General features: G+C 38.5%; 1 long non-coding RNA gene and 1 pseudogene across 2 annotated transcripts; one reads left to right on the forward strand and one right to left on the reverse strand.

The window, feature by feature from the left end:
* The first annotated feature begins 19,772 nt into the window (after positions 1 to 19,772).
* On the forward strand, positions 19,773 to 43,823 carry LOC122422872. 2 transcript variants are annotated; one of them, XR_006263994.1, is made up of 4 exons: positions 19,773 to 19,940; positions 20,600 to 20,924; positions 42,626 to 42,677; positions 43,804 to 43,823. It is a non-coding gene; the product is annotated as an uncharacterized LOC122422872 (long non-coding RNA). The 2 variants fall into 2 exon arrangements; XR_006263993.1 differs by lacking the exons at positions 42,626 to 42,677; positions 43,804 to 43,823 and adding an exon at positions 25,415 to 25,619.
* LOC122422871 lies at positions 41,977 to 42,586 on the reverse strand (annotated as a pseudogene).
* Positions 43,824 to 72,089: the final 28,266 nt, after the last annotated feature.

Consider the following 72,089-nt stretch of genomic DNA (forward strand, 5'->3'; position numbering starts at 1 on the left):
TTACATTGTGTTATTCTATTTCCTTTATATTACTTTTTGAGAAAGTGTTGGGTGGCTACAAATTGTTTCAGGATATTGACATCATGGAAATATAAGTATGATATGTATAAAATTATATATCATGATATGAATATACCAATATTAAATCTATAAATATTAAGATTAATCTCACATTTTATAATAAGCATGAGTAAATTTTCTTATATCTCTAAGTATCTTGTTTTGAAGGTTAATGGTCTTTCATCACTAGATGTTCCTTATTGAATCTTTCCCTCTTCCTTTCCTTCATTTCTCCTTCCCTGCCTGCCTGCCTGCCTGCCTGCCTCCCTTCCTTCCTACTTCCTCCTCCTCATCCTTCTTCTCTTTCTCTCCCACTTTGTGTGTGTGTGTGGTTTTTTTTGGGGGGGGGGCATGCCACATGGCTTGTAGGATCTTAGTTCCCCAACTAGGGATTGAACTTGACCCACGACTGAAAGCCCAGAGTCCTAACCACTAGGCCAACAGGGAACTCCCTACTTTGTGCATTTTACCTAACTTTTAATTTAAAAATACTTCAATTCTATAGAGAAATAAGATGAATGATGAATATCATGAAATCTGTATACCTTTCGCCTAGATTCACCAATTTTTAACGTTTTGCAGCATTTGTGTTGTGTGTGTGTGTGTGTGTGTGTGTGTGTAAGCACATACACTTTCTTAAGTTGCAGAGGTTACTTCAGCATGTGAAAAATTCTGCAAAATCACAATAAAGTGATTACTCTTAAGAAATTTAATATGATGCAATAATATTAATTATAGAGTGCTTACTCAAATATTCCAAATGAGTCCCAAACTTCCCTTTATACTTTTTGTTGTTGTTGTTTCAGGATCCAAAGATAATGCATTTAGTTCTTTCCTTAGTTGCCTTTAATCTATTCTAGAACAATCTGTCCACCTTTTTTTATTTGACATAACATTGATATTCTGAAGGATCTAAAATGATTGTCTTATAGAATGTTCCTTAGCCTAGATTTTTCTGATTAATTCCTCATAATTAGGTTCAAGTTAAACATTTTTTGCAAAAATACTATGAGTTATATGTATCATGTGTTGCATTATATAATGTCACTGTGTACCTTTACTGGTGAAGTTAAGCTTGATCCCTTGGCTAAGATATTTTCACCAGATCGCTCTCTCTTTGAAACTAAACAATAATCTGTATGATGATCATATGAATATCATGTCCTCTAATAAGTGATAGTTTTAATATTTATTAGTGATCCGAACCTGAGACTCAGTTATTACAGTGATGGTTAGAAAATGGAGGTTGTTCTAGTTCTGTCCTGTTTTTTACACTTTTTAGCTGCATTCTTTGGCATAATAATGCTTATCTCTTTCTTCCTTCTGTATTTTAGTACCACAGAGTCTTTCTAAACAATTGTCTTATTTAATGTGTTATAATCTCCTTTGGACATTTTAGAGTTCAAATTGCCCTGAATTGGGCCAGTGGAGAATAGAGGTAATAATTTTAAATTGTTTTAGATTGTTTTAGGCCATTCTAGGCCTCCCCAAAATTTCTTCATAGATTTTCTTTTTTTCTTGTTTTTTAAAGCTTTATTGTTATTTTTTATTTATTTTTGGCCGTGCTGGGTCTTCATTGCCTGACAGGGGCTTCCTCTAGTCCCAGTGAGTGGGGGCTGCTCTTTGTGGTGGTGCATCATGGCCTCTCGTGGTGGTGGCTTCTCCTGTTGCAGAGCACAGGCTCCAGGAGTACTGGCTTCAGCAGTTATGGCACGTGGGCTCAGTCGTTGCACCCCCTGGGCTCTTGAGTGCAGACCCAGTGGTTGTGTTGCATGGGCTTAGTTGCTGTGCGGCATGTGGAATCTTCCCGGACCAGGGGTCAAACCCTTGTCCCCAGCATTAGCAGGCAGATTCTTATCCACTGTGTCCCCCACAGAGAGTAGGGACTACTCTGTAGCTGAGTGCTCTGGCTTCTCGTCACGGTGGCTTCTCTTGTTGTAGAGCATTGGCTCTGCGGCACACAGCCTTCAGTAGTTGCAGCACTTTAGGCTCAGTAATCGCGACTTCGGGGCTGTAGACCATCGGCTCAATAGTTGTGGCACACGGGCTTGGTTGCTCTGTGGCATGTGGGATCTTCCTGGATCAGGGATTGAACCCTTGTATCCTGCATTGACAGGTGGATTCTTTACTACTGAGCCACCAGGCAAGCTCCTTGTTACCTACCTTTGGTATTTTTCTTGAAAATCAACAAGTTTTTTATTTTGTTACTTTTGTTTTTAATGTCATTTGTTTAATGGTAAGTTTGTGTAGTTTTTCAGTTTTAGTAATATCTGTGTTTAACAACTGGCTCATATTTCTTGCCAAAGTTTAACAATTGGCTGTTAGAACAGGTACAAACCAACTTCAGTGCCCGATTCCACTGTCTATTACCAGTCAAGGTCTGAGCCTAACTTTTGGATTCAGTATTAATTAAATATCAATAAAATTATACTTAAAACCAGATTGAAAAAATCTTAGCATATTTTTTCCCCAGAGAAATCACTTCATCAGCCAAATCAATTTCCTTCCCTCTTCTCCTATGTTTGAAGCTCTTAGTTTAGTAGTGTCAAAAAGCATTAAACTATCTTCAATTTACTGGACTGGAAAGTTGGTAAGAACTTCAGGTAATATGTGAAGGAGAAATGAAAGACCATTTAGGGACAAGAGGCCCTCGTGTATCATCCTGTCCAGATATTCTGTAGGGGAACATGCTCTTTATTCTGCCCAGCTTCCATCCTTTTTAGAATCAGCTCCCCTTTCCTGGTAAATGTGCTTCCCTCATCTCAGCCAAGGACCTTGCTCCTTCCCATAGTTTGTTCCTGGGCATTTTTGAACTGAATCTGGAAGAGTGATTCAGCTCTTCTCTGGAGGCCAAGTATGATGAAACATGGGAGAAACTGGCAGAAGTGTGTCACCAGATTTCCCCTCTAGTCTCAGTTCTCTCAGCACCGCTGCAAGGCACTGCCCCATGTGCTCCGTGCGTCTCATGGTCTGAGGGTGCACCTCCTTAAAGTGAGATGAAGAAACGAGGGTTGAGCCCCTGATTGCAAGACCCTAAACACTGATTCTTAAGAAGATAACCATAATCTGATTCAGTTTAGATCAACTTCATTAAGTGCTATCCTTGTGCAAAGAAACAGTTTATATGCTGGGGGTAAAGGAGGAGAGTCATATTTTTACCTTAAAGGATCTAGTGTCGTAGGAGAGAAGCATGTGTAATCAAATACATATAAATAAATGGCATGTCTTACTACTTATCTATACAGTGAACACTTAGCAGCCATTTAAAATGATAATCAAGATGTACATACATTTGTGAAATACTACATAACTACTGAATCACATCTCTGAAGAGTATTGCTAGAGGAAAGAATCATTTTATGCTCATTACATACACACACATGTAGAATATAAATATATTCTACATTTATACATATGCATATATACATATAAACATACATATATACAAAGCATGCATGTGTGCTATGTTGCATGTCCAACTCTTTGTGACTCTATGGACTATAGCCTGCCAGGCTCCTCTGTCCTTGGGATTCTCCAGGCAAGAATACTGGAGTGAGTTGCTATGCCCTCTTCCAGGGAATCTTCCAGACTCAGGGATCAAACCTGCATCTCTTCTATCTCCTGCATTGGCAGGTGGGTTCTTTACCACTAGTGCCACCTGGGAAGACCATCCAAAGCTTATATATGTGTATAACTAAAATTTAAAAACATACATAATAGGGTGACTCCAGTTTTATTTTTTAAAATATATATACATAGGAAAAGGAAAGAAGGAAATACTAACTAACTAACTAACTCCTCACTAAAGTGAGGAGTAGATGGTGGATTGTAAATGACCTGACTTCAACATTTTTTTCTGTTTTCACAATTTTCAAAATTTTCAGAGCAAGACTAAGGTGACTGACCTCAGTACTCAAAATATTTTTTTGTTGAAAATATTGTTCAGTTACTGTAAGTCTTTATTTATACAGTGTATAAATCTTCTAGGATTAATACAAAATACCAAAGATTAGGTGGCTTAAACCCAGAAATTAATTTCTCACAATTCTTGAGTTGGAAGTCCAAAATCCAGGTGTCAGCAAGTTTGGTGTCTCCTGTGGCTTCTTTCCATGGCTTGCAGACCACCGTTTCTTGCTGTGTCTTTCCTCTCTGTGGTCACAGCGTCTTGTGTCTCTTCCTCATTTTATAGGGACCCTAGTCTGTTGGGTTAGGACCCCACTCAGAAGACCTCATTTAACCTTAATTACTTCCTTAAAGGCCCTCTCTCCAAATGGAATAACATCAGGGTTAGAGCTTCAACCTATTGAATTTCGGGAGAACACAAATCAGTCTATAACATATAATTTCTAAAATGAACTCAAACTCAAAAAATTGATTCAAGATAAAACAATGAAAGTTCTCAAAGTAAAAGAAATTTTCATGTAGCTTATGTTAACTTGTGATTATTTTTAACATCTTTGTAGACTTTAAAATTAGTGTCTAGCTTCTAAATAAATGTTTCCATCTCCATTTGCAACATCCACTACCCAAGTATTTTCTTAATTATATTGTTGTCTGATTATGTGAGTACCAGTGATATTATTGTTAAAATACTCCATACTTTAAAATATGAGTTTATGTTTGAAACTTTTTTTTAATTTCAACACTTTAATTTTCTAAAACACAACCAGGTAAATTCTCTTCCAGTTGACTTGATTTAATTACGTTATAATCAATGAAATTTTACATTTAGACCTATGGAAATTCAGTCCTAAATATGATAAGAATTTAGAAAACTTATTTTACCTGGCTTCTCAGTATAGATGGTGACCTGATGGTGACCAGTTTCTCCAAGATAAATGTGCCTGCACACTAATAAACATATGTGTATATATACATGTGAAGTGTGAAAGTGAAAGTTGCTCAGTTGTCCGACTCTGTGACCCCATGAATTATAGAGTCCATGGAAGTCTCCAGGCCAGAATACTGGAGTGGGTAGCCATTCCCTTCTCCAGGGGATCTTCCCAACCCAGGGATTAAACCCAGGTCTCCTGCATTGCAGGTGGATTTTTTACCAGCTGAGCCACAAGGGAAGCCCATAGATAAAGCACATATTTTTCTCTGATTTAAAAATAACATATGTATGGGACTTCCCTGCTGGTCCAGTGGTTAGGACTCTGGGCTTCAACTGAAGGGGTCATGGGTTCTATCCCTGGTCTGGGAACTAAGATCCTGCAGGCTGCCCAGCCTGGCCAAAAATAAAAACTTTAAAAAATTTTGTTCAGTGTAGAGATTTTAGAAAAAAACAGAAAAGCACAAAGAAGAAAAGCATACACTTTATCCTAATATCCAGAGATATCTGATGTTATTGTTTTGCTATATATTTTTTCCTGGCCTTCAGGATGGCATCTAACAATTCCCACCTCCTAACAGTCACATCCTTGTGTAGCCTCCTTCCCTGTGGAATCAGACTAATCAGTATGAGCATTAAAATCACTTGAAAGTGACTGTGTGTGAATTCTGAGACTATACCATTAAAGAAACCACAGCTGCTCTTTTGTTCTCTTGGGAATCCAGCCACCATGTTTGGAGATACTCAGGCATCCCTAGAGAGGCCCAGGGTGGGAGGAACTGAGCCCTCCCTCCAACAGCCGACATCAACTTGCCAGCCACATGAGTGAGCCACCTTGGCAGTGACTCCTCCAACCCTGATCAGACAGTCAGATAACTATAGTCCTGGCTAACATGTGCTTGCAGCCTCATGGGAGAACCTAGGTAAGAACTGCAAACTCTGCTCCTCTCAAATTCCTGACCTATAAAAAGTGTGAGAGATAATAAGTGATTTTTGTTTCTAAGCCCTTAAGTTTTAGCATGATTCATTATACAGTAGATAAGTAGTAGAATATTCTTCTAGTTTTCTATTATGTTTATTTTTTTCATTTGACAAGTATTCATTGAACACTTGCTACATGTCAGGGTTGACCCAGAGAAACAGAAAACAAGGGAATATATATATACACACACACACACACATACGTATATGTGTGTATACATGTATAAGATATGTGTGTGTGTATTTATTATGAAAAAATGACCTACATATGCTCTCATAGTGGTCACTAGCAATATAGGCAGAAGTCCACAATACAGGCAGGCAGGAAGGAGAGGTCATGAGCAGGTTGGAGCCCTGTGAGCACAGGCTGAAGCTTGTCTGTAGGCAACAGGCACTCAGGAAGGAAGATCTGGGGGAAGGGAGAGGAATTGGACAGCCAGCTGCTGTTTTGAAGTCTTTTAGCTCAGTGAAGTCGTAAGTTTTCTTTTAAAGGCCTTCCAACTGATGAAGCCAGGTCCCCTAGGGGTAATCTCTCTTTGGATTAATTTGAAGTCAGCTGACTTGGGACTTTAATTGTATTTGCAAAATCCCTTCATAGAAGCACCTAGCTTAGTGTTGATTGAAAAACTGAGAGAGAGAGCAAGAGCCAAGAGAAAGAGAGAGAGAGGAAGGAAGAGAGGTTTTTATTGTGAGGAATTGGCTTACATAATTATGGAGGCTGGGGAGCTCTGTGATTTATACTGTCTATGAGCAGGAGACCCTGAAAAGCCAGTGGTATAATTTAGGCTGAATCTGAAGTTCTGAGAACCAGGGGAGCAGATGGTATAAAGCCCAGTCTAAGGGCTAGAGAAGATGAGATGAAGTGTCCCAGCTCAATCACTCAGGCAGGAAAAAGGGGCGATTCCTCTATCCTCTGCCTTTGGCCCTCGATGGATTGGATGATGCCCACCCACATTGGGGAGTGTAATCAACTTTACTGAGTCTGTTAATTGAAATGCTGCTCTCATCCAGAAACTACCCTCAGACACATACCTGAAATAATGTTTAATTTAGGCAGCCTATAGCTAGGCAAGTTGACACATAAAATTAACCATCACAGCTGGTTTCTCTGGGCTTCCCCTGCGGCTCAGTAGTAAAGAATCCGCCTGTAATGCAGGAGACCCAGGTTCAATCCTTGGGTTGGGAAGATCCCCTGGAGGAGGATATGGTAACCCATTATAATATTCTTGCCTAGAGCCTCCCATGGACAGAGGAGTCTTGCAGGCCATAGTGCACAGGGTCACAAAGAGTCAGACGTGACTAAAGTGACTTGAGCATGCACGCACAGCTGGTTTCTCCATATTATCACAAACCTGTTGCTAGCTAACATGCTACTAGTTGACTAATTTTGTTTATTCAGATTCATATAACATGAACCAGTACATAATACCATAGATCAGGTCTGTGTGTTTAATCTGTGACACATATAGTTTTTTAGAATGGTTTATAGAAATGATCATGCTGTTTTGTATACTGATTAATATATTTAAGTCATCAATACAGAGCTATAATAACTAACTTAAATCATCCTTAAAAATTAAACATTGTTCAAAGAAAGCAGTTTACATTGTTTATTATCTGTAGATTAATATTGTGTCTTGCTTTTGGAGTGAGATTTTCTTCCCATTTTCAAAATATTTTCACATCCGTGTCTTCCATGATTTCCACAGCATCCCTGAAGGTCAGCAGGGCAGTATACTAATATAAGACTTAGAAGGTACAAGGGTAAGGCAAACTGTTTCTTTCTTAAGGAGTTGTCAGTCTTGTAGGGGAGAATAATATGTAAGCAGATAGCTCTAAGAGAAGATTTGATGTAACAAGTCAGGTTATGACTAGCAGACAGGGATGGATTTGGGAAACATGATGGCAGGAGAATCGGATTGAGCAAAGTTATAGAATATGCCTAAAATTCTTCACCTAGAGGGCATATAACCATGTTCTTGGCATAGGTTTGCAATGAAAAGTTGGGCCAGTGGTAAGTCATGAACATAAGTAACAAAAGAAATATTTGAGTCTGTCTCAAATAATGTTTCTTTGCAACTAAGCAGAGAAGATATTATTTTACCCTGTGGGGAATAAAGCTTTTTGGAAAATGTTAACCCTTCTAATTGGAGAAGGAAATGGCAACCCACTCCAATATTCTTGCCTGGAGAATTCTTAGGCAGAGGAGCCTTGTGGGCTGCAGTCCATGGGGTCACAGAGAGTCGGACGTGATGGAGTGACTAACACACAGTCCTTCTAATGTCTTCATTAAACTATGAGTTTTCTGTGGCTGAGAATTTTCATCGGGATTATTAATGACATTGAGTAACATTTGATTTGGGAGAGGACTGAGATCTTTTAGTATTTGAAATATGATTATGTTCATTAATGAAATCTTTTAGTATTTGAAAACCTGTGAGGCTGAACACAAGTGGAGCAGGACCAGAGAAAAAATAATAATGGCAGGAGTGTGGAAACCTTTCTGCTTTCTGACCAAGCTCAGGATGAGGCCTGAAAATGAATTCCTGGCCCTGGAATGCCTGACACTACCAACATGCCTCTGGTGGAACCACAGTGCCTGCTCCTGGGACTCATCGTGCAAGTACTACCAGATAAAAGAGTGCATTTCTTCCAGCAGGGTAAAACTGTGTCCACTAATTGTAGTCAGTGGAGCCTCCCATCAACAGCAGCGATAAATAAGCAAGCTCTGTCCTTGTCCTCTCTGTGGCAGGGGAATGAAACTAGTGATCATTTACTTTACATATTTATCTTTTAAGAGGCATTTTTTTTCCTCCAATTGTAGCTAAATACTATTATCAGTAAGTCAGGGTACTCTTGTCACAATATGCTAGAAACCTCTCACTTAGCATGGTGGTTCCTCTACTGCTATTCTAAGGTGTTTGATGGGCACAGTTTGAGCAACATCACGGTTTTCTTAGACTGTGCTCAGGACTAATCCCATCAAATCAATGCATGTATATATGTATATACATATGTATATGTGTGTATGAATGTATTAATATGTATGTGAAATTCCATTACAATAAAACTGGTTAGGTTGTAGATCTCTATAGGATGAAACTGTTCTGACAGCTTGCTTATTTCAAGTACTCTTTCCTTTAATATCTTAACCTCCCATAAACTTAGACTTTCTTAGATCTCAAAATACATAAAAGGTTATTTCTAATATCTGAAAAAAATAGTTATTCTTTAAACTATTAATATTCAAAGAAAACCATGAGGGCTATATTCAGAACTTAAGGGAATGCTCTGTCCTTTTTTTATATAAGTGAGTGAGTGAAAGTCTCTGTTGTGTCAGACTCTTTGTAACCCCATGGACTGTACAGTCCATGGAATTCTCCAGGCCAGAATACTGGAGTGGGTAGCCATTCCCTTCTCCAGGGGATCTTCCCAACTCAGGGATCGAACCCAGGTCTCCCGCATTGCTGGGAGCCACCAGGGAAGTCTTTATATATATATATATATGTATATATATATATAAGTACATATATATATATATAGGACTTGAATAATAAATATAGGTAATTGTACAATAGAATTCAACTAGATGAATCAAGAAAGAAACCTTTTATTTCATGTGTGTGTTACCTTAATTTAGATTTTTGAAACCCTTAATTAACTTCAATTCAGTAACGTGAAATTGTAAGGAACCATCGTTTGCTTTCTTAGGATTTCTCTACAAGAAGAAAGACAAATCATAGAAATCAGCAGGCTGCATGGTGATCCAGTTGAGAAAAGAATGTGACTGCACCATACTTCTGCTAAGAGTCTGTGAGTAGCTCTAAAATTCAAACAAGAAAAAGCAGCTCATTTCAAAGACTTTAAAAGGCAACAGAATAATTGCAAGATATTTCTTAGGGTCAATGTAGATTAACATCAGTATGTCATATTTTCCCAGTTAAATCTGCACAACCACTTAATTGTAATTGTCATCAATGACTCTAAGGCACTGTAACATTTTCAATCATAAAAGGGATTAAAGCAGCAATTTTTACTCTGTTTGCTAAAGTAGGAAATCTATTAGAAAGATTATCAGCTACTAAGTTTGAAACAGAAACAGAAAGGGATTTCTTTTGAGTCCCTCTGAGGTCTTCATTATTTAGACTCATTATTGTTCCTCTAACTTTAGAAAATCACTGCCTTAACTTTCCATTTTGTTTAAGTCTAGGTATTGCTACTTCTAAAATGAATTGCAGTAGCTAAAGGCTTAATCTATTTAGGAATTACTAGAACCATTTCCTGAAATACTGAAAAAATTAAAAGTTTCAAAATAAGAGTCTTGTGGATTTAATCATCTTTCTGCTCCCAGATTAATTATACATGTAGTCAGGATCAAATAATCATGTATATATTATTTGTATTTTGTTTGTTTGTTTTTACCATTATCAGTGCTAATTCACTCAACAAGGGACATCCCAAATGTGTGGAAAAACAGCCAGACATCCCATTCTAGATTTGGTGTGGATGACAGGATTTTGGTTTTTTTTTTTTGGATGACAGGTTTGACAGGAAGCATATGATTTACAGATTGAAGAATAGAATATCAAAGTGAGTAGATATTTTATTTTTTTAATTAATTAATTTATTTTAATTGGAGGATAACTACTTTACACATTGTGATGGTTTTTGCCATACATCAACATGAATCAGCCATGGGTGCACATGTGTCCCCCCATCCTGAACCCCCCTCCCACCTCCCTTCCCATCCCATCCCTCTGGGTAGTCCCAGAACACAGGCTTTGAGTGTGCTGCTTCATCCCTCAATCTTGCACTGGTCATCTATTTTACATATGGTAATGTATATGTTTCAATGCCAATCTCTCAAATTGTCCCACCCTCACCTCCTCCCACAGAGTCCAAGAGTCTGTTCTTTTTTTTTTTTTCCAAGAGTCTGTTCTTTACCTCTGTGTCTCTTTTGCTGCTTTGCACATAGGATCGGAAAATGTCACTTTTGAAAGAACTCATTTGACAAGGAACAGTAGTAAAAACAAAGGGAGACATTTTGCTATTGCTTCTATAACATGCAACCTCAATATTACTATTCTGATGAAGTCATCATCATTATTATTAGCACAACTAACCTCTTCTATTCAGGTCTCATATTGATACATCTTGTATATTTGTATTTAAATTTTATTCTTAACCTTTATTCTTAATCTCTTTATTTTCAAAGCAATTTATAGTCAGCTAGGCGTTTTCCCATTTGTTACTTCATCTGAATCTCTCAACTATTCCCTGAGATTGCTCAGGCAAATACTTCTATCTCAAATTTTCCCTAGTCAAATAAACAAAGGGAACCACTTCAGAAGTGACCGGTGCAACAGATTAAAATCCCTGTAGGTAACACCGACTACACTGGAAGGGGCCTATAGATGTTGAGAAGTGTAAGCTGGAGTGAGTAGATATTTTAAAAAACATTTAAAATACACTATATAGAAAGCTGATGGAAATGTTTATTAAAAATAGGAGCTCTCTCTTTAGTTGATTTATGTGGTCTGTATTAGCTTTTTAATTTATTTTTTAATCTGAAGAAAATTACTTTTCAAAATATATCATTATTTTATATTCTATAGTTCTGTGGTAATCTGTTCTCATGGACAAACTCAGTATAAAATGTGCACTATTGGCAGTAAATTCCATCTTCCTCTTACACCAGAACTATTTAAAACTAACAAATACGTTCCAAATTTTAGGTATACGTGCTGTGTGCTTAGTTGCTCAGTCATGTCCAACTCTTTGCAACCCCATGAACTATATACAGCCCACCAAGCCCTCTGTCCATGGGGATTCTTCAGGCAAGAATATTGGAGTGGGTTGCCATGCCCTCCTCCAGGGGATCTTTCCAACCCAGGGATCAAACCGAGGTCTCCCATTACTGCAGGCAGATTTTTTACTATCTGAGCCACCAGGTAAGTCCTTGATACTGAAGTTGGTAGCCTATCCCTTCTCAGGGGATCTTCTGACCCAGGAATCAAACTGGTGTCTCCTTCTTTTCAGGCTGAGCTACCAGGGTAGTGGTTATTTTTCCCCACAAATTAATTACTTTCGTAAAGATTCTGCAATGTCTCCTTCTTATTGTAAGTATTGTGAAAGCATGCATAGAACCTGGGGGGTCTTCCCTCTAATGAAGACCATTTTCTGCTGGTGATTAACTTGGCATCATCAAGCCTTTGGGTTCAGTTTCCTGATCTGGGAATCCAAGGCTTACAATGGCTAGTTGCTAAAGAGTCTTTTTATGATTCTATAAGGACAATTATTTTTGAAATTTTCTTTTAAAATAAGAAATGTTGGAAATCTCAGATATTTTAGTGTAAAAACTTCAGAAAATAGGGATCAGGAAGATATTAATGGATGTTACCCTAAGATACACACTTTCATCATAAAAACATTCACCCAGCACTAGGTAAAATGAGTCTCCCAGCCTCAGTATCTGCATGTTTTTTTTGTTGTTGTTTTTTTTGGTTTTAACATGGTTTAATATGCTGTTGTGCTAGCACTAACAAAATGAGTTTTCAAGCAATAATGTATCCTCTAAGGAAAAAATTAAATGCCGATTTTGTCTGTGTAGGAAGTGTGTAGGCAGGACTCTCAACTTTCAGGAAAATTTCTGTCTTCATAGAAGGATATTTTTCAGCTACTCTTTGAATTACTTCCCTGAGAACAAAGAAAAGACTATGAAAATGGAGTTGTCACAGGACTTGCTTGATGGCAGGGGTGATCTGTGACTGCCTCTACCTTTGCTGGAATTGAGAGCAGAATCTGAGAGGAAGACAGAGGTGGTGTCACAGTAGGGCTGGAGAGGCAGTGGGAACAAAACTGCTTCAGAAAATGGCCTGATTGACTGGATCTGCCCAAAAGACCTCAAATAGCCAAAGCAGTCTTGAGGAAAAAAAAAAAAGGAACTGGAGGAATCAGGCTCCATGAGGGCTATTAAATTGTTGACACCTGTTGTGAGTTGAATGAGTGCCACCAAAATTTGTCTGTTGAAGTCCTAATGCCTAGCACCTCTGGATATTATTTTATGTGGAGATGGGGTCTTTACAAAGTATAATCGAGTTCAAGGTCTTTAGAGTAGGCATTAATCCAGTATAACTGGTGTTCCTATAAAAGGGGGAAATTTGGAAACGAAGACATATACAGGGGGAATACCATGTGAACATGAAAAACGCCAAGGAGCAAGGCTTGGAACTGATCTTTCCTTCATACCCCTCAGAAAAAACAACTCTGTCAACATCTTGTTTTTGGATCTCTAGCCTCTTGAACAGGGAGATAAAAAATTCCTGTTGTTAAAGTACTCAGTTTGTGGTACTTTGTTCAGCAGCCCTAGCTAGCTAAAACAACACCCAACCTGAATAAATTTTAAGGAATAAGTAAGTAGCAGAAATTCTGATTTATATGAGTCATTCCACAGAGTAAAGTGAAATTTTGTTTGAAATGGAATTGAGAGTTTTTGTGATTTTTATTTGTAGTGAAAAGAATTTTACTAGAAACAATTGCATATATATATTCACACATATATTATCTTAAAAAATTAAGCTATGTATCATGTACAATATAAAATGAGAGTCATCACTCTTCTCCCTCCAGTTTTAATCGCCTGCTTAGTGCTGTTTGAAATCTAACATTGTGTTTGTACAGTGCTAGATTCTTAATATTACAGTGTACAAACTTGAATAAAATTCTAGTCCAAGAGTAGAGTTTTGCTTAAACATCACATTTAGAATCTGTGCTGTGGGACTATGTTGTAAGTTGAATCTTACACTTCTGTTATTGCAGCACCGTGGATAGGCTGTTAAGTAGTTAGGCCTGTTTTTTAAATTCTATCCTATGTCACATGTTTAAAGTTTAATATTACCAACCAAGGGTGAATTTTTCAGAATCAACTATCATTTGAAGTTTTTCCTGACTTTGTTTTGTTTACTGCTTAAAATATTGTTATTTTAAGTAGAATAACTGACTATATCTTATTAAAGCTCTTTCCTAGGAATCAGTAATAAATAAATAAATCAATACCTGCCTTCTGTGAAGTTTGAATCAGTTATAGCAGAGTGATACCCTTGTGATGGAGAACTCAGTGAATCATCAGCTCTCCTACTTGATATAATAGTGCAGGACTTGAGCTATATGAAAACCTCTGAATAGACAACACAAACATTACAAAGTCCACATAAGAAAGCTCAAAGCTTTGTTGGCAGATGTGTCCGAGTCCTCAGCTGATGTTTGTGTACTCATGGTTTGTATGCAGTACCCATAACTTTTCCTGGTATAGTTCGTAAGTTCAAAGCAGAGAAACAGTAATAAAAAGAGGGCACATTTTACTCCTCCCATGTACAATGACCAGACTCAGAAGGAAAATTTAAGCACTCAGTGACTTGGAGGGAATTGCAAACTATGAAATGCTACAGTAAGTTGAAAGCAATTGCCTGGTGTCATTTAATAACAGAGAAAAGAGTTCTTTAGGTTTTGAGGTCATTTTTATATTAGAGTGTGATATTATAATTGATGCTCAAAGTGACCTCAAGTCATTTTGAAAAAATTTTTCTTGTGATCAATATTCCATATTTAAGGTGGTAGTTGTTCTGTAGCTCAGTCATATCTGACTCTGCAACCCTATGGATTGCAGCATGCCAGGCTTCCCTGTTCTTTGCCATCTCCCGGGGCTTGCTCAAACTCATGTCATGTAGAAAGTTGTGTAATATATTTAAGAGTGATTTCCATTTAAAATTGTTCAAATATAAAAATGATTTGGCAATTACAGAGGGAAAGATTTAGTAATATGAAAAAATTTGCTGTCTACATAGTTGAGGTTTCATTAGCATACCAATTAAAGTATTTCCTTTGCTTAGATGCCTCTATTTATGACTGTGCCTTAACTTACTGGACCTTTATATGATAAATAAAGTGTTTACTCCACTGGTTGAAAATAAATAATGAAGTAATACTTAAATCTTTGTGGAAAGTGTTAGTCACTCAGTCGTGTCCGACTTTGCAACCGCATGGACTGTAGCCTGCCAGGGTCTTCTGCCCATGGGATTTTCCAGGCAAGAAGACTGGAGTGGGTTGCCATTTTCTTCTCCAGGGGATCTTCTCAACCCAGAGATCGAACCTAGGTCTCTTGTATTTCGGACAGATTCTTTACCATCTGAGCCACCAGGAAATCTTTGTAGTACTCTTATTTATTTAGGCACATTGAAGCTGTATTCTATCAGAATAACGGATGCCTACCATATCAGCATACAGGAGAAGTTCACCAAGATGGATGGACTTCAAGTGAAGAGACTTTATTAGTTGTACATCTCTCATTGTTGGAGCTGTATCGCTAAAGGAGAAGCTAGAGACCATAAACAAGGTGGTGTGTTTAGGCAGTTTTACACATACCTCCTTTTCCTCAGCATCAGATCAATTGGTACAGTATTATTCAAATTATATTCTAGTCCAATAATGTTGATTTAGGATTGAAAAACAAAGGCCGAGACCATATCAGATGAAGTTCTCAATATTGTAATTAAACGAAGGCAGTATTTGTCATATTGAACAAAGAAACGGTCTTATAAAATTTACTCCAAGTTTTGAACTTACACTTGCCTGCTCTTTGGTGATTCCGTGATAACACGTCTAAGTGTTAGGTGCTCCATGCTAACAAAGGAGAACAGCTTATTTACAACAGTCTTGCAGGCAGAGGTCTTTCAAAGTTCATATCATCTTTCCTTCCCAAGGAGCAATTGCTTTGCATATATGCTGTACAAATACCAAATACAAGGAACCTGGTTTTTAATTACAAAGTAAAATATCATTCTAAAGTTGCATAATTGGTGGTTGCCTTTTGCAATGCAATGAACATAAGGGAACCTGACATTAAATCTTTGATGTGTTGCCATGACATTTTCTGAAATTTTATCTTATGCCACTTTTAAGCTGCAAACTATGTTAAATTTGAATTCTTTGGGGGTAATAGAGTGATGCAAAATTATAGAAGCTAACTCTGATGTTGGAATGTCTAGGCCCACAGAGTGTATATTTCAGATTTTAGAAAAAAAGTAGATACAGAAATAGAGACACACTGAGGTCTTTATTCTCTCCTTACAGTAGTTCCATGTTTTTCTAGATATAGAGGCCATTTAGTCAGGGAGGGATGTCTCTAGCTTCCCCTTTGCATGAAGGGAAACGTAAGAGAGTGGAGAAAAGGACAGTGGCAGTCAGTGTACCACAGTTGAATGTGCAGGCCGCTGAAACTGAGAGAGATGTCACAGACTGTGTAGTGTGTATGTAGGTATGTGCAGGGTGTGGGGGTGGGGGATTGGTTTCAGGACTTCCTGTGGATAACAAAATCCACAGATGTTCCAGTCCCTTAAGTAAAAGGGTGTACTGCGGTTGGCTCTCTGGATCCACACATTCAACCAAATGCATTATCCCTGGATGAGGGGACTGACTGTATTCTTCTAGGTTTCAGAGTTGCTGGAGGAAGGAGCAGGAGCTATAGTAGGAGGATGTTGTTCTGGTTCTCTCTTCCAAAGTGCCTTTTGGAGTAAATATTATTTGCTTAGCAGGGTTCAGTACCACTACAGATGTTGGTGCAGCTCCATACAAACCAGAGAATTGAACACTAGCTTTTCCCCTCCCCACATCTGCATTTTTCTACACCTGCAACCTTTTTTTTTCCTTACCCCCCAAAGATCTCTGACATTCTGAAAAGTGAAGAGCCCAAATCTTAGAACTGAAAGACACTTTTCAAGGCATCTTCTGTTCTGTCAGTGAGAGAGGAAAAGGCAATTAGGTATCATGATTATAATTTGGGCTTATACAAGTAAAACATAAAAAGCAGGATCATCCTACTTGAAATGATTTTCAAAGGTTCAGTATGGTCCCAATGCCTTTGACCTCTAAAACCCCCAATACCAGGTAACTATGACACAATAAATTTAGTAAGTGAATTATAACTATTTTGTAGATTATTGTGAGCAGGGTTGTTACAGAGATTTTAAAAATTGATTGTCTTGTTTTTAAATTTCACACCAATAGTTCATGTATGCACTTTAACTCCAACAGTCAGCTAAATGTCTGGAAATAAATTCTTATTTCTTTCTCTAGCCGCACCTAGATTGTTCTTGCCTTCCCCCTGCCTGTCCTGACCTTCAGAATGAGTCCAAAAGGTCTATGTCCATGGGCTTATCTCCATGAGACCTCAGTATTATAATTTTCATTGAGCTTTTACTCATTTTCTTATATTTCACTGTGCCTAACAGAGTGTTTGGAGAAGGCAATGGCAATCCACTCCAGTACTCCTGCCTGGAAAATCTGGAGGAGCCTCATGGGCTGCAGTCCATGGGGTCACGAAGAGTCGGACACAACTGAGCAACTTCACTTTCACTTTTCACTTTCATGCTTTGGAGAAGGAAATGGCAACCCACTCCGGTGTTCTTGCCTGGAGAATCCCAGGGACAGCGGAGCCTGGTGGGCTGATGTCTGTGGGGTTGCACAGAGTCAGACACGACTGAAGGGACTTAGCAGCAGCAGCAGCAGCAGAAACAGTGTTTTGCACATAGCAGTTGTTAAACATTTGCTGACCTCAGTTAACAGCTGCCCTCTTGCCAACCTTAAGATACAATTTAGAATTTTTTTAGGGTCAGGAACTAAGTCATCTGCTTGTTGGCCTCCTCCTACTCCACAATGATAAAACGCATTCTAAAATAGAGAGATTGAACTGACCTCAGTGCTTTGCTAAGAACTACATACAACAGTATGCTAAAATTACATACAATAAACTGAATCACTTTGCTGTACAACTGAAACTAACACAACACTGTAAATCAAGTATATTTCAATGTAAAATAAAAATTAAAAAGAATTCATTCAATAGCTAACATTCAGATTTCCCTATATATCAGGCACAGCAAGGTCACTGTGCTAAGACTTTTTGTGTGTGTATGCTAGGACTTTTATAATCATGATCTTACTTACAGCTCATGATTTTGCCAAAATAGGTAATAACACTACCCCATTGAGACCCAGATTCATTAAGGATTTTGCTTAATGCTGTTCAGCTCATTAATGGCACAGACTTGAAACCATGCACTTGTCTGATTCTGTTGTGCCTATTCAAGCACCCAAAGCAAGTTAAGAAGTAGGAAGTACTAAGTTAGAGAGTTTTTAGTGCATGGTTGAGCAAACAGGTCATTTTGATTTTTTAATGCTTTTTAAAAAAAAATGTAAATCTAGTAGTACGTCTGTACTGCTAGGCACATAAAGGTGTGTAAGCATGCATGCTTAGTTGCTCAGTCAAGTCTGACTCTTTGCAACTCCATAGACTGTAGCCCGCCAGGCTTCTCTGTCCATGGAATTATCCCAGCAAGAATACTGGAGTGGGTGCTATTTCCTTTTTGAGGGGATCTTCTAACCCAAGGACCGAACCTGTGTCTCCTGCATTCCAGGCAGATTCTTTACCGCAGAGCCACTTGGGAAGGCCCAGCTACATAGAAGCCTTGTGGAAATATTAAGCCATCTTCTAAATTTGGCGTTTATGGAAACATGATATTTTAATTCAATTTTTAGTCTAAGAATTATGTTTCATTTGTATCAAGTTCTATAATTGACAAAGTATTTTCATATATACTATGTTATTGGATTCTTACAGCTGCTGAGTTCAGAGACTATATATTATCTGGTTTTACTGCAGAGGATTTGAGTTTAAGAAAGTTGAGATAACTTCCTTCAAATCCTACAGCAAGTAAATGTTCTAAAAAGAATTAGTTCTTTTTATCACTATAATGATTCTTGAATATCTCAACATGTATTAATATCTCTTGAGAGTCCCTTGGACTGCAAGGAGATCCAACCAGTCCGTCCTAAAGGAGATCAGTCCTGGGTGTTCTTTGCAAGGACTGATGTTGAAGCTGCAACTTCAATACTTTGGCCACCTGATGCAAAGAGCTGACTCATTTGAAAAGACCCCGATGCTGGGAAAGATTGAGGGCAGGAGGAGAAGGGGACAACAGAGGATGAGATGGTTGGATGGCATCACCGACTCAATGGACATGGGTTTGGGTGGACTCCGGGAGTTGGTAATGAACAGGGAGGCCTGGCGTGCTGTGGTTCATGGGGTCGCAAAGAGTCAGACATGACTGAGCGACTGAACTGATTAATATATCAACATATATGTGCATTTGTAGTCGAGAGTAACTACTAAAAGTGATTATAGTTTACTAATAATAACAATAGCAACTTCACCATTTGCAATCAAGAATAAACTACTGAAAATTTTTAGTCTACTGATAACAATAATCACCATTTTCACACAGGTTGTACACATGAATTATCATCCAAACCAGGACCCCCTGAGAATGCTAAGTGGCAAATTAATTGGGAAGTTGAGACAACAGTCATAAATGGGTTCAACTCAAGGAAAGAGGGATGTGTGATTCCCCAATTGAAACAGCACCTGTCTTGTGCTGTCCTATTGTAAATAATTTACATGGATTAACTTGCTTAATTCTCTATCCTTATGAGATAGGAATTATACATATTTTTCAGGTGAGCATTTTCTGCTGCATTTAAGGTCACACAGCTTTCATGGATTCTTTTCAGTGCTGTGTGCTCTACTGAATCTCTTTGCTTGCTTAAAAGTAGGGGAAGGGAGAGCCAAGGCCAAAAAAATAAAGACCTAGGGAAAGACAGGCAATGCTTATGAGGATTTTGTAGCTGAGAGACAGCTAGTTGTTTTCTAATGCTAGTGAAAGAGTTGGGGGAATAGTTTGTGGGAAAGTGGAAGTGTTAGTTGCTCAGTAGTGTCCTACTCTTCAACCTCATGGACTGTAGCCCACCAGGTTCCTCTGTCCATGGAATTCTCCAGGCAAGAGTTCTGGAGTGGGAAGCCATTCTCTTCTCCAGGGAATCTTACTGACCCAGGGATTGAACCAGAGTCTCCTGAATTGCAGACAGAATCTTTACCATCTGAGCCACCAGGGAAGCCCCTGGTGTGGGGGAAGCAGTGGCAATTAACTGAGGAAGCATGGATCAACAATCTTTCTAGGTACTGTGTTTTTTGTTTGTTTGTTTGTTTAACTTTTTGGCTGTGCTGGGTCTTTGTTGCTACGTGGGCTTTTCTCTAGTTGTGGTGAGCAGGGGCTACTCTCTAGTTGCGGTGGTTGGGCTTCTCATTGCAGTGGCTTCTCTTGTTGCGGTCTCTGGACTCTAGAGCCCCAGACTCAATAGTTGTGGCATACAGGTTTAGTTGTTCTGAGGCATGTGGGATTTTCCCTAATCAGGGATCGAATCAGCGGCTGCTGCATTGGCAGGCAGATTCTTTACCATTGAGCCACCAGGGAAACCCCTTGCCAGTTACTGTTTTTTAAAAATTATTACACATTTACACACATTAAAGATGTGTGCTTTTGATGTACTTGGTGCTCTTGGATAATTATTTAATGACGTTGAACAATTAGGTGAACTCTAAGCAGTTGACTTTTTTTCTAGGTAAGATGGGTGAACCAATCGGGATTAGTTTGTTTTATTAATTGGATCCAGCCTGGGATAGATCCCAGTTTTTGACTGTGAGAAGCCCTCTGGCTTGTCTTGCTTCTGCTGAGGCTAAAGTTTGTTTGTTTTTTCCTAAGTGGGTGTCATCTGTGTGAAGTCCTGGACCCTTTCTCTAACTACATTCCTTTTCTTCTCTGCTCTATCCCCTCTTAGTTTGTTGAGAGAAGTCTGTTGGCATTCCACTTCACTTGTCAGGCTGCATATAAAGGCAAAGATTGGAGATCTACAAATGAAAAGAAATATTTCAACAGACAATGCCTGGTACTTTCAATCTGATCACTTTACAAACAAGCAGATGCTTTCTCTATTGTACGGATGACCTCATCAGGGAAAGTGGATTAAGCTCTGGATCACTCTACTCAGAGCCATCCTCCAGCACTTCTCAAATCACAGGCCTATTCTTCTGCTCTACTCTTACCTTAAAAAAACAAGGACGATTCTAAATAACATTCATCTCATTAATTAAAAAAACAAATAGGTAAGTATTTGTACCCATAGTTAAATGTAAATAATGTTTCATTAAGTATGAATCATTAAATTGCTTTCACAGTGATTTTAGAGCAAAATGTATTTGGGGCAGGCATTATGCTAGAAATTTTCTCATGGCTTATTTAATTCTCACAATATTCTAGAACTGCTTTCCCCTTTTTAAACATAAGATAAGCACTGGTTAGAAAGATTACATAACTTGCTAAAGATCAACAGTAAAAAATCTATTTACAGCTAATCAATTGGCTTTGACTGATACAAACAATGTAGGTTTTTGTATTACAAAGGAGCTAAAGATGTCAAATGACATACAGTTGTGTTTCATTATCAGTCATTAACTCCACCCTCTTCCAGATTATCTGGAAAAATATGTCATTTAAAAGATAGGAGCCCACTTTTCCAGAATGACCTGCCTTTTCTATTTTGTTCTTGTTGATCACCTAACAAAATGCAGGAAGAATGTACCTTGTCTCACAACATATTTTAAAACAATGTCTTTCACTGTTTTTAACGTTTTTTTTTTCTTTTCTTTTTTTTTGCAAAACTCTCTTCCTTAAACATCTATAAAAGAAAAAAATAGCATTTAACAGATGAAGGACTTCACTGGTGGTCCAGTGGTTAAGATTCTGTGCTTCCACTGCAGGGAGCACAGGTATGATCCCTGATTGGGGAAGTGAAATCCCATATGCCACAAGACATGGCCAAAAATAAATAAATAAGTAAAATAATAAAATAAGTGAAAACAGTATACCAGTTGTAAGATCAATTTATACTGTTTGCTTACTATTAAATCAGTCATGTTAAGAGACTGTTCCTATGAACATTGGTATTCAAAATCAAGAGTTAGAAAAGATTAAAAACTAAAAAGAGTTAGAAAAGATAGTTGCAGTGTTATATTATTTTTACTATCCAATTGTTTTCTGTATTTTTATTTGAAAAGTAAAATTGACTCAAGAAAAGTTATAGTTCATCCTGTTAAGAATTAGTATCTGAATTTGCACTTTTAGCTATACAGCCAGAATCTCTCCGGAATAAAAAGAAGAAATTCAGGCACATTTATTAATTATTAATAAGTGACATATTTGCAGTAAATTCAAATATCTATATAGAGGTGTCAAGAAAAAGTGGCTCAAATGAATGTATTGGTGGTTTCTTATTTGGTATAGAATGTATTTCAGTGTAGTATAGGTTTTCTTTTTAAATTATAAATCTATGTGTTATTGAATGTATTTTTATCATATTTTATTTTTTTATTTGAAAGCATATTTTTATAATGAAATGTGAGCTCAATATTTATAGAACAGATGAATCACCAGGAATTTTCAGAAAGACAGTTTGAAAAGTATAACCTTAGTTTTCTTTTTACTTATTCAAATTCCAGTGATACCTGTGAATCAAAACAACAAAGCATTTTATCATCTATATTTAGTCATTTTCATAAGAGTTTGGTGAGGCACATGTGAAATGCTATAGAGTGGCACTTAATTTCTTTTAATAATGAATTAAAACCCTTTTATTTTAGCTCCTGTTATGAAGGAAGCTCTGAGTACTTATACTTTATTTTTTCCATCTGTGTTGCAAATTACTTCCTCCAAATTTTGAAAAACTTTTCTTTAAGACTTTTAAAAAATAACTATTTCAAACTTATAGAAAAGTTGCATGGACAGTTCAGAATATTTCCATATCTCATGTAGACACAATACTGAAAACTCTGGTGCACATTTCTCAAAAACAAAGATATTCTCCTCCTAATCCCAAATAATCCTCCAAATTAAGAAATTGATACACACTACCTTTTAGTCCACAGACCCCATTCAAATTTTGACAGCTTTTGCAATAGCAGCTTTTTCCTTTAACATCCAGAATCATGCATTGTGGTTATTTTTACCACTCTTTAGTTTTCTATATCTGGAGCATTTGCTTAGGTTTTCCTTAGTCTTAGTCATGAATTCCCAGGTCCAGGTTGAGGGACATGCTATCAAATGAAGTTCATTTGATAGCATGTCCCTCAACCTGGGCCTTTTATGAGGTTTTCTTATGACCAGAATCAGATCATTCATTCCTGGTACGAAGACCTCAGAAATGTTCTCTTCCCAAATTGATCACACAATGGAGGCTCAGGATGAGCACCAATCCCACCCCAGGTGATGCCAACCTAGAGCACTCAGGCAATTACCAGCTTTCTCCACCTTAAAATCACCATTTCTCCCCTTTGTAATTGATAAAGATTTTATGTTGAGATAGTTCAAACCTATGCCCGTAGCCTCAAAATCTTTAAGCCTTCACTCACCAGCTTTGGCATCCTTTGCTGATTCCTGCCTGAATTAATGACTTTTATATGACTGTCAAATGATGATTTTCTATTTCCATTGTTTATCAGTTGGCATTCTAGGATTGGATAGATTTTCCCCTTCTCCTTCATTTATGTGTTCATTTAATTATTTATATCAATATAGATTTATGGATTCCTGTTTTATTCAGTGGATTATGGTCTGTTACTATCATTATTCTGATAGTTTCCAGAATTGGCCAGTTGGAACCTTTGTAAATTTGCTCCCAAGTCTTTTTGACAGTGTTTATATCATTCTTTGAACACTTCCTTACTTTCTATGACAAAAAAGATAATCCAAGCCCATATTGCATCTTCTTCACCCAAGTGCTGGAGTCAGTTGTTTATCTAAGGAGTCCTGGTTCCTTTCAGTGGAGCATGGTATTGGAAGCCGAAATCTGCTCTGAGCGCTCATTGCTACTGGAGTGTCATTGCTTCTAGACTCTCTTGGGAAACAGAGCTGAAATTCTATATGTATTGATATATATATACAGATGCATATATAGGTATGCATGTATATTTATGTGTATGTATATATATTATGTTCATATAATTATTATTTATGTACACCAATCCATGTCTGTCTGTCATCTGTTATCCAAGACTACCACTTCACCTAGTATTTCCAATAACCTCAGGCGTATTCCTAGCTTTCTCATTTATTTACTTTCTTTGACAGTGAGGAGCCTGACTCTCATTACTGACAATGCAGTTACATTTTCTCAAAGTGATTGTCTGTAACTAATCTTCCTTTTTTGCTTTGTTCCTTCTCCACCATCTTCAAGAAAGAGAAGAAAACTGAAAGCAGCTGTAGTTTTCCGTTTACTTGGCAACTGTAGCCCTGAGCATTCAGTATAGTGCACCTCTGGAAGTATTTCCTAATCATTTTACCTGTCTTTCAATTTCTTTCTGCCTCCAAATGTGGTAGAATGATTATAGAATATCTTTGTGGAACTAGGGAATACCATTCGACAGTTGTCCTCAGTCTAGCTACTATTTCTTCACTTTACCCCTGCTTCTTCCTTTTCTGTTCTGCCGCTGCTGTTGACTTATTTCTTGACTGAATTACTTTAACAGGTTCCTAAATGCTACAAATCTTGTTACCTTTAAGATCTTCTTCCCCATAAACACCAGAGTGATCCCTTTAAAACACAGAGCTGAGTACAACATTCTGTTGCTTTAAAATTTCTCAATGGCTTCCTTATTGCTTCAAATTCATTAATGCAGTTTATAAGAAAAATCTATAACTTGATAGATTCTTGTTTTCTCTCCAAATTCATCTCTCATCACTTTCTTCTCTGAACTTCCTGTGTCAGCTACAACAAGTGATTGTATGTATACAAAAAAGTAATTGAATGAGTGTTTTTTGATACCAAGCTTTCTGGATTTGAATCCTCTTTTATTGCCTGATTAGATATATAATATATATATATATATATATCTATATAATTTTATTTATTTATTTATTTTTGATTGTGTTGGATCTTCATTGCTGCATGGGCTTTTTCTCTAGTTGTGGTGAGTGGGGGCCACTCTCTAGTTGGTGCACAGGCTTCTCATTGGAGTGACTTCTCTTGTTGTGGAGCACAGGCTCTCTGTCATGCAGGCTTCAGTAGTTGTAGCACACAGACTCAGAGTTGCGGCTACTGGGACTCTAGAACACAGGCTCAAAATTTAGTGATGTAAAACAATAACTATTTTAAAACCAGATTTTGTGGGTCCAAAGGGTCAGTGGGGATAGTTCTATGCTGGGTCCAGAGGATTCATTTCTAAGATGACTTCTCACAAGTCTGGTGCCCATGCTGATGGATATCAGAATGGTTTCTGCTGGTAGCTGGACATTTTGCCAAGCAGCTCAGGGATCCAATGTGTGTGTTTCAGCAAACCGAGTGGAAGCTGCTTGGCCTCGTATGATCTGACCCCAGAAGTCACATAGTGTCACTTCCACTGTACTCTATTGATGGTAGCAAGATTCAAGGGTAGGGAACATAGATTCTTTCAACACTTTAAAACTTGCACCTTGGAGGTAAAATGGAGGTACGAGAAGTCTGGGTTAAGTGAGACTTTTTATAAGGTGGCCAATACACAGTAAGTAGTTGATAAATATTAGATATTTTTGTTTTTCAATGACATTTCTTCCTGGAATTCAGGTCCTGTTCTCATCATCTGATGAAGATGGAGATAGGTTAGCCCCTTTCCTTGGAAGTCTCTCTTAAAAGTTGCCTCAGGGAGTTTCCGGGTTGTTTGACCTCTACAACTCTTGAGTCCCTTGGACTGCAAGGAGATCCAACCAGTCTGTCCTAAAGGAGATCAGTCCTGGGTGTTCACTGGAAGGACTGATGTTGAAGCTGCAACTTCAGTCCTTTGGCCACCTGATGTGAAGAGCTGACTCATTTGTAAAGACCCTGATGCTGGGAAAGATGGAGGGCAGGAGGAGAAGGGGACGACAGAGGATGAGATGGTTGGATGGCATCACTGACTGAAAGGACATGGGTTTGGGTGGACTCCGGGAATTGGTGATGAACAGGGAGGCCTGGCGTGCCGAGGTTCATGGGGTCGCAAAGAGTCGCACATGACTGAGCGACTGAGCTAAACTGAACTGACCTCTAAATGCATATAAATTCTCATTTATGTGTTTATTTTTCCTACTAATCTGAGGCTTCTAGGGCAAAGATAATTAATACAGGATTTCTAGAGTGCAGGGACCCAGGACCCTGAGACAGGATGATCATATATCCAGTTTGCCTGGGACATTCTGCATTTTCATCTGCTATTGTAGCACAGTTATTAATAGTGCCACACTTTATTGTCAAAAAGTTCCCAGTTTGGATGATAAATAATGCAGTATCTACTCAAAGAGACTTCTAGAGCCTCAGTCATGTTGCTAAAGGAAAGACTGCCCTTGACCCTCTGACACACTTTCCAACTGTAGCAGCAGGACTTGAGGGTAACACTGGAGCCTGGGAACCTTGCCTCTCACCCAGGGGCTGGGGAGGCTGTGAGGGAAATGTGCCCCTGCTGTCCCAGTGAGCCAGCCTGTAGTGCTGAATCACTAGCAGCATTTCCCAGAAGTGAGTTAAGAAACTATTTCCCACTGACAAAGGGTGTGGGGCTGTCACTGGCCCACACCAACTGGAACAGAATTACCTGGTTTGCTTTGACTCCTGCTGAAAAAGTAGTCTCAGTCCTCTCTGAAACCCCATTCCCTGTTGTTCTCTAAGGGTCTTCAGTTACTGCCCCCAGATGTCTTTCAGGAAATATTGGCTGGTGAGTGCTCTTCAGTTGTGCTACAGAGTTTTGAAATGGCACAAAGTTGAATTTGGACTAAATTGTAAATGAGCTAATGCTCTGATGTTTGTACTTACCTGGAAAAACAGGTTTAAAAGATCCAGGAAATCAAGCCATACGATCACTCAAGAAAGGAGTTTGTAAGAATGTGCCATCACCTTGGATAGCCCTGTCAATTGCCATTTTCGGAAGTGAATGGGGACTTTTTTGCCTTTGGGTTGGGCTTCCACATTTTTCAAGGCCCAGTTTAAGTCCTGCTTTGTCCAAGAAACTTTCCTGAGTTCCCACAGACAGCCTCACCTCTCCTTGACCTCTGCTTTTCCTCAGCTCCAGGTATTTAAAAAATTTACTTATCTGGCAAGTCTCCTGACCAAAAAGGTCAATACCTCTGATACAGTATTTGTGTGCCAAGCACTGTGCTGAATTCTTTGCAGTAATCATTCCTTCTAATTCTTTACCACCAGGTAAGTACTGTTATGCATATTTTATAGGTAAGGAAACACAGGTCACATTGCATTATTATATATGTTGCTAGATTACATCGCCTCTCCCCACCTACCTGTAATCCTCTCAAGAACTGCAAACAGGTTGCTCATCTCTTGGTATCCTAGTTTCCCCCGACACAGTAGTAACTCAAAGGAGCCAATTGTTGATGTTAATGGCCAGTATTACTTTCTATCTACTCCACAAGATGGAATTTTAAGTGTGAATACATAGTTGTATTCTATAGGCCATCTTTAAAGCCCTGGAAACCTCACATCAGGCCAGGGAAATTAAGTGTGAAGAGAAGGAATAATGCATATGTGAGACTTGCCATTTTGAGAGTCCATGGATGTTGGTTTTGAGACACAGAAAGCTTTGCTTCAACATTTGTTTCAAAGAGGAAGAAAATGTTGAAAGTTTTTTAAATGTTAGGCACGTTGTGATTATTTGAATATTCTCTCGTGTTATTTCCTGCATTACATCTTTGAAAGTGTCCTGATTTTCGTAAGTGTTCCAGTGCTGACTGGTATTTCCTGTCTCAGCCTAAAAAATGGGTTTTAACTTGCAACCGGAAGTGTCAGAATCAGCTGCAGTGACAGAGATGTTGAGGCAGTGACAAGCGCGTGGAAACATATTGGAATTTTTATCTTAACGCACACTGAATAAGTCTATAAATGTATATGAAATAAGTATGAGTGCCTTTTCATAATTTTAAGTCTGATTTTTATTGTCAAGAATGTTTCCATTTAGAGTCCTTTAACTCTTGCCTTAAACTGTTGGCTGAAGTTCATTTTTGTGTTTTTTAGTCTCTTATACTCAAATTGTCAGGTATTATGTGTGATGAAGCCAGTCAAGGCAGAATTATGAAAATTACAAGTGGAAAATTAGGTCCTTTTTTTTTTTCTTTTCCAATACAGGCTCCTTTCCTCACAGAATATCCTCAAATAATTTTTCCATCCTTGTTTAGAATAATGTACACAAGTGCTGGGACCATTTTTACAGGTTCCCTGGGAGGTTATTCCTCAGAAAAATGGGATTTGTTGCAGGTACATTTTTTACCTAATTTTTAATCTAAACTTTTGTTTTGCTCAATTTCATTCTTTTACCTCTTGGACCGCCTGTATAGTCCTTCAAAGAAGTTTGCAGAACGCTTATTTTGATAGGAATACTCATAATAATTAACGTGAATTAGGTTCATTTATGTTTGCCATGCATAGGTCTGCTTTATTTTTTGTGTGCTTATTGACATGGCCTAAGGAAACATAATGATAGTGGGCAGTTCTTAAACATAATCACAGAACTGGATTAGAAGAGGTTCATAAATATTAAGTAGGTGTAAAAAATATTAGGCCCTTTCTTTTAGGCATATGCTAGGTCTCTCATTTATGGGAAAATGAATGAAATAAGCAACCTGGTCAGTCTGGTCTTGGGTTGTCTAGAACTTCTCCAGTAAGTTAGACTTGCGTCAGTGTGTTCAGTTCGACTTCATGCTATAGCCATAAATTGGGATATTTCCATCTGCTGTATCCCAGAGACACCAACCATGAGGCCTGGTCTGGCCTGTATAGGTCTCTATATGTCCACGATTGAGCCGTGCCTGGCAGATGTCAGGTGTTTTGTTGGATAATAGAATGATGAAGTATGTGCCAATTAAGAAAAAACTAGCAAAGCCGCCATGTATCTAGTATTTTTGACACCCAGTGCCTATCATTTTTAATGGTATGCACTTTATATGCATTTTATATGAAAGATGTATTTCAGTAAGAATTGTGCTATGAAATGAATGATAATAACAGCCAAAAGAAAAACATAAACTATCATTAAACAATATATAATCATGCAAATAAATTAAAAATCAAAACAAATGTTATAGAACAAAAATATTTTAGTTTTATAAAATATAAGACGTTAATGGTTTCTTGGGAAAAAGGAAAATATTTTATACTGCCATGTACTCCATGGCTTCCAAAGGGAGGATTGAAGTAACTCAAGTTTTCCTTCTTTGTCCTTACAATCATTGTTTGTTTTGACTGTTCTAAACACTTGAAGCTGTAGTACCCTAGGAATTGAAGTTGCTAGCTGCCATCGAGGCAAGCTCAAAGGATTCCAGACCACTTTGAACTTACTCTCTATATCTATGGCTGATTCATGTTGCTGTTTGGCAGAAACCAACACAATTCTGTAAAGCAATTATCTTTCAATTAAAAAATAAATAAATTAAAAAAAAAAAAAGAATGTGGACAGCTGAGTCTCTGGGTGTACAAGTGGAGGTTCCAGATTACAGAGTTTATTTGTAAATGATGTTATACATATATATATGAAGATTACGTATGTCCTATTAAAATTCAGCAGTAACCACAGCAATTGTTCAGAACTTTGATGAACAAAAGGCGTTTTAAGTGGGAGGAGTATTTTGTCATTGACTTTGTTTAGAGTTGACAGAGCATAGGGAAAATAGAAAGCAGTATGCCTTTAAGCTTATTTCTTTTAGTTTATTATTGAAAAATTCTTAATATTTACAAATTTTATAATTCTCTACAGACAATGATGACTTGCCTGCACCTGGGGCACACTGTTCCCATTTCCCTGTCCCGGGTTCACTATTGTGGAAGATAGGAATTTTGCTTTGAATACAATTTTAGGGAAAAAAAAATGTTAAAGATGTTTCATGGCTTGCAGGTATCCAACATATATTTTGAATGTCTAACTAGAAGAGAGAATGGAGGATGAGTGAAATCTCTCAGAAGGAGACTGTGGGTATTGGAGAGTAGCCGGCTAGTATGAGGCCCCTGGGGCAGCACATTAGAACGTCAGCATTTTACAAAGGGAAGTGAGGGGTAGAACAAAGAACTGATGTTCCATTCTCTTGGTGATTGTTTGGGGTTGCTGATGGGAAGAGCAGAAGCAAGAGAGTTTTTCTAGGCTTAACTTCCCATCTCATTCTTTTAATTTCTGCCTTTGACCAGGGTTAGCCATACATACTGTTTTCTCCATTCCCTTGCTCAGTTCCTGAGAAGACCCCTCCTACTCTTCCTTCAGTGGCTTATCTGCTTCTGTCAATAATCTGGAGATTTTATAGTAAAACTGTGTAAAATGGGGAAACACTGAAATACATCTCAGGTCATGCAGAACATTTGTATGCCAGATGTGTGGTACAAGTAGGGAGTACTTTGCATTAAATTCTTTCCGCCATTGTTCTCTTCTTGGACTCAGTTTTCTCTTGCTGACTTACAGCTGGCATGGAAACCCCCAACATCCTTTGTAGGCATTTTTGTACACTTCCTCTCCAGTCAGAGCAAGGGTATCCAAGAAGTACAGTTCTCTGAGATGGCCCTTAGTCATATTGTTTTAGTCTTCATCGCTCTGTCCAAGAGAAATTCGTATATGAGAATGCCTTGTACCCTGTTTCATGGCACCTCTATCTCCTACTCTCTTATCAAAAATAGAATTTCAGCATACCCATTAGGATGGCTACTATTAAAAAAATAGAAAATAACAGGTATTGGTGAAGATGTGGATACATTGGAACCTTTGTGTACCATTGGTGAGAATGTAAAATGGTGCAGCCACTATGGAAAATGTTACGACAGATCCTAAAAAAATTTAAAACAGTTAATACATGATCCAGCAACTCCACTTCTGGGCATACACCTAAGAGAACTGAAAGCAGAGAGGACATTTGGGCACCCATATTCATAGAAGCATTATTCATAATAGCCAAGAGGGAGATGCTGCAAGTCCATTGATGAATGGATAAACAAAATGTGATATATCCATACAAGGAAATATTACTCAGCCTTAAAAAGGAAGGACTTTCTGACACATGTGATGACTTGGACTTTGAGAACACTGTGCTAAGTGAAATAAGCCAATCTCAAAAAGACAAATACTATATAACTTAATTTACAGAAGATACCTAAAGTAGCCAAATTCATAGAGATAGAAATTAGAATGGTGGTTACCAAGGGTTAGCTTGAGAGGGAAATGAAGAGTTGTTGTTTAATGGATACAAAGTTTCAGTATGGGAAGAAGAAAAGTTCAGGAGATGGGTGGTGATGATGATTGCACAATATGAATGTACTTAAAGAGACTGAGGTGATGATGATTGCACAATATGAATGTACTTAAAGAGACTGAACTGTATACTTAAAAATGGTTAAGATGGTAAATTCTCTGTTATGTGTTTTTAACCTTAATTTAAAAAAAAGAAGAGAAAATATGGCAAAATTACATACCTAACCCTAACCCTAATCCCAGAAAACTGCATGTGAAAAATAATTATGGGTGTTTTACCACAATAAAAGATAATTTAAAAAATAGAATTTCAAGTTTGTTACACATCACTCTTTTTTTTTTTTAATTTATTTATTTTTGGCTATGCTGGCTCTTTGTTGCTGTATCACTGGGTCGGGAAGATCACCTGGAGAAGGGCATGGCAGCCCACTCCAGTATTCTCACCTGGAGAATCCCATGGACAGGGGAGCCTGAGGAGCTATACTTCATGAGGTTGCAAAGAGTCAGACACGATTGAGTAACTAACATGCACATATGTGCGTGCACACGCACACACACAGACACACAGACACACACAGACACAGACAGACAGACAGACACACACACATACACACACACACACCCCCAGTCTTTGTTGCTGGACAGGCTTTTCTCTAGTTGTGACGAGCGGGGGCTGCTCTGTGGTTGCTCTGTGCTTGCAGTGGCTTCTCTTATTTTGGAGCAGGGGCTCTAGGGTGCAAGGGTTTGGTAATTGCTGCTTGGGCTCTAGAGCACAGGCTCAGTAGTTGTGGCGCATGGACTTAATCGCTTGTGGCATGTGGGATCTTCCCTGATCAGGGATAAAACTCGTGTCTTCTGCATTGGCAAGTGAATTCTTTACCACTGAGCCACCAGGGAAGCTCCATGTCACTCTTAATATAAAATAACAAAGAGCTGTTTTAGGGACGTTAGAGTCTGATGCCATGGGCCACATGCTCTACCTCATTCCAGGCAAGTTTGGAAATCATGCTTGGTGGTCACTATGGTTTGAATACAACACAAGGTTAAGCAGTATTACCTTGTTCTTTCCAGGTCAGAGACCAACAGAAAAGTAAATCAGAATAGGAAATGACCACCACTGTCTATGAGATCAGAGAAGGAAATGCAACGCACTCCAGTGTTCTTGTCTAGAGAATCCTGTGGACAGGGGAGCCTGGTGGGCTGCCATCTGTGGTGTTGCACAGAGTCGGACACGACTGAAGCGACTTAGCATGCATGCATGCATTGGAGAAGAAAATGGCAACCCACTCCAGTATTCTTGACTTAGCAGCCACAGTCTATGAGATGGTACTATGAGAGTCTATGAGTCTCTTAGATGGAGAGCTTACATCCCTAGCTCATCTACATCAGATTTAAAGATCTGGATGTTCACTTCAGCTCCAAATGGAGGCTGCTTGTGCAAAATGATGTTTGGCAAAATGAAGTAAGCAAATTAGGTGTCATGGTGAATTAAAAGCACAGTTTTGGAGAAGAGAAGCCTTCAAAACCTGCAATGCAATATCCACATTTTGACATTTAGGTTACTAGACCAGAGGTAGCATGGGTTATTGGTGAAAGTTATTGGTGAAACTATGATTACCATGGAGACTATTTGGTAGTAAGAAATAATAATGCTTTGATTTAAGCCATTTCTCCCCAGGGCTCACATATATAATAATGTATTTTCACAATATACCGAGGAACCAGGGAGGAATGGATATTATTATCTCTACTTTATAGTTATAGAAGGTGAAACTGAGAAATAGAGAAATAATTTGAAATTGAGGCAGTGACTCATTGGCAAGGTAGCCTTAGAAAACAGGCTTCTAGTTTCCTAATCTCGGGTCCTCTTCTTATGAATAGCTTGCCTTCTGTTCTGTTGATCCTGTTGAACAGAGCTGCACCTCTGTGTCCCCAAACATGACAATAGTTGGCTCTCTGAATAAGTTTTTAAAGTAAAGAAGCCACACAAGAAGAATGGGATCTTTAGGCCCCTCCAGAAGCAAGCAAATGTATGGGTGATGACCAAGGAACTTCAGTGTTGGCTGGAGAACTTCAGTTTCCTTGACTGTCACATTTCTCTGTGTCTAACTTCATTTGAGAGGAAAAAAAGACAACTGGAATTTCAGTAAGCGCCATTTTCTTGGCTTTGAAGTCACAAGCTCCAGTTAAGTGCTGCCCTGAATAAGTAGCTCCTCTGTGTTGAAGGAGAGACCACCCCCTGTTGCAGTTTCGCAACACACATATAGAGGTTTCCAGAAGCCCTCAGCTGGAGCAACTAAATGTGACTGAGACAACACAGTCCCAGAGACAAAGGTCAGACCTATTTTAATCTCTGAGTAAGGCTATTACTCTGGGACAAGGCCCTTCTTGTCTGATATCCTGCTATTTTCAGTGATTCACAAGCTTGAATCTCTTTCATCTGGGAGCACAGAGTCCCATCCCCCGTTCAGATTTGTTTGTGAGTTAAAATACTTCCCATCCTCAGTCTTCTCAGAGTGTCTTCTTCCAACCCTAGAATTCCTCAAGCTGTGACCTAGAGGGAGTCCCTGGGAGGAAGAGTCAGGGCAGCTTGGAATGTGAGCCCAGGGGAGGATCTGGAGTGTAGCAGGAAGTGGGGTTGTGGCTTGCTTGGAAGGTCCCGTAGAGGCTCTGAACCAGGAGGTCACTGGGCAGCTGACTTTTCTGACAGTGCTCTGGGAGGCTTGCTCTGTACTGTCTGCTGAAGTGTATGTATCGTGTAGATGTTTCAAAGTCCAATCACTGTAGAATCCGACGGAATTAGGAACAAAGACGCTCCCTTAGTTTCTTGATGACACAGCCTTTGTGTTAATTACTGATCCGTTTGGATTGATCACCCTCATATTTATGGGTTATTTCTCCAAAGTGAATGTTGCAATATAGAAACCTGCTTATCCAGTTTTCATATATCCTGTGGTTCTTGAGTTTGCCAGTTCCCGCCTTTCTTAAAAGCAGTTTTTTAATGACTTCATCTACTATGGAAGCATCTCAAATCTCTGTTTCTTAATGGTTTAATGCCTCAGTTTGGTGTAGCAGAGAAGAGTTTGAGAAATGCAGTCAAAGCTAGCCTTCAGAGAATCTGCCCAGAGTAATAATAATGATAAATTACCACTTACTGATTTTGTACTGGGCAAATACTTTATACATATTACCTAATGTAATCTACATAAGATCATTTTACTGAATACAAAACAAGGCTTAGGGTAGTTAGGTAATTTTCCCTAAATCACAGTTAGTTTATGACTAGAACTAAGATTCCATCTCAGATCTTCTTTCTGGTAAACACAATAGAACAATTTTGCTGAGACTTTGAAAATAAATGTTGGATCCTCTTTAATATCATGGTCTTTGTGGATATCATAAAATAAAATATTTTCTAAATTTTCTTCTCTCTTATTCTTTTTAAATAAAAGGCCCCTGAAGTCAGTGAGAAACTGGTGAGTTGCCCTTTTCATTTGTTTATAAGAGGAAACATGAACTTCTGTGATTATTCCACACATTCTTGCCACTTCCCTAAATCAAAGAAAAAAAGAGCCACAAAGCATGGCTGTAATGCCTGTTTTCATATCAAAAGGTCAAAAACTAAAGATCCTTTAGCATGCCATGAGGAAATAGTGGAAAGAAAGTATTGTCACAAAAATAACAGGAGCTGCATAAATAAATAGGAGTTTTGAGGGGGTAGAGAAAAGGAATTAACATTTTGTTTCTGAATTCTGATCCAGTTCTAATGTTTTCAGAAGTAAATTCATCCAGCAAAAGACTGAAGGCTTTTGGATTTGATTGTATCAACATTCCACCCACAAAATAAAATTAGAAATTGATTACCTCCCCTCTTGTTCACCATTTAGGTTAAGCAAACAGCAGAATGCACTACCTTTGTATGTATGGACTTTATCTGTACCCCAGAGCAAGGTGGAGAGATAAGCTAATTATCCAAATTTTCAAGCCAAAGAAACAGAGATTTGGCTTTAATTATCTGGTAGAAAGTGTTTGGAAACCTGAATTACTCACACATATTTTTATCTTTGCTTGATATAAATAGAGTGACTTTGTATATAGGCCCTTTCACTTGATAGTTATTCAAGATTTCCTAGTTACTGAAATTATCTCTGCTCATCTAAAGAGAGGTAGTTTCATGTTCCACAGGGAGATAAGGACTGAGATCAGAAATTTGGTTTTTAGGTCACTGCCAACAGTGAAGAAGGATGCAAACGGGGCTTCTTAGCCCCAGCTTTGCATGAGAATCACTTAGGGAGCTCTTAAAAGTGTACCAGTGGCCCTGGCCTCATATGTGGCCAACCAAGTCAGGATTTCTGAGATTGGAGCTGAGGCCAGTATATTTTCTAAAAGTTCTTTAGCGATTAAAAGCATTCATGGTTGAGAATCATTGGATTCATCGTGGATATTATCATGCTGATGATAAGTATAAAAAAGATGGAGAATACATTGGTTCTGTTGTCCAAATTATCCATAGACAATTTATTTTTAAGAATATATCAAAAAAAGATAAAGCAAAATGACAGTGTAAGTTTATCTCCGTGCCCTTTTCACTAGTATTGTGGTCTCCTGTATCTGTCTCAAATAAAATGTCTTATAGTTCCCAAAGCTAGTTATGAAAGCAAATTCTAAAGTACAAAACCCTCCTTCAAAAAGATGAGAAAGAAAAATCTCTATGTTCTGACTGAATAGAGAACAACATTAACCAAAACACCATACTTTCAAATGATTCAGGAGTCACTTTCACAAATCCTTTGGCTTCATATTTCACTGTTCACACAGGCACAATTATTTTCCATACCCATTTGATGTTTTAAAGTAGTAGTTCTTAGGCTTTATTGTGCATCTGAATTACCCAGGGAACTTGGTAAAATCCAGGTTGCTGGGTCCTATTCTTGGGTTTTCTGGTTTGATGAGTCTGGGGTGGGAATCAAATAATCTGCATTTCTAACAAGTTCCCAGGTGAGGCTGGTCTTAGGACCACAGCAAACTAAAGTAGAACTTGAACACCTCTCCCCAAAAGCTCATTATAATTGTGTAAAGAATAATGTGAATATTTAGTATTATTTTTATTCCAAACTAGATTTGATCAATAGGTTAAACTTTAAAAAAAAAAAAATGGTAAAGGAGACTTCTCAGTTGTCCAGTGGCTAAGACTCCACCCTTCCAATGCAGGGGGCCTGGCTTCGATCCCTGCTCAGGGAACTAGATACCACATGTCATAACTAAGACCCAGTGCAGCCCAAGAAAAAAAAGAAGGTAAGGAAATTTGAGTGAAAAGTAAAGTTTGAGTAGTAAAATAAAACCAAACAGCACATATATAAAATATTAAAACACATATATAAAATATATAAAATATTAAAACACATATAAAAACTATTTTAAGAAGATACAGAAAATAAAATATATTTTGCTATTTAATAAAATATACATCTGAGAGTATTAATTCTATATAGTAAATATGTCATTCCTGGGCTTTTTCTTGCTTCTAAATTCCTTGGAAACTTAAGTGATATAATATTTAGCTATTCCAAGGTAAAAGAAAATGGAAAATTGCCTCGCTAGTCCTAGGGATACTGGTCAACGATGTGAGATTTCGTTTTGCTCCTCTGTATATGCATAGACTGCTTTCAAACAGAATACAGTAAAATGAAATGAAGAGTGACATGCCTGGCTTACTTAGTAAAACTTTGTATAGTAGAAACTGAAAAAGTGATTTGGAGGCTTGAAATTTTTAGATTCATTATTCACATGAAACACAAAGTCAAAGGCAGGAGGCAATCTGAGCAAATAAAGCAAGTCAGATAGAGACTGATGTGGTGTCCTGACTGGTGGGAGCATATGGCCCAGTGCTGCCAAATAGTTGATTTATTGAGAGAAGCTAGAACAAATTTTTATGCAAAGTGTTATGCATTTTAACTGTTGGCAACAAGTTCAATTAAAATAAATAATACTATGTAAGTCAAACAAAACAGATTTGGGCCAGCTAGATTTGGCCTTGCTAATTTGTAAATTCATCTTCAGGGATTCATTTTTCCTGGTTAATTACCAACTCCTCTTTGCATTCTGAGTAGATTTCTACCCAGGCAGCTAATTGAAGCAGAGCCAAACAAATTATTGACTCTTACTTGCATGGCTTTCCTTTAACCCACTGGTTCTCAAAGTGTCGTCCAAAGGTGTATCAGTGTCTTCTGGGAACTTGTTAGAAATACAAATTAAACTTGCAAAGTGGGCTAATTTCAGATGGCCTGCCCCAACCTTAGTCAGAAACTCTGGGAATGGAGCCAGAAATCTGTTTTAACAAACCCCTCCTTGTGATTTTGCTGCCTACTAAAAGTTGGAGGGCCCCAATTTACTTGAAGAGAATTTAAGGCAGCCTTATTAAACCAGAACAGATCTACTGGTTTGGTAATAAGATGAACTCCTTACCAGCATCCAAGGCCAGTGTGCTCCATTTCAAATGGTGCCGGATATCATTACCCCATTAATTGATACTTTGGTATATTTATTTAAAAAATATTTATTTACTTACTTCGCTGCATCAGGTCTTAGTTGCAGCACTGAGGATCTTTGATATTCATTGCAGCACTTGAACTGTTAGTTGCAGCATGTGGGATCTAGTTCCCTGACCAAGGATCAAACTCAGGCTCCCTGCATTAGAAGTAAGGAGTCTTAGCCACTGGACTACCAGGGAAGTCCCAGACACTTCTGTATATTTCATTTAAAAAGATAATTCCAAAGTAGCATGGAGAGTCTCCTTTGAGAAGTTTGCTAAAGAATATCTGTCAGTTTAGGGGTTGTTGTCATTGATTAGTCACTCAGTCATGTTCAACTCTTTCATGGACAGTAGCCCACCAGACTCCTCTGTCCATGGGATTTCCCAGGCAAGAATATTGGAGTAAGTTGCCATTTCCTTCTCCAGGGGATCTTCCCAGCTCAGGGATCGAACCCAAGTCTCCTGTCCGGCAGGCGAATTCTTTACAGCTGAGCCACCAGGGAAGCCCCTGGGGATTGTATCAGTGCTTATTTACTCTTTTTTACCAACTGCTCCAGTTGTTGTGGTTGGTGTCAGATGAAAATATTCACACTGCAACTACCCTTCTAATGGAAAAACAACTTCAAATATACAGAGTCAAGGTATATCTAAAGAAGAACATTTATTCTCAATAAAAGAGAATTTAATCTTAAATTAGTATATTTACCAATATCCAGATGTGTGGCAACAAATACTAGCATTTGAACTGCACTTGCTGTTTTCTTCCCTATATTAGACAGCTTAGAGTTAGCTGGAGTGACGTAAGAAGTGCTGATGGGCACTGAGGTGTCTTCTTCATGTCTCTCCCTATCCCTCCAAGTACCTTCAACGGGTCATTTGTGACTTCCCTTTTCTCAGCCTGTAAAAGGAAAGCCTAGATCTGAATGATCTCTTCTGAGAGCCTCTCAGCTCTGAAAACATTCTGTCATATCAAAGGTTTATTGTCATGTGGGTTATGAGTCTTAGCTGAAGCTTCTTTAGTTGTTTGGCTATCTGTGGATTGTGTATTCACAGGCATTCCATTTAAATCACATGCTCTGAGCTCATTTACTTGTACTTTTATAGTAATACTTAAGCATTTATATATTGCTTTTCATCTTCAAAGCACTTAACATACTTAAGAATCCTTCCAGCAACACTTTGAGGTAGCTAAGTATTATTAAAATAGAAAGAGGAAGAGGACAAGGGAGAAAGAAGGAAGGAGAGGGGGAGAGAGAGAATTTTAAGTCATTTAATGATTTGTCTCTGGCTCAAGGAAGAGAATATACCAAGGGGGCACAATTAGAAATTTAAAAAAAAATTATTTTTTAAAAAACGGGGGGTGGGGGAAAAGAATATACCAGGGCCAGGATTAATATACCATGGCCAGAATTAAAACTACTTCCCTGTTTCTTATTAGACTTGGTATCAAGCTTTTCTCCTTCCAAACGTTCTGAAGGGTTTAGAATCCTCCCTGCACTGCTCCAGGATTTCCTCGAATCTTTGTAGGCTGAAGGTATTTTGATGTTGTCTACCTTCTTGGAGGGCAGAGACACATCTAGCACAAGTACAGTGCTCAGTTTATAACAGAAGTTGGCTGCTGGTGATGGTGTTATGGAGCCTTTCCTGTTTTAAGCTGATGTAACCAAAAGCAGAAGGGAAAAGTGAAGATTTCTCTTGCAGCAAATTCATGGAGTAGATGCTTTGGGCTGCTAGCTTGCAGGTTTGCAATCTTAAATTTCTCTGTAGCTTACTAGAGACCAACGCCTTTTAGAAATAATGCCAAACACATGTTGAACTTTAGTAACCTTTACTCTGTAATGCAAATGTAACTCTGAGCAGAGTGTATAATCAAAAACCTAATGATGAAACTATTGCTTAGAAATTTAAAGTTTGGTTTGAGGATTCTTAATGCTGACATGGAAAGAACAGTGTGAATGGAGAGAGAGGTTGTGTGGAGGGATGGCAGGGAGAAAAGGACAAATGGAGGGAAAGGAAGATGGGTTTTCTGGAGGAGACTCTGAAGAAGAACTTCAGCTATCACTACAGTGTCCTCCAGACATGTTCAAAGACAGGAAGACCAGTGCTGAGAGGTAAATGTCAGAAGTACCCATATGAATGAGTTTCTTGTATGAAGTTAGATCATTTTTAGCATAATGCTATGTATTTTACTTCACAAATTAGATCTGACTTTTATTTTGCAATCCACTTTAATCCAAGAATTCATTTCTTTGTAAATTTGTAATCCACTCCATGACAGTTTTAGAGGTGTTACAGCAATTTGTGAAACAGCTGCTTAGGCTGAATTTTTTTTATATGTAAACTTGTTAAGTTCTGATAAAATACGCTGGCACACAAAACAACCCGAAGCTAGTTCATCAATATTTAATGTTAGGACGCAAAAAATGGAGTTTTGCTGAACCGTGTTTCTAAGTTGGACAGTCTTTTCCTGGCAAATGTTTTAGACGGCCTGCCCTGGGACTTGTTATAACTGCCTTGCTCACACTGTTGTTAAACATGCATTTGCCTCAGAAAATACTTTCTTGTTTTTCTGTTTATTTGCTCACTGAATTTTATTTTCCAAAAATACTAAAATTTACTAAGAGATGAAAAGACATCATAGAGGAGGGGGCTAAGTGTGGCCTCCTGTTTGTTTCTGGCTGAGCGGCTTCTGCTGCTAACATTTCCCTGAAGTCCCAGCAGATCTTGTGCCTGGAGCTCATCCTCCCAAGTTCTGAAATGGGAGGTTTTCTATTGATTGAGGGTCAATAGGGCTTTGTGGTGACTTGCTTTCTCATACTAGTTTACTCATGACAGATTTGTTCATACAGACTTAGTAATTTGCAGTGTGAAATGGAAATAGTTCATATTTGGAATTAGTCTACTCTAAAGAATTCCTGGTTGGACTTCCTTGGTGGTGCAGTGGATAGGAATCTGTCTGTCAATGCAGGGGACGTGAGTTCAGTCCCTGGTCCAGGAAGATCCCACATGCCACAGAGCAACTAAGGTCTTGCATCACAACTACTGAAGCCCAAGCACCTAGAGCTTGTGTTCCACAACAAGAGAAGCTACCACAGTGAGAAGTCTGTGCCCTGCAACCACAAGTAGCCCCTGCTCATTGCAGTTAGAGAAAGCCTATGTGCAGCAACAAAGACCCACTACAACCAAAAATATTAAGAACAACAACAACAACAAAGAATTTCTGGTCTTCAAGAAATCCTAGGTCAGTAACCAGAAAATTTCTCATGGTGAAAAGAATCACCACATAATAAAGGACACCAGTCAATATTGGAGGTTATTTTGTCCAGGCATTTGTAGAGCCAGAGAAATTGTCTTCATACATGACCAGAAGTCACTTAAAGACCAAGAAGACTTGAAGACCCCGTCTTCCTTATACGGTGCTAAAGGAATGCTCCTACATTTTTACTTTGCAATTCTTGTTGTTTTTTTTTTGACAGTGCAGCTATCCAAGACATATAACTCTGTGCTCCACAAATCTGTTCCTTAATAGCTTACTACATTCAGCTTTGTATTTCTATGTACTGTCTTACCTATCTCATGTGTTGTATTAAATTTAAGCTCTTTTTAATAGGAATCATATTTTAGTAATCTTTAGTATCTTTCTTTGTGCCTATAGTTCTGCTTTGCTCTCCATAGAAGTTTAATACATAGGATTTACCTATTCTATGTATGTAGTATGTATCTATGTATCTTCATACATATGTATTCTACTTATTGCCAGGCCCTCTTTTTTTTTTTTTCTTTTTCACCAAGTAGCTCCTTCTATGAGGTTCCTGGTTAATGATCTAACTAGAAAATAATCTCTACCCCTAGTGTTTAAAATATATTATATCATGGATCCACAATAATATCCAAAGAAACACAGGGCAGCCCTCCTCCTCTTATATAGCCATCAAGTGTGAAACCATATGATTGGAAATAGATTATCTAACCAATACAGCTCCTGCCACCCCACACCAAAAAAAATAAAAATAAAAAAGCAAAATGCCAGGTATTTCTTCAGACACTGTGGGAAATGTATCAAAATATCAAAATAAAAATTGCTATATCCCCAAACTCTTCTCATATACTTACTCTTAAAAGAGTGCCAGGAAATAATGTTCAGGCCCTATGTATTTAAAATGTGTTAGAACATGCTTCATTGAGGTTTTGGCTAACCGCATTGTGAGATGCAATTCAATTTAGCATACAACATTTCTCTAGAGTTTTAAGAAGAAAAATATCTAAGGCTCTATTTATTAATGTCAAATAGACTTTGAAAACTAATTCATCTAATTTGCTTTCCTAACTCTTCATTTACTGACCCTTTATTATTTTTTTTTTTTTACTTTGATTTGCATTTATTTTCTGCGGCATTTATTCCCGGGCCATAAGTTTTTGTTTCTTCAGTTTCTTCTGGGATATCTTTTTCTTCTGTGCAACCTCCTCTTCTGGTTTAGGAACAATCTGTTCTTTTTCAGTAAGGATCATCTCAATGTGGCAGGGAGAGCTCATGTAGGGGTTGATCCGACCGTGAGCTCTGTAAGTCCTGCGCCTCATCTTGGGGGCTTTGTTCACTTGGATGTGCTCAATGACCAGAGAATCTACATCTAAGCCCTTAAGTTCAGCATTACTCTCTGCATTTTTGAGCATGTGTAGTAAAAATTCAGCACTCTTTTTGGGCCACCGACCCTGTGTCCAGCCCTACTGTTTGGCCTGTGCACACCTACCAACTCCACCATTGTAACGACGGAATGGCACACATTGCTTCTTTAAAGTGACATCCTTCAGATACTTGGTGGCTTTTCGGATATGCATACCCTTTATGGCCTGGGCAGTCTCACGAGTGTTCTTAAAGTGAACACGAAGATTTGAACCTCTTGATTTGCATGATTTTGTGGGGTTTTCTGGGTCGAGTGAATAGCGCACCATTTTTAAGGGTCAGCTCAGGCCGCTTACCGGAAAAGGAAGACCATTTACTGACCCTTTAAACCATCTTTTTTTCGTCCTAAAATTTTTTGAATAGGTAATATATTTCCATGGTTCAAAAAACTGAAAGGTATAACAACTATTCAGAGGTAAGTCTCCTATTCTTATCTTTGTCTGGCTGTTCCCCATCTCTGTCTTTTTTCATTACACAATATTCCTCAACTATCTTTTCATATTGTGCATTGGGAATTTTCTTATTCTCTTTTAGTGTTATAGAGTATTTGTAATGATGTATCACAATTAGTATAAAGTCTTCAACTGATATACACTTAGGTAGTTTCCATTGTTTTAGTATTATAAACAATTATTCGATGAATAAATTTGTGCAAATGTCATTTTGCAAATTGTTAAGTTTATTGGTCAAATAAATTTTCAAAAATAATATTACTGGAAATTTTCTGTATGCATTTATTAATTGGTTAATATTGACAAATTGCCATCATAGAGATTTTGTCTAAATTTATACTCATATAGGTACATTTTCAAGTCATTGAATTTTTGTCAATCTCTTAGATGAAAAGTAGTAGTGTAATTTTAATCTGTATCTCTTATGATGAGTGAGGTCAGTATCTATCCATATGTTTAAGAGTAATTTATAATTCCATTTTTGAATACTCTGGTCATAAAACTTACTTTTAAGTTGTCATGTTTTTTATTATTGATTTTTAGGTGCTCTTTGTATATTAGAAAAATTATTTTTCAATTTAACTTGAAAAGTTTTTTTTTTTTTTTTGCCAGTTTATAAAATTACTTGGCTGTGTATATGTGTTTGTGTCTATGTTTCAGAATTTTTTTAAATGTTGTTGAATTTATCAACTTCTGTTATGGTCTTTAAATTTTGAGCCATATTTTAAAATTCTTCCATACTCCAAAGTTAAAAAATATTTTTTTATGGTTTAATTTTCTATGTTTATATCTCTGATCCCCTTGGAATTTATCTCGGTGTACAATATAAGATATAGATAAATCTTTTGACATAATCAGAAAAACTAAGATAAAACCTTCTTATAGTTTAGAATAAAAATTGAACCTCTTTATTAAATAATGGGTCAGATTGGTTGTCTACAATGATTACTCACCCAAAAATACCCTTCACTGCATATTAGCTGTATAACTTCCAACTTTACCAAACTCAAGAGTTCAACCTTAAATTAACCAAGAACAGTTAACTTCTCATAAGACAAGCCTAATTAATCATATTATATAATTATTCAGCATATCTTTGGCCACCTAATGTGAGGAGCTGTCTCATTAAAGAAGACCCTGATGCTGGGAAAGATTGAAGGCAGAAGGAGAAGAGGATGACAGAGGATGTGGTGGTTGGATGGCATCACTGACTCAGTGGACATGAGTTTGAACAGATTCAGAGATGGTGAAGGACAGGGAAGCCTGGCGTGCTGCAGTCCATGGGGTTGCAGAGTCTGACACGACTAAGAGTCTGGGTGTTAAAAAAAGTGAGATTCAATTCTGGTTCTGCCATTTAGCTGCCTGATTTGTGTAAACTTGAGCAAGTCACTTACCCTTTTGGTTCTGTGTTCTAAATTATTTGTCTTTGCTCTAGGAATGAATAACTGTACAAACTGTACCATGAATAAAACAGCATTCAGCATATAATTAATACCTTCAAAGGTCTATAGCACTGAACATAGTACGTTAGTTTTGAGTTCCACATTCAAATTCCTATAGTCTAATATGACTGATAGACCAAGTGAATACAGAACAAATATTGAGTTAGATATAGAAAACTATATCATATAGTTCAGATGGGGTATAAAGGTCTAAAAAAGAACATAATCAGTAGATAAAAGGTTCTAGTTCTAACCAGAAGGGCTCACTGAAGACATATATTTTGAAAAACCTCCTGAGGGAAATGGCTACAGGAGCAAATGGAAGAGGGGACAAAGTGGCCTCATAGTAGAAGGAGCTTATTGAAGTGCCTAGACAGATTTTTTTTACTGGAGAGGACACAAAACAGGTTTGAGTTGTTGACAGAATTTGCCATCACTTTTAAAAGCCTACTTAGGGAAACCAAGTGTGAAAGAGTCCATATGTTCCTAAGATAAGACTATACTGATACACTGGAGCTGTTGCTGGAATCCAGTATCTCACCTCAGATAACAGGCACTTGAAGACGACCAGGCTAACAAGAACAAATGTAAAAGGGCAAACCTTACTCAATCCCCAACTCCACACCACCCAGTTCACATCAAGAGGAATGGTCCTGGTTGGTATGGTCACTAGTGACCACAATGAGTTTCATGGATTGCTAGTAGCCTATTAGTTGCATATAAGGAACAATTAGTTAGACAAAGCCATTGTCTTGCAGTAAATTGCTTTTTCAGATGTTCTAAATATCTCAGTATTCTGTGTAGATATTTACATCGGTCATTTAAGGAGTTCTGAAATAAGGAGAGAAGACTGGACTGGATGTTAAAAGAAGTGAGATTCAATTCTGGTTCTGCCATTTAGCTGCCTAATTGTGTAAACTTGAGCAAATCACATACCCTTTTGGTTCTGTGTTCTAAATTATTCATCTTTGCTCTAGGAATGAACAACTCTACAACTCAGTGGCTTACAACAATAGAAAATAAACAGTTTTTCATGTTTTGACACGTGAGAAGATGGATCATATGCATGTCTGTTTCCAGTGTCCTCTTCATTCCAGGCTGAAGAGGCTGTCTCTTCTAGGACATGTGAGTCTGTGGCAGAAGGAAAAGAATAGGAAGCTGGCAACATCACATGGTGACTTTTAAAGTTTCTGTTTGGCCATGGCATATGCAATGTTCCTTTTCATGCCAGCGGCCAAAGCACATGGTCAAGCCCAATGTCAATGGAGTAGAGGTATATACTTCTGTACCAGGCAATGCATGTTATATTGCAATGGGTGGAATTAATTAAACCTTTCATATGAAAGGGAAGTGAATATTTGGAATCAGAGATACAGTCTATTTCAAGTTCTAATCATAATTTTATCACCTCTTCCTGAATATGCAACACAATACTTTCTCTGATCTTCAGCTATCAAATGGGCTACTTAAATGATCTTCATCCTTTCTGTTCTGAAGTTCTATGATTCTGGGAAACAGTCATTTCTATTTGCTATCATAGTGTGGCTAGAAGAAAGGAATGGTGCTTCTGGACTGTGATGACCTAAAGGCAGTTTTCTTCATTCTATCTCTACTCCTGTAAGTGCCTAGGGTATGATGAGTGGCAAGTATAACTGGTTATTCTTATCTGAATGATCTCGTTTCACTAGATGATAACTGGTGGAATTTGGATTAAAACTCAGAGTTATAGAGTTCTCTAAGCTCAAATGTTCTTATATGTTTAGGTCTGAATTTCCCAAATTCATTTGTTGATACAATACTTTTTAAAAGTATAACATAGTAATAGGACAGCTACTGGAGTTCATGAGAAATAGAGTTGAACTAACAGAAATCATAAAAGGGTCTCATGAAAAAAGCTAATTTCAATTAGAAGCTATTAGCATTTAATTTATATGTAAATATACAATTGACATTGGGTGACATTAAAAATACATGCTAAAATTATGAGATACCTAACATAGACTGGTAATAATAATAGATAACACAGTTTGATCCCAGCTGCTGGGTAAGTATAGCTTGTGTAGCAGTGGCAGACCTCACATCACGTGGATTGTGATATATCGTTTCACTTGACTGACATTCTTGCCACACTGTTTTTAAAGGAAAATTATCACAAAAAATAAAAACGTAATAACTACATGTTTGACATTTCTCTTATATATGTTCTAGAGTAATTTGAGAGAAAATACTGCTAATGCTGAGAAGGTTTTGTTTTGTTTTCTTCTGTGGAATGCCCATGAATATCTCACAGAATGAGGTTTTACTTTGTTAAAATATAAACTGAGGCATGTTAGAGATTTTAAGAGTTTATTTGAGCAAACATCCATTCAAAGTGGGCAGCTCCTCATGGGAAGTGTTTAGGGACACTCCATGTATTATTGACCACTGTAGATGAGCATGAATAATAGTCAGTCTCAGTGAATTCTGGCTCTGTGCCTGATGAAAACAAGTTTTTTTGAGGGGGGGAGGTGAGCAGCAAGGAAATGAACCATAAGTTAACATTTGCCCTCTCTTTTTTGACGATAACTTATAAGTTGACTTTAGAGTTCACAGCTAATAGCCTGCCACATGTAGGTAGAATCAAAGGTGCAACACATTTATCCATGTTCCTTTATTAGCATTGCTTAGCTTTAAATATATATATATATGTATGTGTGTATGTATATATGTATATGTGTGTATATATATATATAGTAAAAGAATTAAAAATTTTTTTCCATCAGGATATATATGCTATAAAATCTAAGGAGAATTTTGTTTATTTAGCTGTGTCAGGTCTTAGTTGTAGAACATGGAATTGTCCCTGCGGTACACAGGTTTCTTTCTAGTTGTATTGCATGGTCTTTATAGCATCCAGGCTCAGTAGTTGGGCATGCAGGCATAGTTACCCCGGGGCAAGTGGAATCTTACTTCCCTGACCAGGAACTGAACCTGTGTCCCCATGTCCCCTGCATTGCAAGATGGATTCCTAACACTAGACCACGAGGGAAGTCCTCAGAGAGAATTTTGGATCAACCTTTAACTAGAATCCTTTCCTTTTATCCAAATCAGGGGCTTCATACTTGTGAACATTTTGCTAAAGTGTGATTAGGAAGATAGATCTTGTTTGACATTATTCTAAAGGTTGATAAGATTTTTGAAAGTAATATAATTTATTTATTTACTTTTGGCTGTGCTGGGTCTTCACTGCTGCACTGGGTTTTCTCTAGTTGTGGCGAGTGAGGGCTACTGTCTAGCTGCAGTACGCGGACTTCTCATTGTGGTGGCTTCTCTTGTTGTGGAGCACGGGGCTGTAAGTCTAGTGGCCTTTGGTAGTTGTGGCTCCTGCTCTAGAACACAGGCTCAATAATTGTGATGCATGGGCTTAGTTGCTCTGAGGCATGTGGGATCTTCCTGGATCAAGGATCTGAGGCCATGTCTCTAATACCGACAGGTGGATTCTTTACCCCTGAGCCACCAGGAAAGCCCTAAAGATTGATAAGATTTTTAAGCTTCTGCCAAGAATTGAGAATTGGTTGCCTATAGGCAAGTAGATGACCTCTAAAATGTTCTCCATCTCTCTGATATGACTTTTGATGTGCAGAGGTAGGAAATGTTATTTATAGGAGAAATGCTTGTGTAGTGTGACTTTTTAAAAAAATAACAGCTTTATTCAACTATAATTTAGATAAATGAAATTCACATCTTTTAAAGTATACTATTTAATGGTACTAGTGTGTTTACACTAATACACTATGGCACAACCAGCATCCTTGTTTAATTTAAAATATATTCTTCACCTCCAAAAGAAACCCCATATGCATAAACGGTCACTCCTCATTCTCCCCCATCCATATCCTTGACAACCACTTTTCTTCCTTCCTTCCTTCTTTTCTTTCTGTTGGCCATGCCAAGAGGCTTGTGGGTCTTTGTTCCCAGGTCAGGGCTCAAACCCAGATTCTGGGCACTGAAAGCCTAGAGTGCTAATCAGTGAACCACCAGGGAATTCCCAACCACTTGTCTTTCTATCTCTCTGAATTGGCTATGGGCTGTGTAAATACTGACATAGGCAGTAGTTTAATTATATATATATACATACACATTTTGTCTGTCTCTCTTTATCATACACACAAATACATACATACATATGCATACATACATGTAAATTTATGTGTGGGTGTGTGCTAAGTCACTTCAGTCGTGTCTGAGTCTTTGTGACCCTATTAACTGTAGTCTGCCCATGCTCCTCTGTCCTTGGGATTTTCCAGGCAAGACTACTATAGTGGGTTGCCATGCCCTCCTCCAGGGTATCTTCATGACCTAGGGATTGAACCTGCATCTTTTCTGTCTCCTGCATTGGTAGGCAGGTTCTTTACCACTAGTGCTACCTGGGAAGCCTATGTACATGCATATGTATGTACAAAAACTTGCCAAAGAATGTTCAAACTACTGCACCGTTGCAGTCATCTCACATGGTAGCAAAGTAATACTCAAAATTCTCCAAGTCAGGCTTCAACAGTACTTGAATCGTGAACTTCCAGATGTTCAAGCTGGATTTAGAAAAGGCAGAGGAACCAGAGATCAAATTGCCAACATCCGTTGAATCATAGAAAAAGCAAAAGAATTCCAGAAAAACATCTGCTTTATTGATTATGCCAAAGCCTTTGGCTGTGTAGATCACACCAAACTGTGGAAAATTCTTCAAGAGATGGAAATAACAGACCACCTGACCTGCCTCCTGAGAAATCTGTATGCAGGTTAAGAAGCAACAGTTAGAACCGGACATGGAGCAACAGACTGGTTCCAAATTGGGAAAGGAATATGTCAAGGTTGTCACCCTGCTTATTTAACTTCTATGCAGAGTACATCATGCAAAATGCCAGGCTGGATGAAGCACAAGCTGGAATCAAGATTTCTGGGAGAAATATCAATAACCTCAGATATGCAGATGACATCACCCTTATGGCAGAAAGTGAAGAGGAACTAAAGAGTCTCTTGAGGAAAGTGAAAGAGGAGAGTGAAGAAAAATACTGTCTTAAAACTCAACATTCAGGAAACTAAGATCATGGCATCTTGTCCCAGTACTTCATGGCAAATAGATAGGGAAACAATGGGAACAGTGACAGACTATTTTCTTGGGCTCCAAAATCATTGCAGATGGCGACTGCAGCCACAAAAATAAAAGACACTTGCTCCTTGAAAGAAAGTTTATGACCAACCTAGACAGCATATTAAAAAGCATAGACATCACTTTGCTGACAAAGGTCTAGCTAGTCAAAGCTATGGTTTTTCCAGTAGTCGTGTATGGATGTGAGAATTGGATTATAAAGAAAGCTGAGTGCTGAAGAATTGATGCTTTTGAACTGTGGTGTTGGAGAAGACTCTTGAGAGTCCCTTGGACTGCAAAGAGATCAAACCAGTCAATTCTAAAGGAAATCAGTCCTGTTCATTGAAAGAACTGATGTTGAAGCTGAAACTCCAATACTTTGGCCACCTGATATGAAGAACTGACTCATTGGAAAAGACCCTGATGCTGGGAAAGATTGAAGGCAGGAGGAGAAGGGGATGGTAGAGGATGAGAAGGTTGGATGGCATCACCAACTTGATGGACATGAATTTGAGCAAGCTCCAGGAGCTGGTGATGGACAGGGAAGCCTGGCATGCTGCAGTTCATGGGGTTGCAAAGAGTTGGACGTGACTGAGTGACTGAATTGAACAAAGACTTTTATGAAATGAACTCTTTCAGATTGTAAAAATGGAGACACAATCAGGCATTTCGGCATTCATGTGCATACAAAAGTTAGAGAAAGCATCAGATCCCATGGGTTAAGGGCTCAGTCCTATAAGAACCCCGTTCCCTGCCCCTGTCCCAGTGTACACACTACAGACTGCTATAGCAAGTCCAGGTTGTCACTGGCGATTGTGATCCATGGGCTATGGAGGGAACAGGGGGCAGGGTACAACCCTCAAAAGAATGACATTGCCATGGAGGATATGACAAAAACTGGTTAGAACCAGTTAGGCCCAAGATGGTGGAAGATTTGACTTCCAGTAGACTTTAGCCCATTATGTGTGTGTTAGTTGCTCAGTCATGTCCGACTCTCTGCAGCCCCATGGACTGTAGCCTGCCAGGCTTCTCTGTCCATGAAATTTTCCAGCAAGAATACTAGAGTGGGTTGCCATTCCCTTCTCCAGGAGATCTTTCCGACCCAGGGATTAAACCCAGGTCTCCTGCATTGCAGGCAGATGCTTTACCATCTGAGCTACTAGGGAAGCCCAAGCCTCATTATATGCTCATTGTAATACATTTTCATATGCTAAGTAACATACCCACAAATGCTGCGACAGTTCAACTGACCACCAAAGGCAAAAACATGGACAGTGGCCCAATTCCTGGAAATCCCGGCACCTTCCCCTGAAGTAGCTGGAATAACCCTCACACTTGTTTGCCTATGAAATTACTCAGCCCACAAAAACTAACCACCAAGTATTTCAGGATCCATTTCCCCTTTTGAGATGGACCATGTTCTGTCTATGGAATATGTATGTTTCAGGGCCTCTTGCCTTCTGAGATGGTTCAAACTCATGGTCTATGGTGTCTATATATCGCTCAGTAAATCTGCTTCTTACCCTTGAACCTGAGCTTCATTAAGTTCTGAGGTCAGCTTTGTGATTTCAATTAAAAGACCATGGGTTCAAGACCCAGTCTGAGTTTTGGCTGGATTTGAATCCTGTCTGATGTGGGATTTCTGATTGTGTGGTTTCAGCGATAGATGAGAAATTCCCACAACTCCTTTTTTGGGTTCCATTAATTTGCTAGAATGGCTCAGAGAACTCAGAGCAACATTTTATTTACTAGATCAGTCTAATTATCATAAAATGATGTAACTCAAAAATGGACAGATGGAAGAGATGCATAGAGCAAGGGATGTGAGCAAGGATGCAGAACTCCCATGCCCTCTCTGGATGGACCACTCTCCCAGAATCTCCATGTATTCATCAACCCAGAAGCTCTCTGAACCCTATACTTTTAGAGACTTTTTGTTTTAAATATTTATTTATTTATTTTATTTTGTCGTGCCAGGTCTTAGTTGCAGCACATGGGATCTTTGGTCTTTGTTTCAGCATTTTAGTTGTAGCATGTGTATTCCTATTTGCCCCATGTGGGGTCTAGTTCCCCGACCTGCTTTGGGAGCATGGAGTCTTAGCCTCTGGACCACTAGGGAAGTCCCGCATTTAGGTTTTGTTTTTTGTTTTTTTTTTTTTTCGCATTTAGGTTTTTATAGAGGCTTCTTTGCATAGATGCAATTGGCTAAATCATGATTTAACCCTGTCTCTAACCCTTTTCCCTTCTCCCCTCCCCAGAGTCAGAGAGGTGGGATTAAATTTTCCAATCCTCTAATCCTGTGATTGATTCCTCTAGCAACTAGCCCTTAACTTTTAGGTGTGTCTCAAATTGCCTCATTAGCATAAACTCAATTGTGGCTGAAAGGAGTTTGTTATGAATATAAAGGTCCGTTAACTCCTCTTATCACTTAGGAGATTCCAGGAGTTTCAGGAGTTCTGTGCCAGAATGGGGGATGAAAACCAAATGTATTTCTTATTATAAAAAAGAATATTACAGCCATGGAACCAGCCCTCCTGAGTTTGAATGTTTGTCAAGTCACTTAACAGCTTTGCTCAAGTGTTTCCCCATTTTTAAAATAAAGACAATAATAGAACCCACACTGTAGGAATGATGGGAAGGTTAGACAGAAGGACAAGCATGGAGAACAGAGAATATTGCCTGACATGCTGTGTTATTTAGATATTAACTATTAATACTGAGCTTTTTTCCTTTTAAACTTTTATTGGTGTATAGACAATTAACAATGTTGTGATAGTTCCAGGTGAACAGTGAAAGGGCTCAGCCATACATATTTACAGAGCTTTTAATATATCTCTGCTGACTCAATTATTTGATCATTTTTTGAAAGTGACTATCTGTTAGTAATTTACACAACAGGGTGACTCAACTTAATTTCAATGAGCCACAGCTTCTCTCTACTCCACTCCCTACATCACGAGTTGTATTACCTTTTCTGTGGTTTTCTCTGGGCTTCCTCATCACTCCACCAATCACCAACTCTTACGTTGTAAGGGTTGCAGTCTGTCATAGAAAATACAACAGATTTGACAAATCCTAATAGAACAGAGTGGCATGTGGCTCAGATAGTAAAGAATATGCCTGCAATGTGGGAGACCTGGGTTTGATCCCTGGGTCAAGAAGATCCCCTGGAGAAAGCAATGGCAACCCACTCTAGTATTCTTGCCTGAAGAATCCCATGGACAGAGGAGCCTGGGGGCTACAGTCCATAGGGTCTCAAGGAGTCGGACACAACTGAAGCAACTTAGCACACATGCAGTAGAACAGAGAGTGTCCATGTTGAGCATGATGTCAACCCTAGTACTGAATCAGGTTATGGAAGCAGAGCCACATGACAGAGAGCCTGGCTCTACACACACACACACAGCCACACCTATCCACCCCCCCACACCCAGCCCAGGGCTTCTGAAAAGAGGGAAGAATAATTTTCTGGCACCTTTCAAGGAATATCAACTACATTGTTGTTGTGACATGGGAAGATACTAATATTTACTATATTAAGTGAGAAAGGATACAAATTTATACAACAATTAAAACAATGGGGAAAATTAGAAGAAAACATACAACTTAAAAAAATATATTTTGATTTAGTGAGTTAATGCTATCTTTCTTTCTTTTTTTTTTTGGCTGCACTGAGCAGCTTTCAGGATCTCAGTTCCACAACCAGGGATTGAACTTGGACCCTTGGCAATGAAAGCACAGAATCCTAAATACTGAGCCACCAGGGAACTCCCTAGTTTTCCTTTATAACCTTTAGTATAATCAAATTCTATCTCCTGTGCTGATACTACTTTATATAATATACCTTATAAGTAGTGAGTATAAATGGAAGCATTCTTTTTTTTTTTTTTTTAAGAAAAACTTTGTTTTATTATCATGATTTGTAAAAGAGAAAACAGTGTAGATAGTTCAAAAAAGGACACAGACAGTGCCCTGTTTTAGGTCTCAAATTTCTTCTTTTTGATGGGTGGTGGGACCTGATGTCATCAAGGGGCCATTCTGCTGCCACCAGTGTTCTTTCATCTGAAAGATCTATAATGAGTAGAGGCTTACGTATCAGAAATTTGAAAAGCATGAGCTGTGATACATTCTTCAAAATGCAACCCTTTCTCCATCTAAGGAGATGCACAAGAAAAGCGGAATGGCAGTTAACTGCTTAAGATAATTGAGTTGCGGATTTTATAATGGAGAAAGAAAAAAAGATTTCAGATCAGATTTCTCATGTTGTCCAGTCCCTCTTTTCATAGCTGACACAATTATATAGTCCTCACCATGTTTATTTTCATCATCATGGAGACTATGTAAAGTCCTTGGTTCCACCTGCTTGTTCTGGACGTGCTGACTCTTCATAACAGAGTTTTTTTGTTTTTTTTTTTTAATCTTTCTACTTGGAGGAATCTATGACATATGGCTCTCAGTTTGTTTTCCAGCTGTTTTCTGTTAACCTTGACTCTGAGGATTTTTTCCTCAAAATAATTTATATATCAAGGCAGGATGTAGGTCAGGGGGAAGTTGTCCTTTGAATGTGAAGGTGCTGAGGCACAGAGCATGAAAAGAGAACACGATTATTTTAGCAAATTATACATGGGTGACTTCGACTTTCAGTTCTTTCTCTCACATAGTTTTCCTTCTCTTTCCTCTTTTGCCTTTATCAAACTTTCAGATACACCGTGTTTTGCCCTCATCTGAATAACTTGTTTCTGGAGTGAATCTTAACCTCTCTGAGTAGCACCCCTTTTAAAGCCACAAGATCACAGGAGCAGTTAATTAAAAACAGCAGGTTCTTACCTGATGTCTTCAGGATGACTTTTAATTACACGAAATGCTCTACTTTTCTCAGTGAGGATGCTCTGTAACCCAGCACATGGTTTTCCCCGACTGCCTTTGTAGACAAACTCTGTGTCCAGCAGGACTGCTGCTGCCTGCCAGCCCAAATCCTTTCTTTGTGACAAAGCCTGCCATTGTGTCCCCCATGCAGCCCCACTGATCTTTCCCAAAGGGCCTTTAAGAACATGTGCACACTTATTTCCATTCCCTGATGGGCTGGACACAATAATAGTCAGAGAACCATGGTAACTTGCCTGGACTCACTGTCTAGTGTTCTCTGAAAGAGAACTGGCATATCTGGCAGCTGGACATGTGTGTGTGTGTGTGTGTCTAGTTAGGGGAGGGCAATCTCTGGTGCTTTTGTTGGAGGGTGAGGAGGGAATAAAGAGCTTGAAAGAGTGACAAGGTGTCAGTGTCCTCCTAACTCAGCTGTTCAGGGGCCTAATCCAAGTCCACAACTGGATGTCTAAGGGATTGAAGGAGAGTGTTCCTCCTGGCTCATTTCCAACTGTTTCCAAATGCACTTGATAAAGTTCCATGTGATTTTTTTTTTAAAAGTCGCACCTGCTCTAGCAATCCCAAAGCAACCCCCTCCCCCCACCATTATACTGTACATCTGTTATTTTGCTGACATGGAAGCTAGCATAACAATTAGATTCACTACTTGCCCAATAAATTGATTCCAGCTAAGCTTAGAAGACCTCAGTGTATTCTTTGAGCATTTACCCAATGAGAGAACACATTTTAAAATCCTGTCTAAAAAGACTTTTTTGAGTTAGACCAGTAACATGTCATTCATATAAGCTTGTTTCATTTCAAGGTGGTGATGAGATGAAATTAGGAGGCCTGAATGATGGGTAAGAAAATGAGAGGTGGCTGGGAATAATTTTCACTTTGTTTTAAGCTAAAGCAATTTTGGGAAGATCCTTAAAAAAATTCTAAATTTTCTGCCTGCAGAAGAGTTTTTAACAAACAAAAACCTTGATGGGGTGACAGTTGCTTTTTTTCCCCCCCTTTTCACTTCTTTCCAAAGATAAAAATAAAGAAATAGGTTCTTCTCTAGAACTAATTTTTTTCAGAATTAAAAAACATATTCTTGGGACTTCTCTGGTGGTTCCGTGGCTAAGACTCCATGTTCCCAATGCAGGGGGCCTGGGTTTGATCCCTGATCAGGGAACTAGAATCCACATGTTGAAACTAAAGATCCTGCATGCTACAGCTAAGACCTGACACAAATAAAATAATTAAATAAAAAACATACTTTATTTGGATAGGGCAGAGATGAGGAGGAAGGAAGGTAGTTTGTAAGTAATTTGGTTCAGCCCTAGACACTATCTTTGTGACTGTGTGGTGTACAGTAAAGTTTCACCAAACAAAACATCTTCTGAGAGAAAGAGATTAAATAAACTGACTAATCCAAGGGACACATACAGACTGAAAGTGAAGGGCTGGAAAAAGAGATTTCATGCAAATGGAGACCAAAAGAAAGCAGGGATATCAATACTCATATCAGATAAAATAGACTTTGAAATTAATGCCATGAAAAGAGACACAGAAGGACACTACATAATGATCAAAGGATCAATCCAAGAAGAAGATATAACAATTATAAATATATATGCACCCAACATAGGAGCACCACAATGTGTAAGGCAAATGCTAACAAGTATGAAAGGGGAAATTAACAGTAACACAATAATAGTGGGAGACTTTAATACCCCACTCACACCTATGGATAGATCAACCAAACAGAAAATTAGCAAGGAAACACACTTTAAGTGATACAATGGACCAGTTAGACCTAATTGATATCTATAGGACATTTGACCCCAAAACAATTTCACCTTTTTCTCAAGTGCCCATGGAACATTCTCCAGGATAGATCACATCCTGGGCCATAAATCTGGCCTTGGTAAATTCAAAAAAATTTAAATCATTTTAAGCATCTATTCTGATCACAATGTGGTAAGATTAGATGTCAACTACAGGAAAAAAAAAAGAACTATTAAAAATACAAGCATATGGAGGCTAAATAACACGCTTCTGAATAACCAACAAATCACAGAAGAAATAAAGAAAGTAATCAAAACATGCATAGAAATGAATGAAAATGAAAACACGACAACCCAAAACCTATGGGATTCAGTAAAAGCAGTGCTAAGGGGAAGGTTCATAGCAATACAAGCTTACCTCAAAAACAAGAGAAAAATCAAATAAATAACCTAATTGTACACCAAAAGCAAGTAGAAAAAGAAGAAAGGAAGAACCCAAGGGTTAGTAGAAGGAAAGAAATAGTAAAAAATTAGGGCAAAAGTAAATGAAAAAGAAAGACTATAGCAAAAATCAACAAAACTAAAAGCTGGTTCTTTGAGAAGATAAATAAAATATGCAAACCATTAGCCAGACTCATCAAGAAAAAAAAGAAGAATCAAATCAATAAAATTAGAAATGAAAATGGAGAAATCACAACAGACAACACAGAAATACAAAGGATCATAAGAGACTACTATCAGCAACTATATGCCAATAAAATGGACAAATTGGAAGAAGTGAATGAATTCTTAGAAAAATATAACCTTCCAAAACTGAACCAGGAAGAAATAGAAAATCTTAACAGACCCATCACAAGCACGGAAATTGAAGCTGTAATCAAAAATCTTCCAACAAACAAAAGCCCAGGACCAGATGGCTTCACAGGTGAATTCTACCAAAAATTCAGAGAAGAGCTAACACCTATCCTACTCAAACTCTTCCAGAAAATTGTAGAGGAAGGTAAACTGCCAAAGTCATTCAATGAGGCCACCATCACCCTAATACCAAAACCAGACAAAGATGCCACAGAAAAAGAAAACTATAGGCCAGTATCTCTGATGAACATAGATGCAAAAGTCCTCAACAAACAGAATCCAACAGCATATTAAAAAGATCATACATCATGACCAAGTGGGCTTTATTCCAGGGATGCAAGGATTCTTCAATATTTGCAAATCAATCAATGTGTTATGCCACATTAACAAATTGAAAGATAAAAATCGTATGATTATCTCAATAGATGCAGAAAAAGCTTTTGATAAAATTCAACATCCATTTATGATAAAAACCCTCCAGAAAGCAGGCATAGAAGGAGCATACCTCAACATAATAAAAGCCATATATGATAAACCCACAGCAAACATTATCCTCAATGGAGAAAAATTGAAAGCATTCCCCCTAAAGTCAGGAACAAGACAAAGGTGCCCACTCTCACCACTACTATTCAACATAGTTTTGGAAGTTTTAGCCACAGCAATTAGAGAAGAAAAAGAAATAAAAGGAATCCAAGTTAGAAAAGCAGAAGTAAAACTCTCACTGTTTGCAGATGACATGATCCTCTACATAGAAAACCCTAAAGACACCACCAGAAAACCACTAGAGCTAATCAATGAATGTAGTAAAGTTGCAGGATATAAAATTCCACACAGAAATCCCTTGCGTTCCTATACACTAACAATGAAAAAACAGAAAGAAATTAAGGAAACAATTCCATTCACCATTGTGATGAAAAGAATAAAATACTTAGGAATAAATCTACTTAAAGAAACAAAAGACCTATATATAGAAAACTATAAAACACTGATGAAAGAAATCAAAGATGACACAAGTAGATGGAGAAATAGATCATGTTCATGGATTGGAAGAATCAATATAATGAAAATGAGTATACTGCCCAAAGCAATCTATAGATTCAATGCAATCCCTATCAAGCTATCAATGGCATTTTTCACAGAACTAGAACAAATAATTTCACAATTTGTATGGAAGTACAAAAAACCTCGAATAGCCAAAGCAATCTTGAGAAAAAAGAATGGAATTGGAGGAATCAACCTGCCTGGCTTCAGACTATACTACAAATACTTCATGACTATACTACAGTTATCAAGACAGTAGGGTATTGGCACAAAGACAGAAATATAGATCAATGGAACAAAATAGAAAGCCCAGAGATAAATCCACACACCTATGGACAACTTATCTTTGACAAAGGAGGGAAGAATATATATACAATGGAGAAAAGACAATCTCTTTAACAAGTGGTGCTGGGAAAGCTGGTCAACCACATGTAAAAGAATTAAACTAGAACACTTTCTAACACCATACACAAAAGTGAACTCAAAATGGATTAAAGATCTGAATGTATATAAAATGCCTAGAGGAAAACATAAGCAAAACACTCTCTGACATAAATCACAGCAGGATCCTCTATGACCAGAGTCATGGAAATAAAAGCAAAAATAAACAAATGGGACCTAATTAAACTTAAAAGCTTTTGCACAATGAAGGAAGCTATAAGCAAGGTGAAAAGACAGCCTTCAGAATGGGAGAAAATAATAGCAAATGAAGCAGCTGACAAAGAATTAATCTCAAAAATATACAAGCAGCTCAATACCAGAAAAATAAACGACCCAATAAAAAAAATGGGCCAAAGAACTAAACAGACATTTCTCCAAAGAAGACATACAGATGGCTAACAAACACATGAAAAGATGCTCAACATCACTCATTATCAGAGAAATGCAAATCAAAACCACAATGAGGTATCATCTCACACCAATCAAAATGGCTGCTATCCAAAAGTCTACAAACAATAAATGCTGGAGAGGGTGTGGAGAAAAGGGAACCCTCTTACACTGTTGGTGGGAATGCAAACTAGTACAGCCACTATGGAGAACAGTGTGGAGATTTCTTAAAATACTGGAAATAGAATTACCATATGATCTAGCAATCCCACTGCTGGGCATACACACCAAGGAAGCCAGAATTGAAAGAGACACATGTGCCCCAATGTTCACTGCAGCACTGTTTACAATAGCTAGGACATGGAAGCAACCTAGATGTCCATCGGCAGATGAATGGATAAGAAAGCTATGGTACATATACACAATGGACTATTACTCAGCCATTAAAATGAACACATTTGAATCAGTCTAATGAGGTGGATGAAACTGGAGCCTATTATACAGAGTGAAGTTATTCAGAAAGAAAAACATCAATACAGTATATTAATGTATATATATGGAATTTAGAAAGATGGTAATGATGAGCCTATATGTGAGACAGAAAAAGAGACACAAATATAAAGAACAGACTTATGGACTCTGTGGGAGAAGTCGAGGGTGGGATGATTTGAGAGAATAACAATGAAACATGTTTATTACCATATGTGAAATAGATCACCAGTCCAAGTTTGATGCCTGAAACCGACACTCAAAGCCAGTGCACTGGGACAACCCTAAGGGATGGGATGGGGAGAGAGATGGGAGGGGGCCTCAAGATGGGGAACACATGTACACCCATGGCTGATTCATGTCAATGTATGGCAAAAACTACTACAATATTGTAAAGTAATTAGCCTCCAACTAAAATAATTTTTTTTTAAAGGGATGCTATTGCTGAAGTACTAAGAGATGCTGGTAGTGGAAATGAATAAAATTCTCCTAAGTGGGAAATTTAAATGGACAGGACAAACATGTATGCCAAGACACAGCCAGTTTATATAGTTTAGACTTTAACTTAGAAATTATTTCTGTCTAAAAAGTTTGCTTCAAATTTGGTTTAAGAAACATTCATGAAGCTTTTTAAAAATAGAAATATTCATATATGTAAATCCTATACAACAAATATAATTAAGCACCTACTATGCACAAGGAATTGTGCTAGCAGCTACAGGAAATAAAAATGAAAAAGACAGAATCTTCTTGAGGTGTTTTAAGCTAAGTGCAAAAACAGATAATACAGAATGAGACCTCACCCGAAACCTCTGAGGGCAAAAGAAACTAAGTCTGACAATTAACATGCATTTTAAAATGTATTTAGAGCTTCAAAATAGAGATAATGTACTGTTTAATAACGGCTTCCCAAGTGACTCAGTGGTAAAGAATCTGTCTGCCAGTGCAGGAGATAAAGGTTCGATCCCTGGGTTGGGAAGATCCACTGGTGGAGGAAAGAGCCACCCTCTTGCCTGGGAAATCTCTTGGACAGAGGAGCCTGTTGGGGGTTACAGAGTTAGACATGGCTGAGGGACTGAGTACCCATGCAGTGTTTGAAAAGTGGATAGAATTCTAATGCATGGAAGGGTATTCCAGGTCTAGTTAGCAGGGTAAATTAAGACTGGAAATTTCTAGCTATGTCTAACCCACAGAAGTCTGACATGTAAATGTATAATTTTAGTATATATATCAATAATATATAATTTGTATATGTATGAATGTATTCACATATATATTAATTGTAATCTGAACCATCATTTTACATATGTGTGTGTGTGTGTGTGTATATATATATATATATATATATATATATATATATATATATATATAGTTTGTATATGAAATGATTTATAAGTGTCAATGAGGGGGAGAATACTAAAAGAAATGTTTTGTTTTCTAGGGTTCCAAAAAAACCTCTGGTGTGCTTTGCCAATTGTAGATATGAATGTTTAAAAACCTACAATTTGGGACTTCCCTGGTGGTCCAGTGGCTGGGACTCTGTGCTCCCAATGCTGGGGGCCTGGGTTCAACCCCGGGTCAGGGAACTAGATCCCACATGTCACAACCAACAGTTTGATTGCTGCAATGAAGACTTGACACATCAAATAAATAAATAAATAAATATTTAAAAAACCTACAATTTGAAGTTTGGGAGTGGGTTACGAAGTATTTTTTTTTTTTATATGCAATATCATTGAGCACCCATGGTGTAAGCCATATGTAGGCAGTGAAAATATAACTGCAAAATCTTTACTCTTCTGAACCTTAAGTTCTCGTGGTGAGACATGACAAACAAACAGGTAAATATATGCTATGTAAGATTCTGATATGGGGGAAAATGAATTAAATAACAGGGAGAGGATGGTATTTTCAATAGGTGGCCAAGGAAGACATGCAATGTGAACAGAGATGAAAGAAGTGAAGAAACAGCCAGGCAAAGATTTGGAGGAAGGGTATTCCAAGCAACAGAAACAGAAGCGCAAGGCGGGGAGTGTGCCTGGGGTGTGTGGAACAACTTGGAGACTAGTATGCCTTGAGCACAGTGGGCCAAAGGGAGAACATTAGGGGACTGAGATCTGAGAATTTGGGAGTAAGATAAGCCTTTCAGTCATTTTAAGAGCTTTGACTTTGCCTTGACTGCAGTGGAGACATTGGATACTCTTAAAGAGAGGAGCTCTATGATCTGACGTCCATTCATTTAGATGCACGTGACTTGGACCAGGGTGGCAGTGGCAGAGTTTGGATTTTGAAGGAAGAAACAATGGGATTTGCTAATGAACTACAATTGGAGAATGAGAGAGGAAGAGTCAAGAATAACTTGGAGGGTTTTTGCTTAAGCATCAGGAAGAAAGGAGGAAAGAAGGGGATAATGGGAAAGCCATAAGCCAAAACTGAATTACACCAGTATTCATGCCTGGAAAATCCCATGGACAGAGGAGCCTGGCAGGCTACAGACCGTGGGATTGCAAGAGTCAGACATGACTTAGTGCCTAAACCACCACCAGCCACATGGTGGCTATTTAAATTAAAATTTAAAACAAAACTGAATTACAGTCTCCAGGGGTGGGCCCCAGGATTTCTCAGACACTTTGTGGGAGGTGGAGTTTTTCCCAGAAGTTGACAGTTGTCAGACCAGCACACCACCATTCAGGCAACTGCAATAGGCGTGCATCCACATGCAGGATACCCACACATCTCAAAGGACAAAAGCTGAAATGCCTTCCTGCAAAGCTTTGCTTGTAAAGGAGGAGGGCAGATGCATTTTGAATTTTCAGTTACTTTACACGCTGAGGGTTAACAGTCCATAAAGTTTTATTTGAAAGTGAAAGTCGCTCAGTCATGTCTGACTACCCCATGGACTATACAGTCCATGGAATTCTCCAGGCCGGAATATTGGAGTGGTAGCCTTTCCCTTCTCCAGGGGATCTTCCCAACCCAGGGATCGAACAAGGGTCTCCTGCACTGCGGGCATATTCTTTCCCAACTGATCCTCAAGGGAAGCCCAAGAACACTGGAGTGGGTAGCCTATCCCTTCTCCAGTGCATCTTCCTGACCCAGGAATCAAACTGGGGTCTCCTTCATTGCAGACAGATTCTTTACCAACCGAGCTATCATATGAACTTTATTTTCCAGTGGGGGAAGAGAGAGATAATGAACAAATCGGCATGTAAATGTAAGGTATGTCAGATGTTACATGGCCACTGGAGATTATTGCTCAGCTAGCCCATATACTCTAGAGTAAGAAAACATTTCATGTCAATGACTTTCTCATGCCTGAATTAACATCTAGACTAGTGCTGTCCAATAGATGTATAATGCAACCTACAGGTTTAAGCTATATAGACATTAAGAAAGAAAAGGAAACAAGTGAAAATTAATTTTAATAACACTTTACCCAATATATTCTAAAGATTATCATTTCCATGTGTAATTAGCATAAAGGTTATATTACATATGCCTTTTTCATATTAAATCTCCAAAACCCACTATGTATTTAAATGCTTAGAGTATGTATTTTGCATTTACTCAGACAGATGGTCAGTAGCTGCCTGCGAGTAGTAGCTACCGTTTTGGACAGCATAGATTTGGAGAATTCACAGATTTGGATTCAGTTCTTCTGTATTTAACAACCATAAAGAATGATCCAATTCTTTTTAGATCTGGATAGGTTCTCCTCAGGTCATGTGTGTGTAAAAATGTACATCTACAAAGTTTAGATAGATGATGTTTAGGTAGAACTAGACATAGCATTGCATTATTCATCAAGGTTAAGGTTTAACTGGCAATCACTGAAGACAACCAAATGGGAAAAAAATACTTTCCCTTCTCCGACTTTTCCACTTTGGGGAAGTACATTTCAGTCAGAGGAAAGAGTAAGTCTTATTTCAGGGTCAGTGTATGTGTGTTCTTGTGTACACATACTCACTGGCATGCTTGTTTATGTATCCCTGTGTTCTCTGAAAGATGAGTGGCCTTGTTGGTTAATGGAAGTCATAATGCCATGGAAGTATTGGTAAAAATCCTGACCCTAGGACACAGAAAATACAACTTCCTGACTGCCATCCCAGTGTGGAGAGACCAGGATAATTATCCATGACAAATCAAAGCTGTTGAACATTCTTGAAGTAGAAGGATATATTCCTTTTGAAAGAGAATGTCTTGAAGCTCTATACCTGTAATCATTAGCTATAAAAATTATTTATGGCTGTGTGTGTGTGTGTATACATACACAATAGTTGCAATTCTAAACCCTAGATTCAGTGTATGTAGTTAGTTGTCCACTGGGCATTAAAGGATAGGAACCAGATATATATATTTGGTACATGGGATATTTAATGCAGTGGAATAGTTAACCTTAAAAAAAAACAGATGTGTAATTATTAGTTTTTGAGGGGAATGCTAAAATACAGGATCTTGGAAAGATGGAGTGGGTGAAGAGGAAAAACCCAAATGTGAGAAAGTAATCAGAGAGGAAAGTGAAAGGACAGGAAAAGGAAACTATCCTACTTCATTATTTTGCCCAGAGATCAATCCAACCCTAGTGCACTCTTCCCAGCAGGCAGGGAAGCCTGAAATTCCCTAGGAGGATAGGGTAAGAGGAAATGCCAGTGAGCTTATTTCTCACACACTCCACCAACTAGAAACACACTCAAGTTATGGACACCTTCGTACAAGAAATGTGTCACAGCAAAACTCATCAGCCTTGATAACGAGGTAATTGAACTGCTCAGGGTAGAACAAACATTTTGGGACTTATTCTCTGCCAAATACTTTACATGTGTCATTTCAGTGAACTGTCACGTATTTATTTATATTTGTTTTGAAATGTATAAGTTGCAGAGATGGTGAAAGAGTATATACTTATTGTAACAGGAAATTGTATACGAACCCAGTGTATACGTTAGGCCACTGAGATTCAGAGAGGTTAGGCAATTGGGTATGTGGCAGAGACTGGATTTGAAACTAAGCTTTACCTCCTTATCTTAGGAGTCTCCTGAATGATGTAGCTAAGCTATGGATATTTTAATGTGGAATGAAAGTAGGGTAGAGTAAGGGCTACTTTTGTAGAACGAGAACTCTGTGAAGCAGGGTGAAGGGCTGTGAAGATGGGAACCCCGTTGCTACTTCACTGTGTGCTAATGGCCAGGTCCTTCAGGCTTCCTCCTCCTGGCTTTCTTGTGTGTGGGTCCTAGTGATAATCCTTGCTTGTTTTGTGGATTTGGGGTGATAATAGAAATGACCTTTTATACTATGTAGTATACTGCTAATAATAATGTAGAGTGTTTGACAGTCATAAGGGTGAAAAATAAAAGTGGAGGCTTTCGACAGTGGTTGGGCAATGTGTAATTGATATCTCAGTGGGGGAGAGAAAGAACAGCCCGTACAGCTGAGAAGGAAGTTGGGAGTTACCAGAGATACACATCCCATCCTGACCTGTGTTACCCTGGTCCTGATCATTAATCTTTCAGTTCATTCACCAGAGTTCTTCTGAGTGCTTCTCCAGTCAGATACTAGTTTGGCACTGGCCATACCAAGCCAGGGAACTTCCCAACCCAGGGACTGAAACCAGGTCTCCCACATTGTAGGCAGATCCTTTACCAACTGAGCCACCAGGGAAGTCCCATACCATGATGAGCATACTGATCCCTGTCCTGGCTGGGAAGGGCTTTTGTGCCCCTGAAAAGCTCATTTGGCAAGCAGGCTCTGGACCTGGCAAAGCAGGTTCTATAACATTGAAATCGCTGGCCACGCCACAAAAGTGAATATGTGCAAATCATTCACACCAGGAAAATCCAGTCAGTTTTGAAAAAGAAACAGGTGATCCCTTTTAAAGCAGAACAATAGAATGCAGAATATGTAAACAGAACTTCCAAAAGAATACAATAAGGGAGTAATTATTTATCTTTGCTTCACTTAAAAGATTTCATCAAAGAGTTTCTTTGAATATGGAACTGTCTCAGTGCTCTTAAACATATGTTCATAGATGACCTGATTGAGAGCCAGATGGAACCAGCCCACTATGCAGCGTTAGGATTCAGTGCTAAAAGATCATTCATTAGCCGGGAGGATAAAGGATTTCTGTGAAGATACAGTTTAAGCCAGTGCAGTCAATGGCATGGCAATGTGCAGAAAGAAAACTTCTGTCAAGTTACAGTCATTGTTCTTTGAAAATAAATTATTCTCGAATTGGGTAGCTGTAAATATAAGGAAAATTTATGTCAAGTTGGAAGATTTTTTAAAACATTGTAATGTACTTAATTGTAATTTCCTCCCCTTTCAAATACATAACTTCTGTATAGGATTCTTCATGAATTTAATAACCTCTCACATATTGCAAAAGATATTCTTTGGAATTTGAATTAGTTCCTCAGCTACTCTCTCCTGTTTCTGGCCCTGTGTTGCTCCTTAATTTTTGAAGAATTATATCAGATCTCAAAACCCTGCCACTGGATTTGCAGAAACCATGTGGTCAACTAGAAAGAGACTCAAAGTGAAAGTAGGAAAAACTTTAGTGTCAATTCAGCTTTACCACTATATAGCTATTCTTTTTTAATTGCTTATGCTTCTTTTTAATTAAAATGAGTGTGGGATTTTATAATTTCTAATAATCTGACACAGTTCCAAAATTCCATCCTATTAGTTCTCTTTTTCTGATGCTGTTTTTAGATGACTGTGAATTACTCAATATTTATATCTAAGCATAAAACCTTCTCCTTCCCCACAGATTACTGAGGAAAGCCAAATCTTAGTGGACAAATAGTGAGAGGGGTAGAGTTTTAGGGTTTCTTTTCATTCTTTGGCATTTTGCCTGATTTTTTAACTTCACTCTGATTTCTTTGAAGCTATGTTTATTGTTCTTGCTGCCATGGAACACTTATCAGGAGCCCTGTCATTATTTCATGGGAAAAAAAAAAATATTGAGGACCTGAATGTTTTCTAGAACTTCTCTGATGAGACTAAAAAATTTTATGCTGTTTTCCGAGCTGACAGTGGTGCTCTTCAAGGCTCCAAGCCTTTGCCTACGCTGTTTCTTTTCCTGGTTATTCTCTGTAACCCTCTCCATCCTTGAAAGCCAATCTCAAATATCATTTCCTCTGCAAAGCCTGCCAGAGAACTTCCACTTTTGCATTCATCACATTGCACTGTAATTGTTTGTTTACACATCTGTTTCCTCAACTAGACTCAGAGCTCCCTGAGGTCGGAAATCTCCTCTTGTTCAACTTTGCAGCTTCCTGTTGGCTGCAGGGAAGTCAGAGCCAGAAAGGTGGCCCACCCTTAGTAAGTATGTGACCCTTCAGGGAAGTTTTCCTGCCCCCTGTTTGCCCCTTCTTCTTCTTCCCTTGACCTTATCTGTCTTATCTACTTCTAATTCCTGTTATCTGGCATCATTGTTTATATCTTAGTAAATCATCTGAAAAAAATTTTAAGCTTGGAAGTGTTTAAGAAGGAAAATACTCATCTGTGGATCCCTAGGGCTTGACACAGCACTGGATGGTACTAAGGTACTCAAATGTATGTTTTATACATGATATAGTAATAGCAATATTTGAATGTTACTATGGACTAGGCAGTTTATATATATATAAACTGTGTGTGTGTGTGTGTATAAACAAACTCATTTAATTTTTCCAACCGAGAAGCAGAAACTGTTTTTATCCTCATTGTACATAAGAAAACTGAGGCCCAGGAAATTTAAGTAACTAGTACTCTTTACACATTTCAAAAGTGGTTTGGGTCAGTATTGAAACAAAGCCGATACAAATAAAGAAGCTAAATTCATCTGTTAGTCTGATCATCACCAGAATTTCATAATTGAAAATTATGCATGTCAATTGAATACCAAAGGACCACAGATCAGGTATAATTTTGGCTTCAGATACAAATCACATGTGGTAGGTTTTTTCTTTAATTTACAAATCTATATTTTATAGGAGTTTCTTTGGGAAAATGTCACCCAGGAGCTGCTATGCTCCTCATATCTCTGGGAATATTGAAAGGAAGCAGAGAACCCAGATGGCTCAGTGGGTAAAGAATCTGCCTGCAATGCAGAAGACACAGGAGACATGGGTTTCAATCCCTGGATTAGGACGATCCCCTGGAAAAAGAAATAGCAACCCACTCCAGTATTTCTTGCCTGAAAAATCCCATGGACAGAGGTGCCTAGTGGGCTGCAGTCCATGGGGTCACAAAGAGTCGGACACAGCTGAGTGACTAAGTACACACACAGAACTGAGCACCACATAGGTCTGTCTTCGTAATAAGTGTGCCCAAAGCAGCATCTGAAATCCTTTAATATTGCAAAGAAGTGTGGAATCAGTAGCAAATTCCCTAGTCCTCATTTAACCTGGGTCACATCATAAAAGATGTTACTTCAGTGATTTAACTGACTGACTGAGTCATTCCAAGGATCCTGACTTCCATCCAGCTCCCTGGGCAAAATGAAGGAGAAAGGCAAGGAGAGGAGAGTCTCCTTCCTCTTTCCTACCCTCTGGGTCAGCCTCCTTAAGTAGTTCTTGCTCTCTACAGCTTCATCACGCATTCTTCCCCTTCAAAATCTCCACGACTGTTTGAAGTCAACATCCAATGTGCCTCAGTTTCCTCCTCTGTAAAATGAGGATAATAATGGTAACTGGCTTCCCAGGTGACTCAATGCAAAGAATCCACCTGCCAATGCAGGAGCCACAGAAGATGCGGGTTCGATCCCTGGATGGGGAAGATCCCCTGAAGGAGGAGATGGGAACCCCTACAGTATTCTTGCCAGGGTAATCCCATGGACAGATAAAACTTGCGGGCTACAGTCCATGGGGTCACAAAGAGTCGGACACAACTGAGCAACTGAACATGCACACACACAACAGTAACTACCTCCCAAGGGAGAAACAGGGAGGCCCAGGGTACAGTGGGGTCTGTGGAGGGGGTAGAGGGGCGTCAAATAAAGACAGGATGAGGTGGAGACACTACTGGGGATATGTGGAAGATAAATATGAGTGAAACATGATCACAGGGGAGATTTGGGCTATTTCAAGTAAGGGTTCTGACTTAAAAGGAACCAAGGGAGGGTGAGCTGATCCCAAAGCCTGTGCTGTTTCTCAAGCAGCAGATGGAGAATGTGGCTCCTGTTCTCCTGATACAAATGAGACCATAAAGAGAGTTGCTGAGGGAAAGGAAATCTGACTATAATGCCTCTTCTCAGCTGACATCACAGGTTGCTGACAACCCTGCTGCACAGACATCTCAATCTACCACTGTGCAGTGACATCATTATATCAGACTACATATATTTGGGTCACTCCTTGGATATTTTTCTATGATGATCACAGATTCTCATCAGTGCATTTGTATATCTAATATTGTATTCAGAAGAGGGATAGTTAGCCCCACTACCCTAGATAAAACAACAGAATGACCCTGAATCATCCTTTCATCTTTAGGTGGGGCAATGCTGGCTAATTTGTCACTATCTTGATGAGAATTTCCCTGCTATAAAATTGTGTCATAGACCTAGGAAGGACCTTGAACGTTATATAATCCTTTTCTTGGCATCTCAACAGTAGCAAACAGGTGAGGAGATTAAAGCCCAGCAGTGATTTGAGGACTTGAATAACTGGGTGTTTCGATTTCCAGCTCTATTGGCCATTAGTTGACCAGTTGACCATAGCTAAATCTCTTAACCTTTAAAACACTAAAGTGGTTGCTTTCTCAGTGATTAAAACTTTTAATCTGGGAATTCCCTGGTCCAGTGGCTAAGACTCTGCGTTCCCAGTGCAGAGGCCTGAGTTTGATCCCTGGTCAGGGAACTGGATCCTGTGTGCCACAACTAAGACCCTGTGCAGCCAAATAAATAAAAAGAACCTTTAAAATCTTCCATCGCTACTCATAAACAGTGAAGGATGTGGACACATGCACTACAAATGCCTTTGCTGTTTCACCAGTGAAAGGAATTTTCTAAATGACCACCTTCAGGTCAAGCAGACTGAGTCTGAAGGTAAGGCCAACTGTATCATTCATCTCTGTGGCATCCACCCGAAATGGAAGATTCTAATTCCAAGGGAAAGACAGATGGTGACAGCCTCCAGCATAGACCCAGTGTACTGTGGTTATATCTGAGATGGATGGAAAAGCCCATCTGATCAAAATTACCTTGGATATATACAGCCCCCAGACAGTCATCCCTTGTAGTTAACGAGCTAAACTTTTCAAAGAGAAGCATCTCTGGGAATGTTAACCCACTGTAGTTTTGTGGGGTTTTTTTTTTTCTCACTGTAGTTTTTTATAACCCTTCACACCTTCCTGTGACTTTATTGGATGCAGATAAGAAGAGCAATCTTCTGTGTGTCTGAGGAAAGGGCAAGCTGCAGTGGGGAGTTGATGCAGTGACTGTCCTTCCCAAGAGCATCCCAGAAAAGAATCTTATTTTTTTAGGGAATAGAAAGCAAGATTAAGGGGAAAAGAGAGATTGGAGAACAATAATATCAGAATTGAACTATTGTGCTATGTCCTAATGATAAACATAGGATTACTGAGCTAGACAGGAAAAAACCCCTTATAATTACATATTTATTTTTAGTTTGTTTTTTTTTTCCTCCTCCTTTTTTTCCTCCCTTTTCTTCTTCTTGGAAGATGTAAGGTAGCATTTTCCAAGGAAAATCCCTGAATCCCAAGTGACTGAAAGCTTTGACTGAGAACATGCATAGAGGAATTTAGTTATGAGTTCTAGCTACTGAGGACGAAGACATTTGTTGGGGCCTCTTTCATGCAAGGAAGATTGAAAAAAATTTCCATATTTTGAATAGACATTAAAAAAAACAGCTTTATTGAGATATAATTCATATATAAGGTACCCATTTAAAGTATATTGGGTTTTGGTATATATTATTATTAATTTTTAAAAATTGTAGCAAAATATATACATATATGACATAAAACTTTCCATTCTAACCATTTTTGAGTGACAATTGAGTGCAGAGTTTTTAAATCATTTTTTACAGGGGAATTCTGTGACTTACCTCTTGCTTGTCACTGTGAATCTGAAAAGAAAATAAATATACTGAAATATAAATGACCAATTGAAAAGACATGCTGACATGGACTCTTCTGTAAATGAGCAGCAAGTTATTAACTGTTCTTAAGAGACTCCATCAGTAGCCAGGTGCCCTGTGATTCCCAGAGGCCTTATAGATCCCAGACTCCCTCAGCACCATCTGCCCAGAAATACTGCTCCAGGGTCATTACCACAGAAAGATAAGTGTTCAAAAGGAGGGTTACTCACAGCGTCCTGGGAACTCTGGCTTATTAGAATGTTGAGAAAGCTCTCTAGGTGATTCTGATGCATGATCACTGGCTAAAAGCTGCTGTCATGGATTTCTAATACTCAGATTGTTGACTGCCATTATCTGAGGTTTTCCTAGTTCAGGATTCCACAGTAGCATCATTTTATGTTTTGTCCAAGCTTTTGGTTGAAAATAACAGTAGTCGACAGTTCCTGAGTACTTCTCAGGTTCTGTCTTAATTACTTCATATACATCACCTCTTGTGATTCCCACAACAAGTCTGAGAGAAAGAGGCTCTTATTATCTCCTTTACACAGACAAAGAAATTGAGGTTTGGAAATATCTAGTAACTCACTGGCCTAAAGTGAGGTCATAACAGCTGGTAAGTGGCAGAGACAAGACTCCAACCCAGGCCCCAGCCCTGGGCCAGGAGGACAGATCCCAAGTAAGGTCCTTGAGTCCCTCCATCTCAGCTCCTGCTGCGGAAGGGTTTCTAATATCAGGAGTGGTGTCAGGCAAGCTCTGAACCAGGCCAGCTCTGAAACGACATTCCTGTCCTCCAGGGGCTTTCAGTCCAGGATGAGAGAGTGCAAGGTAGACTCTAATGAGACCTATGTTAGTAAAGCTACCAATAACCCTCTCCAGTGTTCTTGCCTGGAGAATCCCCATGGACAGAGGAGCCTTGAGGGCTACAGTCCATGGGGTCGCAAAGAGTTGGATACGACTGAGCGTATCCACAGCACAACACAGCACAGCACAGCACAGCACAAAGCTACCAACAAAGTTGGGAAAACGTTTACAATTTAAATTTCTTAATAGTTGGATGCATTTTTGTTCCAGATACAATGATATGCAATTAAAACGGGCCAGGGTAAAAGCATAAGGGCTTCTCAGGTGGCACAGTGGTAAAGAACCTACCTACCAATGCAGGAGACACAGGAGTCCCGGGTTCAACCCCTGGGTTGGGAAGATCTCCTGGAGAAGGGCATGGCAACCCACTCTAGTAATGACTGGAGAATCCCACGGACAGAGGAGCCTGGTGGGCTACAGTCCATGGGGTCGCAGAGTCGGACATGACTTAATGATTAGAAAAGGATGCATACTATACAAATCATTTCTTTAAAACTTATTTTGTAATTGCTGATGCTTTGTACTATAGTAGCTGCTGAGCTAAGAGGCTTCTAAGGTTCTGCAGTAACTTTGAGAAAACAATGCTTGCTCCACTCCCAGAGCAAACATGCTGGTCCTTTGAGTGCTATTGTAATTAGTCTGTTTACTTGGAACACTTGAGCTGAGTTTACAGGGCCGCTAACTAAAGCCTCCTTACCTTAAGGGCTATGTACCTCTCCAGGAGATGTCAATTACTGCTTTGCAAATTGTGTCAACTTCTTGGCAAAATGGCAGTCAGCTGTCAATGTGAACACAAGATGAATCACAGAACTCAAGAGAGGCAGAGGTATTTGCAGAAGCAAACTTTCAAAGAGCTGGACAAGCCCGCAAGCATTACAGCCTTTAGTTCCTTCATCTTTCACATCAACAAAGTACATCATGCTCAGAAAAAATATTAATCCTTTTTAGGTCCCTGACATCTGCACACCTCTCTAACTTTTCTCTTTTTGACATTGTTTGCCTCTATCTTTAAAAA

Source organism: Cervus canadensis, chromosome 20 (assembly GCF_019320065.1).
Source record: "Cervus canadensis isolate Bull #8, Minnesota chromosome 20, ASM1932006v1, whole genome shotgun sequence".
NCBI lineage: Eukaryota > Metazoa > Chordata > Mammalia > Artiodactyla > Cervidae > Cervus > Cervus canadensis.